General features: G+C 51.6%; 1 protein-coding gene and 2 long non-coding RNA genes across 3 annotated transcripts; all 3 read left to right on the forward strand.

Annotated features, from left to right (window-relative positions):
* The first annotated feature begins 8,894 nt into the window (after nucleotides 1–8,894).
* FZD2 (frizzled class receptor 2) lies at nucleotides 8,895–11,337 on the forward strand. The gene has a single exon (XM_038385902.2). The coding sequence runs from the start codon at nucleotides 9,202–9,204 to the stop codon at nucleotides 10,873–10,875; it is 1,674 nt and encodes a 557-aa protein (XP_038241830.1). The 5' UTR covers nucleotides 8,895–9,201; the 3' UTR covers nucleotides 10,876–11,337.
* Nucleotides 11,338–11,437: 100 nt separating this feature from the next.
* Nucleotides 11,438–20,771, forward strand: LOC122457606. The gene is made up of 3 exons (XR_006277235.1): nucleotides 11,438–12,906; nucleotides 20,326–20,328; nucleotides 20,727–20,771. It is a non-coding gene; the product is annotated as an uncharacterized LOC122457606 (long non-coding RNA).
* Nucleotides 20,772–44,059: 23,288 nt separating this feature from the next.
* Nucleotides 44,060–45,563, forward strand: LOC119849079. The gene is made up of 2 exons (XR_005290402.2): nucleotides 44,060–44,643; nucleotides 44,883–45,563. It is a non-coding gene; the product is annotated as an uncharacterized LOC119849079 (long non-coding RNA).
* Nucleotides 45,564–70,796: the final 25,233 nt, after the last annotated feature.

Consider the following 70,796-nt stretch of genomic DNA (forward strand, 5'->3'; position numbering starts at 1 on the left):
GGGGCCGGGGCCATGGAAGGAAACGGAGCCCCCACCCTTCCCCTGCAGGAAGCAGGCCCCTGACAGCAATATGTTCACAGGGGTCTGCAGTTCGCAGGGTTTAAACCCCTTGCACCATAATCCAGGAACATAGGGGAGGAGATACTCTCTCCTAGCCCCCTGCGCCGTACTTGAGTAACATGGGAGAGGGAATACCTTCTCAGAGCCTCTCGCCCATACTTGAGTAACATGGAGGAAGGAATACTCTATTGTAGCTCCTTGTGTAACACAAGTAACACAGCGGGAGGGGTGGGGGATACTCTCTCTTAGCCCCCCACACCATACTCGAGTAACATGGAGGGAAGGGGGGCGGATACTCTCTCCTAGCCCCCGCACCATATTCAAGTAACACGGGGTAGCGGATACTCTCTCCTAGCCCCGCGTGCCATACTCGAGTACCACAGGGAGCGGATCCTTTCTGCAATGTCTCTCTTGCCCCACAGGTGAAGCGAGGTGGTAAGGGCTGGTGTGTCATTGCAGCTCCCATGCCCGCAGACTCTCCACACTCCATCCAGGTCTGACGGGGCCATGGGGGATGTGAGGGGACAGAGCCCCTCTGGAGCGGAGCAGGCCAGGGATAGCACGGAGGGGCTGCAGCGCACGGCTCCAGCCGTAAATCAGAGTTTGTCTCGAAGGATCGAGTTCCCCATGTCTTTGATTTCTGGAGCCCCCCCACCCCTCCCCCTTCCCCAGGAGCAGCACGATGGTTTCAATTACTCTCTGAAAAGCAGTGGGGCCTCTTTTCAAGCCAGCCTGGGTTTCTCTGACTCACAACAAAAGCTTAAGTTACAGGAAAGAGAGAGAAAGGGAGGCAGGGAGGGAGGGAGAGAGGGAGAAGTTAGGAGAGAAAGAACCAGACGAGGGGGAAAGGAAGGGACCCCCCCCTCCAAGAAAAGGCCAAAAAAAAAAAAAAGGCCAGAAAGTAAAGACTCTGCTGAAGCAAACAAATGACCAGGTGCCTGAATGAGCTAAGACTGCAGCTCTAAACCCAGGCGCTGCAGAGGGGGAGAGGGGCAGGCCAGGTTCATTTGTCTGCTCTCTGCTCTGATGGGCAAGATGCACAGCAAACTCCAGGACTCGGAAAGGCCCCAGCTGGCAGCAGGGTTCCCCTCTCCCGGGCAATTCCATCCAGGGAAGCACCTCCCGGCGCAGCAGGGACAGTTATTGCCAGTGCCCGTACAGCCCCTGGCACAGCATGAGGGACGCCCACAGTCTGAGTGGGTCTGGTGCGGCGGCTTCACCCGGAGCTCCATCCCGCACAAAACAGCATCAGCTGCCAGCCCTAGCCACAGCCCAGACAGTTAGTTGTTGCATAGATTAGGGAAAACCATGGAACCCCTCTGCTGATGCTCAGAAGTGCCCCCCCATTTCTCTGCCAATCACCTCCCCATCCTCACTGGCATGACTGGGACAGGGTGCCCTCCTGGTTCCTCTCAGCCCAGAGGGCTGCTACAGGCACAAAGCCATCTTGGCACAGCCCTGGCCTCGAAGGCCCTGCCTCAGGATGTGCTTCGGGGGCAGGAGAGAGCATTAGTCTAATTAGTACCAGCACCTGCAGGCGAGGGCAGGAGCAAACCAGACCCCAGCCAGGGCTGCGCTGGCACAGAGCTCACTTGTCAGGTTTTCCTGCTCCCACCCAAGCTAAGGGCCCTTTGCCATTGATGCTATTTGGGGCTGGTCCGGCCCTGACGTCCAATGGCTGATAATGCCTCTGAGCCAGCTCCAGTGCCAGCTTTGAACTCTCGAGTGAATACTGGGCACAGCGCTGGCCTGCCCCCTCCTCTAGCCATGGTGCAGGGATAGCCTGGGTAGCCACGGCACTTAGACTGGAAGCTCTTTGGGGCAGGAACCATCTGTGGTCTGTGTTTGTACAGCTCCGAGCACAGTGGGGCCCTGGTCTGGGGCCCCCAGGCACTACCGTAGTACACCTAATAGATCATGTACAACACTTCACATTATAACTAATAACAGCTGTGCCAGTGTCCCCATGCTGCCCTGCCCAGGCACCCACCTCTGTGGCCAGAGAAGCCCCTCCAGAGGCCAGGCCAGGCTCCGTGGCCAATCCCACTGAAACTACGAGCCAAGAATTCTAGTCATGGTGGAGAGGGTGAGTCAGCTGGGGACTGGCCCACGGGCCCGGGGCCTTTTCAGCTTTGGATTCCTTGGCTTGTGGTCCAAGGGGTAGCCGTATTATTCTGTATCCACAAAAACGAGGAGTCCGGTGGCACCTTAAAGACTCACAGGTTTATTTGGGCTGAAGCTTTCATGAATAAAAACCCACTTCTTCAGATGCACGGTTGTCTGAGGGATTGGAGCAAATGTGGTTGAATCTTAGGGCTTGGCTGTAGACAATGGGTGGTGTGATGTGTCCTGGATGGAAGCTGGAGGCATGTAGGTAAGTATAGCGGTCAGTAGGTTTCCAGTATAGGTGGTGGTTATGTGGCCATCACTTATTTGCACTGTAGTGTCCAGGAAGTGGATCTCTTTTGTGGACTGGTCCAGGCTGAGATTGATGGTGTGGTGGAAATTGTTGAAATCCAGGTGGAATTCCTCAAGGGTCTCCTTCCCGTGGGTCCAGATGATGAAGATGTCATCAATGTAGCGCAAGTAGAGGAGGGGCGCTAGGGGACGAGAGCTGAGGAAGGGTTGTTCTAAGTCAGCCATAAAAATGTTGGCATGCTGTGGGGCCATGCAGGTACTCACAGCAGTGCCAGTGACTTGAAGGTATAAGTTGTCCCCAAATCTGAAATGATTGTGGGTGAGGACAAAGTCACAAAGCTCAGCCACCAGGTGTGCCGTGGCCTCATCAGGGATATTGTTCCTGACAGCCTGTAGTGGAATATTGGTATAAAGAGCTTCTACATCCATGATGGCCAGGATGGTGTTTTCAGGAAGATCACCGATGCATTGTAGTTTCCTCAGGAAATCGAAGATAGGGAGGAAAGCTGGTAGTGTAGGGTCTGAGGAGAGAGTCCAAACAGCCAGATAATCCTGCTGTAAGAGTGCCGATGCCTGAGATGATGGGGAGTCCAGGATTTCCAGGTTTATGGATCTTGGGCATCAGATAAAATACCCCTGGTCGGGGCTGTAGAGGTGTGTCCGTGTAGATTTGTTCCTGTGCTATAGCAGGGAGTTTCTTGAGCAGCTGGTGTAGTTTTTTCCACCGAATGCATCCAAAGAACTGAGCTGTAGCTCACAAAAGCTTATGCTCAAATAAATTTGTTAGTCTCTAAGGTGCCACAAGTACTCCTTTTCTTTTTTGCAAATACAGACTAACACGTCTGCTACTCTGAAACCTGTATTTTTTTGGTACTCTTCAGTGGGATCAGAAGATAGTGGCACGTAGAATGTGGTATTGGAGAGTTTCCTGGCAGCATTCTGTTCATAATCCGACCTGTGCATGATGACTACAGCACCTCCTTTGTCAGCCCCTTTGATTATAATGTCAGAGTTGTTTCTGAGGCTGTGGATGGCATTTTGTTCTGTATGGCTGAGGTTATGGGACAAGTGATGCTGTTTGTTCACGATTTCAGCCTGTGCATGCCTGCGGAAGCACTCTATGTAGAAGTCCAGTGTGTCATTTTTGACTGTCAGGAGTCCACGCAGAATTCTTCTTGTAGTGTTGGTAGGAAGGTTCCTGTAGGTCAGTGCTCTGTTCAGTGGTGTGTTGAAAATATTCCTTGAGTTGAAGATGGCGAAAGTAGGCTTCCAGATCACCACAGAACTGTATCGTGTGTGGGGTTGGAGGGGCAGAAAGAGAGTCCCCGAGATAGGACAGACTCTTCTGTCAGGCTAAGTGTGTGGTTGGATAGATTAACGATATTGTTGGGTGAGTTAAGGGTACCACTGTTGTAGCCCTGTGGCATGTAGGATCTGACCTGATGGCATGACAGCCCAATTGAGCATAGCACATCCTACGGTGCTAAGTAATGCCCTCAGCCTGCAAAGATTAAGCACACCTCTCTGAAGTCTTGGCATCTCTGGGACTCAAGACACTGCGGATGAGATGTGTGCATGGGACGTGTGCACACACCGGGGACACGGTAACACCCGCCTAAGCCACTCTGGTATGGAGCAGAGAGTGTGTTTGCATTTGGGAACAGATCGCTTGCCCCATTTGTGTAGCCATGGTGTGACATTAAGAAGGTGGGGGAGAAAAGTCCTCTCAGGGCTGACGGTCTGGGGGAGGCAAGTCCTCTCAGCAGGAGAGGTGCAGCAGGAGCAGCAGCAGGGCAAAGCTTCCCTCTGCTTCCCTGCCCCAGGAAAGGAATGGCTGGGACCCAGACTCCAGCTGCATTGTGTCCAGTCATGCCACGTGAGGGTGTGAGACGTAGGGGAAGGGCACAGGAGGTATATTGACACATCTCAAGAGGGGTGGGGGGCTATATTTTGATCCATCAGCATGTTTGTTTTGAGCTGGCATGGTCTAGTCCAGGGGTTCTCAACCTGAAGGTCATAAACACCCTGCCCTTCCCAGATTGCTGGGGCGGGGGGGCCTGGCTAGATGGGAGGGGGGACCAGATGGGGTGCAGGCCAGTATGGTAAAGGTGAGAACCTCTGGTCTAGCAGACTGAATATGGGCCTGGAATCCAGGAAATTCAGGGTTCTACTCATGCCTTTGTCTTTTACTAGCTGGAAACAGAACTGCTCTCATGTGTGTCATAAACTCTATATCATGAACAGAGATTCGCCTTTAGCTCAAGTGCCTGGAAACTGGGCTCTTGGAGCAGGAGGATCTGAGTTCTGCCCCCACTGCTGCTGTGAAATTCTGGGGGGCCACAGGGCTGACCACAGAGGGGCTTATGGGTTATTCACTGGGGGGTTATGGAAGGGCTGTGAAGTGGCTCTGACACCCTGGGATAAAAGGGGGCAATTAAAAACTGAAGGGCACTTGCCAAAAGCCCTGCCCATAACCTGGCAGAAAATGAAGGGGATGGGCTGGTGAGTTTGGCCTGAAACTGAGACTCTGGATGCCTGGCTTCAGGTCCCAGCGAGGCACCTGCACAAGGGCATGTTATGCCAAAGAGCTGACGACCCAGTGTGCTGGCTCGGCACCTGGCCCCGGCTCTCTCTGCCCAAGCCCCCCTCAGGCAGAGGGAGGACGACACATCCTTTGTCTCACCTCTGGGGTGGAAGTGCCTTGGGGTGGGGAATGTCTCGTTCTCCCTGTGCAGCCCCTGGCACAGCAGAGCCTTAATCTCCATGGGGCCCCCTGAGGCTACTGTCAACCAAACCAACGTCTGGCCTTGGAGAACAGGAAGTGTTTGGCTGAGTGAGTCTTGCTCTGAGGTCTCAGTGGCAGAAGGTCCTGGTCCAGCGTTGGCTGTGGATCAGAGCAGACCCAGAGGGAAAGGGAAGGAACAGGCGTGAGGGCCAGGGCTGTGTGGCCAAAGCACAGAAAATGAGGAGAGGCTTGGAGAGGGGAAGGGGCAAAAATTGGCTGAGAAAATGAAAAGCCCAAGTCCTGCCCCTGTGGGAGGGGAAGGGGGAGTTTTGGAACAGGGCTGGAGGAGGATGGGAAAGGGACGGGGCAGTGGAGATGCAGATGGGGGGAGTGAAGAGGCCAGAGACAAGGTCAAAGTGCTCCAGAGGAATGGTCAGTCATTGGGGAGACCTGGGGGGCCCGTGGGGCATCTTTCTGCTGTTACATGCCCCAGAGCCCCATCTGGGGAAGGCAAATGAACCCAACCGCTAGAAATGACTCCTGGACGTGCCCTGACATCTGCGCCTGGCACAGAGACCCATTACAGGGAGCACTGGTTAGAAACCCGGGTGCCTTCCTCCAGGCCTGCAGCACTTCTGAGGGGTCCTGCTGTCTGGCCCCCCAGGAGGCTGAAACATCCCTCCAAAGCAAGTCATGGGAAAAGCTTTCTCCACATAAAAGTCACCCCAGGGGTAACAACATGAGTAGACGAAGGTTTCTAACCATCAGAGGAGTGAAGTTTTGGACTAACCTTCCAAGGGAAGCAGTGGGGGCAAAATATCTATCTGGCTTTAAGATTCTCCTCGATAAGTTTATGGAGGAGATGGTATGATGGGATAATGGGATTTTGGTAATTAATTGATCTTTAAATATTCAGGGTAAATAGGCCTAATCCCCTGAGATGGGATATTAGATGGATGGGATCTGAGTTACCCAGGAAAGAATTTTCTGTAGTATCTGGCTGGTGAATCTTGCCCATATGCTCAGGATTTAGCTGATCGCCATATTTGGGGTCGGGAAGGAATTTTTCTCCAGGGCAGATTGGAAGAGGCCCTGGAGGTTTTTCACCGTCCTCTGTAGCATGGGGCACGGGTCACTTGAGGGAGGCTTCTCTGCTCCTTGAAGTCTTTAAACCACGATTTGAGGACTTCAATAGCTCAGACATAGGTGAGGTTTTTCGCAGGAGTGGGTGGGTGAGATTCTGTGGCCTGCGCTGTGCAGGAGGTCAGACTAGATGATCAGAATGGTCCCTTCTGACCTTAGTATCTATGAAAAACCCAACAACCCCCAGCCAGTTCCTGTCATCCTGAGTGTGCTGGAAAAGTCAGCTCTGCTCAAGGCTCAGCTAAATCAATGTAAACCCCAACAGGCTGGCTGCAGGCTGGAGGGGGCAGGGCACCCCTACAGGGACTCCCAGGGGTCCCACCCATGTGGGGAGCAGGCAGGAAGGGGTCACTGTAGGGCTGCTGGCCCCAGGCACTGTTCACCTGGAAGAGAAAAGGGCGGTGGGACTCCTCACCATTGGGCGCAGCTTCACCTGGGCCAGAGGGCTTTGGCCCAGCAAACCAGAGCAAGAAACCAGTTTGCAGACAGGCGTGGGGGCTTTCTCCAGCCCGTTTGCAGCTCGGTTGGGAGCTCCTAGTCCAGGCTCCTCAGCACCCGGGGGAAAGCCCCGGCCCGAGCTGCCCACGCCCGGCTGCCAGTCCGGGGTGCTTACCGCTCGGCCTGGAGGGGAGGATGATTTCCAGGCGCCTCTTGGGACGGGCGATGGAGGGAGATAACGAGGAGCGGTGTGCCGAGGTCCCGCTGCAGTAAACCCCAGACCCTGCCCCGCTCTATGTCCCGTTGTATGTTTTCCACCAAATGCATCCGATGAAGTGAGCTGTAGCTCACGAAAGCTTATGCTCTAATAAATTTGTTAGTCTCTAAGGTGCCACAAGTACTCCTTTTCTTTTTGTTGAATGTTTTGTTCACATTGAAAACAATCCGGATTGCTCGGCAGGTCCTTGCAGAGTCGGGCGCCGAGCACCTTTCTAAGGCTCGCTCCCCCCATGGCATCGCTCTGCACCTTTGGTCGGAATCCTGAAAGCACCAGACTCCGGATTGATTTCGGTTTTGCAGGACCCCGCCGACCCCGAGGTTTCGGCCCAGCGGCGGGCAGGCCCTAACAGCCGAACATTTCACAGTCCCCAGCGCCCACGGAAGAGAGACGTGATTCACTTTCGGTTAAGACCTACTTGCGAATGTGCCTCAACTTTGCTTTGCATAATGAAAGTTACTCTGGGAGCAGCAGCCCCTCTGCTTTACCGCTGCCTCCCAGCCCCCGGGAGCCTCCCCGCCTTGCGCACTGCAGCGTGGTAAAGAATCTTCTCACTTTGAGGTGCCACCGAAAAAAGGGGCCATAATGGAGTTCTTTGTTAGGGAAACGGGACAATTATATGCCAGTGAACAACCTAGCCATTAAAGAGAATCTTAAAGACACAGGGTCGCATTTCACAGAGGGCTTTTTTGGGGGTGGGGATCGAGTATAAACACTTTCAAATGTACCTATTTTAAAAGAAATAATGATCTAGGACGCGTAGGTGTAGACAGACACGTGAGTATACACAGACACACAGCCCTAATCCTCTCCCTCCATCTCCAGCTGTTAGATTAGCTAGATATGGCCCTGAGAGAACCATGCAGACCTAGGGCCCAGATCCTGCAAGGTGACCCTGTTCACTGCTCATCCCCCGTGCTACTCAGTCCAGGATCAGGCCTTGCCTGAACGCATAGACACTGGTTCTGGTTCGCCAAAGGCACGTGCTTAACTTTCCTCCGGGATCTCCCAGCGCATCAAGTTAAGCACGTGCCCAGTCTCTGCAGAATCAGGGCCTAAAGCTGTGAAGAGTGGTAAAAATCCGACTTGTCACAACAGAGTCTCATCCCTACAGAGTTTAAGACAAAATACATAAGGGTATCTATCAAGTTTTAACCAGACTGCTTACAAGTTGGGGGGGGGGGTCATGTCAAAAGAATGTTTAAATGGAGATTTTTCGTAAAATGTTGCTATTTGAAAAGGGTGGCGAAGGAAAGGGGGGTCTGTGGGAGGGTTTGCAGAACCAGGGAGAGCAGCGGAGAGCGACAAAAGCCAGCCAAGCAAGCCCCAGAAAGCCGTGACCGGGCAAGGGGGGCCCGAAGCGACTTTGCAGCCTGGCTGGGCTGAGCTCTGGCTGCAGCGAGACATTTAGGCCAGTCGGGACGACGGAAAAGCCCCACTGGAGAAAACCCCCAAACGTCTGATGAAATTGCCGGACGCTCTCCGGCCCCGGGAGCTGGCGGCGCCGGGTGTGCTCTCGTTGGGAAAGGTGGGTGTGGGGGGGTTTGTGGGTGTGTGGGGGGGTGCGCGCGCCCCTGGCGGGGGAGGGGCGCTTCCGGCCAGAAGATCGATGTATCTGCACAATAATAATCGGGACGCTGATTAATAAGCAATTGCCCCTTTAAAGCGGCCGAGGCGAGGGGCGGGCCCCTTGGCAGCTGCTCTCTGAGCTCATTATGCTGCGGTTGACCAATCCTGCCCTCGGGGCTGGTCCCTGCGTTTGAATCTGATTGGCCGCGAGGAAATTTTGGGAAGGGGCTTAGGGCCCGGGCCAGGCCGTTTCCAGGCTCCCTGGGGGCGGAGAGGAGGAGGGGGCTAGGCTGGATTCTGCGCGCTCCAGGGCTGGGGGCCCCTTGAAACCGGCTAATTGGGGCTGAAGGGGGCTGGAGCCGCACAAAGGAGGGAGCTCCGGGGCTTGGCCGGTCTGGCTGCGGGCAGGGCGCCCGGCGGCTGTCCCGGGACTCGGCTGCAGACGGCAACGCGAACTTTGCCGGGCCCAGGAGGGGCGGCTGCTCCGCGCGGCGCTCGCTCGCTTGGCCCGCCCGGGGCGCCCGAGCTCGGGAAAGGCGGCGGCACCGGCACCGGCACCGGCACCGGCACCATGCGCCCGTCCAGCGTCCTGCACCGCCTGGCCTCGCTGCTGCTGTGGCTGAACGTGCTGGGCCGGGGCCGGGGCCAGTTCCACGGGGAGAAGGGCATCTCCATCCCGGACCACGGCTTCTGCCAGCCCATCTCCATCCCGCTCTGCACCGACATCGCCTACAACCAGACCATCATGCCCAACCTGCTGGGCCACACCAACCAGGAGGACGCGGGGCTGGAGGTGCACCAGTTCTACCCGCTGGTCAAGGTGCAGTGCTCGCCCGAGCTCAAGTTCTTCCTGTGCTCCATGTACGCGCCGGTGTGCACGGTGCTGGAGCAGGCCATCCCGCCCTGCCGCTCCATCTGCGAGCGGGCGCGCCAGGGCTGCGAGGCGCTCATGAACAAGTTTGGCTTCCAGTGGCCCGAGCGCCTGCGCTGCGAGAACTTCCCCCGCCACGGCGCCGAGCAGATCTGCGTGGGGCAGAACCACTCGGAGGACGGCGGCTCCCCGGCGCTGCTCACCAGCCCGGCGCCGCTGCCCGGCCAGGGCACCGCGGGCGCGCCGCGCTACGCCACGCCGGAGCACCCGTTCCACTGCCCGCGGGCGCTGCAGGTGCCCGGCTACCTCAACTACAAGTTCCTGGGCGAGAAGGACTGCGGGGCGCCCTGCGAGCCGGCCCGCGGCGACGGCCACATGTTCTTCAGCCAGGAGGAGGTGCGCTTTGCCCGGCTCTGGATCCTGGTCTGGTCCGTGCTCTGCTGCGCCTCCACCTTCTTCACCGTCACCACCTACCTGGTGGACATGCAGCGGTTCCGCTACCCGGAGCGGCCCATCATCTTCCTCTCGGGCTGCTACACCATGGTGTCGGTGGCCTACATCGCCGGCTTCGTGCTGCAGGAGCGCGTGGTGTGCAACGAGCGCTTCCAGGAGGACGGGTACCGCACGGTGGTGCAGGGCACCAAGAAGGAGGGCTGCACCATCCTCTTCATGATGCTCTACTTCTTCGGCATGGCCAGCTCCATCTGGTGGGTCATCCTGTCCCTCACCTGGTTCCTGGCCGCCGGCATGAAGTGGGGCCACGAGGCCATCGAGGCCAACTCTCAGTACTTCCACCTGGCCGCCTGGGCCGTGCCGGCCGTCAAGACCATCACCATCCTGGCCCTGGGGCAGGTGGACGGGGACCTGCTCAGCGGGGTCTGCTTCGTGGGGCTGCACAGCCTGGACCCGCTGCGCGGCTTCGTGCTGGCCCCGCTCTTCGTCTACCTCTTCATCGGCACCTCCTTCCTGCTGGCGGGCTTCGTCTCGCTCTTCCGCATCCGCACCATCATGAAGCACGGCGGCACCAAGACCGAGAAGCTGGAGCGGCTCATGGTGCGGATCGGGGTCTTCAGCGTCCTCTACACGGTGCCCGCCACCATCGTCATCGCCTGCTACTTCTACGAGCAGGCTTTCCGCGAGCACTGGGAGCGCAGCTGGGTCAGCCAGCACTGCAAGAGCCTGGCCATCCCCTGCCCGCTGCACTACGCGCCGCGCATGGGCCCCGACTTCACCGTCTACATGATCAAGTACCTCATGACCCTCATCGTGGGCATCACCTCGGGCTTCTGGATCTGGTCCGGCAAGACCCTGCACTCCTGGCGCAAGTTCTACACCCGCCTCACCCACAGCCGGCACGGCGAGACCACGGTGTGAGGCGGGCCGCGGGGGAGCGGGCCGAGGGGCGGGGGCGGGAAGAGTATTTAAAACAAACTTTTTTTATTCGAATCTAAACCACCTTCTGATTTTTAGGGTTATTAACGTCCAAGGTGCCTTGTAATTAGACCTGTAAATAGCATTTGTAAATGGAATTATATATTTCTATTTAAAAACGAAACGAAACGAAACCCGCGGCGATCCAGAAACTCCTGGGGAGGAGCGGCTCGGCTCGCCGCCTCTCTTCGGTACTAAAGGGTCGGGTTTTTTCCCCCTTTCTCGGCCTTGGCAATATCTCCCCTCTAAATGGAGCCACAGAGACGGATTTTCTGTTTGTGTTGGCTGTGGGGGAACGTTTTCAGCTGAACTTCCATAAAAGCCAGACCTGTAATCGCTTTTCCCCTGATGTGCACATTATGGAAGCTGTTCTGTATTAAAGGCAGACTTTGGTTTGTGTTTTTTTTTTTTTTTTTTTTGTTTTTTTTTTAAAGTATCCAGCTCCCTCTTTTCCCTCTTTTGGAAGTTTACCAAGAAGTTGGGTTGGTTTGTTTGGTTGGTTTTTTTGTTTTTTTTTATACGAAGAGACTTAGGAAGGGGTTGCCTCCCCCTTTTATCCCAGCAGCTAACTTGAGTGGGGTGGCCTGGTTCTGAGGATCTGGTAATGGTTTTTGCAAAGGCTCTTCTGCCCAACTAGAGACTCCAGTGAAAGGCACATGGGATTTGATTCATGAAGAAAGCACACCCCAGTTCAGCGCTTTTATCAACCCCCTTCTTTAACTTTCACTTGAAAATTACTTCTCTGGCATTATACTTTTCTCTGTCCCCAAATGCTATGTACAGAAGTTTCTAAACTACATGTCCTTAGTAAGCAGTCTGTTCTTTGCAAGTACAACTGAGTTTAAAAACAAACAAAACCCCAAACCCTACTTATGAGGGTTTTTTTCCTAACTCAAGAGCTGTAATCCAAATTATAAAATCTTAGCAACTGACATTCAAGATTTTTGTGGTGTGGTGCTCATTCATTCAGGTAGGCATCATTTTAAGCAATAAGTGGATTCGGAAGGATCTTTTTACTTATTTGGGGGTGGGGGGGGGAAGGGGAAGTGAATCTCATTTTAAAGTTATTGCTTGCAAACAAACAAACAAAAACCCAGAGGGTTACTGTGTCTTTTCTGTGTTTGCTGATGTGTTCTGGAATCCTATATCTGAAAACTCCTAGAAAGTTTTAACAGATTTTTCTGTGAAATAAAGGTGGAGACTCTCTCTGGTAACTCCTTGTTTGGCAGTGAAGTGGTGGGGAAATGCCTGTTGCAGAATTCTTAATCAGGCCTCTTATAACTTTTTTTTTATTTTTAATGTCCAGGATTGGCCAACATGTTACGACTTTTTTCTTTTTTAATTCTAAAAATCTTTTGTGGCTTAATGCACAAACCATCAACCATGGAGGAGAATATTTGGAACCAGATTTTAAAAATTAACAACATTCTGCCACTTCCTACTTTAAACTTTTGTCCCTAATCACTACAGTATTAGAGAGGGAAGCACTAAAATTAAATGTATAGACTCTGCCCCCCCATCAATGAATGTTGGCTTCAGTCCTGTTTTTCACTAATTGTAGAATGTATAAATGTTATCCATTTGTAAGGTTTTTAATTCTCTATCTTTTTTATACTGTTTAAGGGGAAGGGACTTGGATTGATTTCTTTGCTACCACATCAAATATACTTTAGTTTGACAGCCTGCCTCTGTGTTTTGGAGAGGAACTGGGAGAGGGAGAATGTAAGGGTGCAAATCAGAAGGCATTCTAATGAATTGTACTGATAAGAGGAATATTGATACAAAATTCCTTACCCCACAGGCTTAAAAAACAAAAACAAATCCCATGAATGCTAGAAATAATCGGCTCCTAACTTGAACTTTTCTTAATTTTACTAGTAGATTTCAGATCCTTTGGGCTGAAAATCTGGTTTGATCAAAATCAACAAATATTGACTTCCCTCCTCACAATTCAGTGTCTCACTGGTAACTGGAGTCTGTTCTCAAAACAGCTTTAGTTAAGGAGTAATGTGTATGGCCTTATTCTGTTTACTTTAACGTGCCAGAAATTTACTGGAAAATACCATCTACTCGACTGTAATTATAATGTAGCTCAGTATATAAGATCATAGCTAAAACAGCACAAAGCTGGGGTAGGATTCAAAGAGTTAAACTGCAAAACTCGTGTGTCTCCGCTATAGATTGTGGGGAGGAAAACACCCCTTAGATCTGGTTTAATTTTTCCGTGGCAAATGGGGGAAATGTATCTCCCCCCGCTTCCCTCCGTGGTTTGGAAAATGGCTCTTAAGAGCAATCTCAAGTATTTAAAAAGTAAGCCTTTTGCTTGCCTGCTGCTTCTATACCTACCTCCCATGGGGTGTTGGCTCCCCCATATCCTAAACCTTTCATAGGGTTGTAACATATTTTTAATCAAGGTGATTTTGATTTACTGATCTTCCTCCCCTGCAGGGGGAAGAATGCCCAGGGAGACACTTAGATGGTGTAAGCAGGGGGAGGACAGTGACGAAAGGAGGGGGGGGTGTTGGGAAGGGTAAATTTTCACCGCTGTATTTGATTTAACCTATTTAATTTCCCCCCGGGCCTGAAGAGGACTGTAGAAGGGAGTTTGGGAACATGCCGTAATTGCATGTGAGCTTGTTTCAAACACCCAAGTAAGGAGTAAGTGGGGGGAGACTGTCCTAAAGGGAACCAGATGGGAGTGGTAAGCTGTGAACATGTGTCCTGTATCAAACTGGCCTGCTAGATAAAGGAGAAATACATTCCAGCTGTCTCTTGTGCCCTGGTCATTATTAGAGAGGGAGCGGGAGGGTGGGTCACTCCTGGAGCCAAGGCTAGACCTTCCTGGATACATGTGCCTTAAATGGTTCTCTGCTGAGCCAGTACAAGTAAATTCCTTGCCGAAGAACTGGACTATTGATCCCGCATGGCCAAGATGTGACCAGTGATTTTGGGGGGCCTGAGGTCTAGATCCACCCTCTGAAAATGGGGGCATGTCAGGTGTCTTCCACGAGGCACCCAAACCCACCAGCTCCTTCTGAAAATCCTACCCTGAGCTTTGAAGGTACAAATGCCAGTTAAAGGGAATGTCTTAAAATCAGCTCCTCCTTTAAGAGGCGGGCAAGGCTCTGTGCTGCTGACACTGGAACATGCTAAAGAATGTAGCTCTTTGCTCTGCATTAGGTGTCAGCCGGATCCCTGGCTGCGAGGCGGGAAAGGCAGCACCCCCAGGGCCTGGAGCCTGCTGTTGACAGACAAGGAGTCTTCCCATTCACTCCTTGAAAATGCCTGTATTTGTGCACTTTGAAATCTGCCTTGCTAATCAGCTGAGCTCCCCAGCAGCTGTTTCATGTTACTCTGTTGTAGGAAAGCATTTCAGTTTACCCCTAAGAAGATAGATTACACCCAACCCTGCTAGAACATCCTTCTTTTTCACAGACCTGTCCTGTGCAAATCACTAGGGGAGGAGGGGAGATGCACTGTTCCCCAAGGATTGCAGGATCTGTGTGTGCGAAGCTTTCCAGTGCCCCAGCTTAGAAAAAGAGACCATGGAAGGGCTGTTACTTCAAAAAGTTTGCATTGTGCTACCTTCTTCATGATCTTTACCGTACTGGCCCCTGCAGCCTTCTCTTGGGGTTTGGCTAGAGGGTTTCCTAGTGAATTAATTTGTACCACTCTGGCCAGATTTCCACCCCACAAGAACTCTGTGCCTGTTATCAGTGGGTGTTGCAGGGTGGTGAGTCCTGTTGAAAACCTGACCCAAAGATTGTAGGGCTGAAAAGGAAGCAGCTTCATTCAACTCTTGCTTCCCAGTTTTCTGTAAACACTTCTCTTGTTCTAAGGCTCTCGGCCATCTCATTTTAACCAAATAATTTGTGATCATTCTTTATGGAGTTGCAGTTTGCCATGGACCCTACCTTGTAACTAAATACCAGCGCCTTTCACATGGTGTTTTTTTTAAGGTTAGAGTTGAAGTGGATGGCTTTTTTTTTTTTTTTTAAATGGGAATGGGGAGAGGGTTTTGTTCCCAGTTAAGTGTGGAAAGTTGACAGACTGGCTTTGAAATGGAGATTCCCCCCCCCCCCAACTCTCAAGAAAAGCAGAAGTCTGTTTTATGCATTAAACATCCCAGCTGTTGTAGAGAAGGAAAAGACTAGAAAGTTTCATCTAGTCAAGGAAGAAACATCCCCAGGTTCAGTGGGGGGAGTGGGTTGTTCTCTCTGCTATAAACTCTCATCCCAGTCCAGGAATTATTTAAAATAAATAAATTCCTTTGCACCAGACTGGAGACGGCCCAATCATGCAGACAAAAAGCCCTTCTTTAAATGACTCAGTTACGAATCAGTGCTCAGAGGAGCATGAGGCAATCTGAGCTGCTTAACAAACACACAACTTTTTTCCAGACAGGAAAAAGCTGGCTCTGGGCAAGGAGAAAACAACCCCCAAAGTGAATTTGACAGTGAAGTAAGCAGCTGAAAAAGGGGTCGGGGTGTTGGTGAGTGAGATAAAGGGAAGTTGGGATTCAACCCTGACTACTTAGGATTTTGGTTCATGCTCCCTGTCGCGGCATCGATAGGCTTACATCGAGGCCCTCTACCTGTCTCCTATAGGACTCCAGTCCTGCAGGCTCCCCCTACTTCAAGGGGCTCCCCCTATGGACACAGGGGTCTGAGCCTGTGCAGCAGGGACTGAGGCCTATCTGGATCCATCCGTTTTAAGCTGATCTGGGAACTGAAATAAAGGGGAGTCTCTGAAGCAGCAAATGCCCGGTGTTGGTGCTTTAAAAAATAACAGCACTGGGCCAGCCAGGGGAGGGGAAGGGGCTTTTACTTGTTGGATGGGGGACGCAGCATGTGGAGAGGGTGGGATGCTCCATGCGCTGTGTGTTGCAGGGACGGTGCCTGCAGTCCGGCAGAGGTGGGCTCCCTTTGATGTGAACTAATTAGGCCTGCAATGTTTTCACAGCTGGCCTAGTGTGGCTGGGCTCTGTGGAAGTCAATTAAAGTGCAGCTCCAACCCCCACTTCCCAATCAAACACCCTGACTGATATCAGGACCCCCCTGCAGGTCCCCAGAGAACCTCCCAACTCGTCACACAGTGGCTTGTGATGAACAAAACTAGCCGCTGGAGAGGAAAGACCCAGCAGGGTTTTCTAGGGCTGAATATTTGAACCCAGATAATTATGTAAATTGTAACCTTTTTATCTAATCCTTGAGAGGGAGGTATTGTGTTCTTAAAGTGATGGGCTCAGGCTGAGGGGAGCGCTAAAGGAGTGCAGCTGGATCTATATCCCAAAGTGGTGTAGAGCAGAAATCCTTCTCCAAAGAGAAGGCCGCGTATCAATTGGTCATAACCCCGTGGTAACAATTCGTCACCGGCTCACACTGGGCCTAGAACCTTTTAATGAGTTCTGTTTTTTTAGTTAGAAAAGTGTGACTGTCTTTAAGTTACGTGTGTGTGTGTGTGTGCGTGTGCGTGCAACCTCTTCAGTGGGCAGGTGTCTTTGGGCAGGAGCGCAGCCTCGCTGGAGCTGATGGAGCAGCTTCCATGAGCAAAGTTCTGTGCGAGTTTAAGGGCTTATTCAGCCTGGGAAATTGACTGGTGGAGCTACAGCAGCCCGCTTACAGCTTGGCTGTAGCTGTGCTGGTATAACATGGATAGTTATTGTGCTCTGCCTATGCTGGGTAATTACCCTGTGTAAACAAGCGCTAAGTGTTTGTTTGCAAGGTTGACGCTTTGTGCTTGTGATACCCCCGGTGGCGGTATAAATAAAGTTAGTCTGTGTAAGTGTTTGCAGGATCGTGGCCTATATTTGTGCAACAAATCCCTCCTCTTCCCCCACAAAGGAATCTCTTATGGAGATAGATACAGCTATTACTACCTATCAATGCCCGAAGTAGCTTGAATAGCAGGGACTGAATGGTAAACTTAAGATGCCCTGTTTCCAAAACCCATGTCTCCGAGGTAAACTGCAGCAATCTACTCTGCTGGGTCAATTCTCCCCTCCTGCCATGGGAATGCTCTCTCTTTGGTGTAATGAGCACTTGATCCAAGGCTCAGTGAAGCCAGTAACAGTCATTGCTGCCTTTGGATATGGGAAATTCACAAACTTTGGGCTGAGCACTCAGTCCCGTTGCCGTAGAAAGTTCAGTTGGCTTCAATGGGAGTGGGATCTGACTCAGAGCATTGGAGAGAGACCAGGCTCAAAGGATCAAATCCATCACAAATTGAATTCCGTTCCTAGGTTCATTGATTCCAAGGCCAGAATGGACCATGGTGATCATGTCAGCTGACTTCCTGCATAGCACAGGCCAGAGAACTTCCCCACAATAATTCCCAGAGCAGAGTTTTTAGAGAACCACCTATCTTGCTTTAAAAAGTGCCAGTGATGGAGAATCCACCAGGACCCTTGGTAGGTTGCTCCAATGGTTAATTACTCTCCCTGTTAACAAATGGCATCTTGGTTCCAGTCTGAATTTGTCTAGCTTCAACTTGCAGCCACTGGATTGTGTTAGACCTTAGTTGGATTGAAGAGCCCATTACCAAGTATCTGTTCCCCATGCAGCTACTTATAAACTGTGATCACATCACAGTGATTGAGCTCCTGGAGCCTCTCACTGGAAGGCAGGGTTTCTAATCCTTTAGTCATTCTCACGGCTCCTCGCTGAACCCTAGCAACAATTTAGCAACATCCTTCTTAAATTGTGGGCACCAGAACTGGACGCAGTATTCTAGCAGTGGTCACACCTGTGCCAAATACAAAGGCCTCTGCTAGTCAAGATTCCCTGTTTAGGCATCCCAGGATGGCATTAGTTCTTTTGGCCACCTCACACTGGGAGCTCATGTTCAGCTGATTCCCCCCACCACACCCCGAGGTGCTGCTCCCCCATCCTGTAAGTGTGGCCTGGGTTCTTTGTTCCTAGGTGAGTACGTTTACTTGTAGCCATATTAAAATGCATAGTTTGCTTTCACCCAGTTTACCAAGCGATCCAGATCACTCTGTATCAGTGATCTGCCCTCTTCATTATTCACTATTCCCCCAATATTTGTGTCATCTGCAAACTTTGTCAGTGGTGATTTAATGTTTTCTTCCAGGTAATTAATAAAAATGGCAATTAGTGTAGGGCCAAGAACTAATCCCTGCAGGACTCTGCTGGGAACACACCCACTTAATGATGATTCCCCATTTACAGTTGCATTTTGAGACCTACCAGTTAGCCAGTTTTTAATCCGTTTAACGTGACATATTAATTTTGTATTGTTCTAGTTTTCTAATCAAAATGTTGGGTGGTACCAAGTCAAATGCCTTATAGAAGTCTGAGGCCAGCTCTCCACTAGGAAATTCTGTTGGTATAACGAAGTTGAATGAGTTAAACTGGCCTAACCTCCCTGGTATAGACAGCGCTAAGTTGACAGGAGCCTTCTCCCATCTACCCTAGCTAGCGCCTCTCAGGGAGGAGGAGTACCTATATCGAGGGGAGAACCCCTGTTCACTGAAGCACTCCAGCGGTGCTGCTGGAGCATTTTAAGTGTGGATAAGCCTGTTGTCAACCAGTCTTGGAATCTCATCAAAAAGAGATATCAAGTTTGGCTGATAGGATCTGTTTTCCATAAACCCATGCTAGTGGCATTAATTTCATTACCCTCCTTTCCTACTTTATTAATCGAGTCCCGTATCAGCCACTCCATTATCTGGCCCAAGAGCGATGTCAGGCCTATAATGACCCGGGTCATCCCATTTACCTTTTTAATATTGGCACAACATTGGCTTCCAGTCTTCTGGAACTTCCCCAGTTCTCCAAGACTTATTGAAAATTAGCATTAATGGTCCAGCGAGCTCCTCAGCCAGCTCTTTTAAAACTCTTGGGTGCCAGTTACTGGGACTTGCTGATTTGAAAATGTTTAACTTTAGTAGCTGCTGTTTAACATCCTCCCAAGATACAACTGGAATGGAGAGAATGTCACAGTCATCATCCTTGCCATACAGTCTGGCTTTGGGACTGGATTAAGCTATACAGTTATTCTAGTGTTGCTGCTCTGCTTTCAATCCACACCCTACCTTAGTCCACAATAACTGTCCTGGGAAGACCCACAAGCAGTAGCTAAATTTTGAAAATTTCAGCCACTGTGGCTTTTCCTAAACCCTGCTCTGTGCTTGGAGCTTTGTGTCTCTGAGCACTGTACTGGGTGGGAGCGGGGACTTGTGTTATTTTAATCTTTGTGGAGAATAGGGCTAGACTGTGTCTGTGCAGCTCCCTGGCTCGCAGTCCTTATCAACCCCCTTCTGCCGGCAGATGATGATTTGTTGACACAGCAGCCGGCAGTGACTGATTCTTCCTAGGTGATGGGGGCAGGCGGGTGGCGGGAGAAAGCCCAGCGAACTTTTTTAAGTCCTTCTCTGGAAACAAGACCCATGGAACAAGGCTGTCCTTTTGCCCCTTCGTTATCAATAGTGACCTTTCCCCCACCTCCGGCCACGTGGGGACTGAGCATCTGAGGGTATTCTCTAGCAGAGCACACCAGCCATGGCTGTTTCTACACGTGAATATTTATAGTCATGTGGTGATGTGTTAATTAACACAATTTTAAAGTCTAGGGTAGACATGAGCAGGAGCAAACAGTTGGGGAAATTCACACAATTTACAATCAGGAGAATTAATATGTGTTAATTAACAAATCAGGGCGTAGTTGAAAGTTCCCTTATGTTATCTGTGGCACTCGGCACAGGTCTAACTGCCCTAGCTCTTCATGTCATTCCCATTGTTTTACTGATGGGGAAACTGAGGCACAGAGCAAGGCAATAGAATCCCCCTCCACTTGGCTATGCAGGCTCCACTAGTACTCATGCTGTTACTGGCTCTGGTGGGGGAAGGACTCATGTCTCAGCGTAGACAGGAACATATTCCATATCTGGTGCCATCCCACTGGCAGCAGAGTGAAAGTTTTGGTGCATCCAGCTGCCCTGGGCCTTTGCAGGGAGTTAAACCAGAAGTCTCACCTTGGCTCCAGCCACACTGAGGGGAAAACTGCTATTCCAGTTAGCTGCAGCCTTGGGTTGGGGCAGTTTATTCCAGGGAGAAAGCCAACTCTGCTTTGCGATGCTGCAGGGACCAACCCCTGCCCAAGCTGCCTCCGCCCTGGTCCTGGCACTCAGGAAGGCTGAAGGAGGCTGGCAGAGCTCAGCTGAAGGGCCAGGATGGTGGGAGGCAACATGACCAGGTTTGGGGATGGAAACAGGCCGTCGGGAAAGGCAGGGAGAGACTCTGGGCTTTGTGGTCAGATACAGTTTAAATCCCACAATTACCCCCACCCCCTTGCAGCCATTACCCCCATGCCCCCTCCTGCCAAGTTACAGCTAGCAACCGGCCGGTATTTAACTGGGCAGAGACAAACTAGGGGGTAGATGGTGGCACAGTTAAAAACCATTCCCTGCCCTGAGCTGGGTCTGGTTGTCTACTGGTGTCCCTGACGTCTGTGCAATGAGTTGAGTCCTAGTCTCTGGATTTCCAGCCCCGTCCCTGCCACAGCAATGCCCCCTAGCCCAAGAAAACGAGGCCTTTGTGTGTAGAAGCTGCAGAGCGTCAGGCAGCCTGATGGTCATGGATACAGCTGGCCTGTCCCACCGCCGAGTTCCCAGCCTAGGACTTACAGCACAGGTCGCTCAGTGGCATTGCTGATTGAGGGACAAGTCCTGAGCTTGGGGATTGGGGTGCTCAGCACCGTGCCAGGATCAGGCCCTTAATGTTCCATTGACTTGCTCAGACCCTCAACTCCCCAACTTTGTTTAAAAAGAAAAGGAGGACTTGTGGCACCTTAGAGACTAACAAATTTATTTGAGCATTAAACTTTGTTTAATCAGTCCTGTCTACACTCTCCAGGAAACCTCCCCATGCCCTACCCATCCCCCCCGCCCCTCAGTGATTGTCAGCGGCATTTTGGAGAATAATGAAACAGACCCGCAGAACCCCACTAAGCAGCAGAAACAACCCAGCAACACAGGAAGTGTCAGTGCAATGTGGAACAGAGACCAACCCAAATGGCTTGTACTGTCTGCACCACCCCCTCCCCCTCCCTCTCCCCCGGGCATCTGACTCCACAGGACGTGACTGCAGCTGGGAACTGGTTCGGCACCAGAGCTGTGATAAGAGATCCCCGGCCTGGATTCCATCTCGTCTGATAGGGGCTGATAACATGCCTGTTTTCTGGGTCGATCTGGATCCAATCCCACATTGTGACACTCGCAGACTGTTTTCGTAGCAATGTGCTGAGGATCCAAACCCATGGCAGAAGGTGAATCACTGAAAACCTCTCAGTCAAACTGAGTGAAAGGGCCAGATCCTCAGCTGACATGAATCAGTGTAGGGGCATAGGGAATTGCCACCCTGGAGCAGGGCAGGGCTCTCCCTAGTTCAGCGTTCCTTCTCCAGTGGTGGCCAGCTCCTGCTGCTTCTGAGGAAGATGCAGAAACCCTGCAGTTATGGGAGAACCTGCACCCTGGAGATCTCCTGACTCCAGTAGCTAGCAGCTGACTTAAACCCTGAAGCAGGGGGCTGTATAGCCTAGCCCCATTCTTTGCTTTTGCTGGAATTTAGCTTTATGACTCTGGCCATCCTTGTTATCAGAGAATCATAGAATATCACAGTTGGCAGGGGCCTCAGGAGGTCATCTAGTCCAACCCCCTGCTCAAAGCAGGACCAATCCCCAATTAAATCATCCCAGCCAGGGCTTTGTCAAGCCTGACCTTAAAAACCTCTAAGGAAGGAGATTCCACCACCTCCCTAGGTAACCCATTCCAGTGCTTCACCATCCTCTTAGTGAAGAGAAAAGGAGTACCCGTGGCACCTTAGAGACTAACAAATTTATTAGAGCATAAGCTTTCGTGAGCTACAGCTCACTTCATCGGATGCATCGGATGCTGTAGCTCACGAAAGCTTATGCTCTAATAAATTTGTTAGTCTCTAAGGTGCCACAAGTACTCCTTTTCTTTTTGTGAATACAGACTAACACGGCTGCTACTCTGAAACCTCTTAGTGAAGATGTTTTTCCTAATATCCAACCTAGACCTCCAGATGAATGCCCGATCCCCACTGAAATGTGACTTCAGTGCAACTGGATCAGAGACTCACAGAACAGTGGGTCTGGAAGGGGTCTCGAGAGGGCAGCATGTCCAGCCCTCCTGTGCTTAGGCAGGACTAAGTAACTCCAGCCCATCCCTCACAGGGGTTTGCCCAGCCTGTTCTTAAAACCCTGCAGTGGGCAGGATTCCCCAGCCTCCCTTGGCAGCCAGTTGCACAGCTTAGCCACCCGGCGCGTTCTGGGGCAAGATCCATCCCCAGCAGCTGAGCATCACACCCAAATTCTTCAAATGCAGAACACCAGTGAGTGTCTCTGATGACCGTGAAGCTCAGGCCGGGACGCGGCACACACCCACACTTTGTGGGCAGGGACAGTGTTTTCTAGAGATCTGGACTGGCACAATGAGCTGCCCATCCTGGGTGGGTCCCCCAGAAACCACAGCCACACAAACACTAGTACAACAACAAAGGGCAAGGTGTTGGGCCAGATTCTGCCCGAGCAGGGCTAGTCTTGTTCCTCAGAGATGGTTCTGAATCCCTGAAGGCAAGAGATGGCTGGAGCGCACATCCTACTTAGACGTCATTGTTGGCTTCCCAGGCAGCTTGGCAGGGAACGGGGGGGGACGGGGACTTGTTACACACATGGGAGTAGCTTGTAAGAATGCCATGCCATCAACAGGCAAAGCCCTGCCTCCTGGAGGCATGTTTGGTTTTACCTGGCCCCTCTCTCCGTTCCCCCTTGGTGTGGGGAACACGGGATCTCTGCCCTGAGAAAGCACATCAGTCTGGTGCTTCTAGGCTGACCAGATAGCAAGTATGAAAAACTGGGACAGAGGGTAGGGGGTAATAGGTGCCTATGTAAGAGAAAGCCCTGAATATTGGGACTGTCCCTATAAAATCGGGACATCTGGTCACTCTAGGTGCCTTGGGGATAGAAAGGTTTCAGAGTAGCAGCCGTGTTAGTCTGTATCTGTAAAAAGAAAAGGAGTACTTGTGGCACGTTAGAGACTAACAAATTTATTAGATTATAAGCTTTTGTGAGCTACAGCTCACTTCATCGGGATAGAAAGGAGTCCACACAGCAAGGTCAGTGCCCAGAGATGAGCTTCTCCTAGGCTGGGGGTTGTTACAAGCTGGACTTTTAGTTGAGGCCAGTCTCTAATACAGTGCTGAGCTAGCTCGGACCTTATGATGCAGGATAGGGCCATTTTCCCCATCTCAGAGCTGGGATAGCTGAGCCACTGTGGGCTGTGGGACTTGCTGAAGGTCACATAGGAAATCAGTGGCAGAGCTGGAAAGAGAACTTGGGAATCCAAATGTTTCTGTTCTGACCACCAGACCCCACTCCCCTGTCAGAGCTGGAAACATGCCTCAGGAGTCCTAACACCTCATCCTCCCTGCTCTAACCACAAGTTATAGCTAAGTGAAGATATTGAAGGATGTGATTCCATCCTGCTTCAGCATTACCCATGAGTAGCTCCAGTCCCCAGAACCCCCCCCCCATTAAAAATGAGCATTAATGTCCCTGTTGGGAGGCAGCCCCTCTACCACAAGGAAGAGATGGACTCTTCAGGAAAAGAAATTTTGTTGTTGAGCTTCTGAGAATTTTACACATAAAAATATGTAACTGTCACTAACAATAGGTGACAGCAGGGCCTCTTTACGCAGAGCAGGGTTGGTTAATGTCACCTGTGTTGGCTAAGCACTGCCCTGGCCCCTTTGATTGCATTTCCCTTGCCGGGGAATCAGTGGATTGGCACTTGGGGGGAGAGCTGGGACCCTGGGCTCTCTTTTCCATTCTGTCAGGCAGCGTGTGTCTAGTGGTTAGAGCAGTGGAGTGGGAGTCGGGACTCCAGGGACTATTCCTAGCTCAGGCACTGACTTGCCGCGCGGCCTTTGACGGAGCTCTGTGGACCCGACTTGCAGAATGCAGCACTCACATTGGAGTCAATTGGAGCATCTGAAAAATCAGGCCATTAGCCTCTTTGTGCCTCAGTTTCCCCCTCTTTACAGTGGGGATAATGACAGCTCTCCCCCTTTGTAAAGTGCTTTCCCTAGGTGAGTGGCCCATAGTACGGTGGGATTTATCACTCTTTCCCCAGGAGAGGGATGGATCCCTGAAATTCCCACAGGTAACAAAAAGGCCCCGCACCCTGGTGCTTGAAATGCGCCCCACGAGGTACCTAAAGGGCATGCCCACAAGTGCCGCACTGCTGTGATGGGCATGCCAGCTGGAGCAGCAGGTGTGTGTGTCTGCCCACCCGCACAGGGAGCCATACCCAAAAGCTCCATCAGCCCTGCCCTTGGCTCCCTGTAGGCCAGGCCTGGGCAGTCGTGTGCCCACAGCAGGACTGACCCAGCAGAGCTGGCACTGGGGAAATTGCATCTTATTGTGACTTTGCTTTTGTGTGCTTTTTGTGGTCTGTGCTGATCCAGCTGCAGGGGCAAATCCAAGGCTGTGACACCCCCTCCCACAGCAACCTGGGTCTGGTCCTGTTTCTTTAAATATGCAACGTAGCTCCTCACTCAGGACAATGCATTGCTGTTAATCCCCTGACAAAAGGTGTCAATGGGCTGAATGACATGGAGGTAGCAGAACAGAGCTACCTGAGCCTGGGGGCCAGCTGGGCAAGCCCCCACTCCCCAGTCCTCTGGCAGGACCAGGGCCAGCTGGTGTATAACACAAGGAGTGGAGGCTTTCTGGAGTAGAGGGCAGGCAGGGGCCTGCCCTCCGGCCATAGCCCCAGGGCACCTTGGTTTGGTGCACCCCCATGGGGAGTCTGAGAGATGATCACAGAGCCCCTGGGGGTGCTTAGCATTAACTCAGCCTTACAGCCTCTGCCCAGTGAGGTCCGTGCCACTATGCTGATTACACAGGTGGGGAAACTGAGGCACAGAGCAGGGCAGAGACTTGTCCTAGGTCACCCCGTGAGTCAGTGGCAGCACAGGGAGCATGAGCACTTGCACTCAGTAGTGCCTGGAGACCCCAACTGCCATCAGGGCCCCTCTGTACCAGGCCCCATATGGACGCACAGCACGGGACAGTCCCTGCGCAGGGCTCGCAATCCAGACAGAGGTTGGGAGAGGAAACAAGTGCACAGTGACTTGCCGAATGTCACGCAGTCAGTCAGTGGCGGAGCTGGGACTAGAACCCAGGTGTCCTGCCTGCCAGGTCTCCCCTTTAGTCACAAGGCCGGGCTGCACAGGCACTGCGGATGCAAAGGCCCATAGCACGGTTTGGAAGCGAGCGGGTAGAGTGGACACTAGGCTGCATTGAGTGCAGAGGTGTCCCAGCGTCCAGGTTGTTCTGGGCACTGGGGGTCCAGGAACAGGAGGGATAACTGATGGGGCACAGCACCAGGATGTGTCTTCATCCCCGAACGTGTTCCTTCAGTGAGCTACTCTCCCCCCATCCTTCCAGCCCCCTCCCCCCGGGCCAGGGATCTGCCACGATCCCCAAGGTGGCAGGGCCTTTGGCAGCTCTCCTCTGGGCCAGCCCCCAGTCCTATTCCCACCAGCCAGGGACCCTCACCTCAGTCAGCAGGCTCCCGGTCTGGGGGGAGGGGCTGTGCTCCCTAATCCCCCCTTGGGGAGGGCTGCCGGTACCCCGAAGGGCACACTGCCTCAGTGGGGAGCCTGCCTGCCACGGCCCCTCTGGCCCGGGGCCTGGGCTCACATTTCTCACCCCAAATTCTCCTGCACTCCCTGCTCTCACTCTTCTCTGTCTTTTCCTCATTCTCTCTCTCTCTCTCTTTGTTTCTTCCCCCCTCCCTTCCCCTCATCTTTCTTCCAAGCCCCTTTCCAGGGATTCCCCTCCCCCCCATTTCCAATTTTTGCACAGAGCTGGGCCAACAAGCAAGGGGAGGGGCAGGAGAAGAGGGACAGAGAACAAAGCCTTTTGGGGGGAATGGTTTTCTTTCTTCAAACATCTCCAGATGCCAATGCACTCTCACACGCTGTGCACACTTCACCAGACCAGCCGCAGCCAGGCCTGGGGAGGGAGCGGGCGGGTGATGGAGGCTTATGTCCGGCACGGGGAGGCATGTTGGTCTGCGCGAGAGCCATAGCAAGCCAGGCTGTGCGAGGCGGTGGCTGGGTTACGGCGCAGAGGAGGGATGTGAGAATGGGGAAGGCGAAGGGAGGCGCGTGGGTGCTGGGGGGCCAGGAATAGAAGGGGGCACAGCACCAGGATGTGTTCCCCAGAACAGCAGGCCGGGTCCGGGAGCAGAGGAAGAGGTGTTGGCAGTACTGTTAGAATGTGCACACTTGGATCTGCACACCCACACGCAATCACAGAAACACACAACTCACAGAGACACACAAACAATACATCCAGACGCACAACTCACAGTGAGACACATACGCATGCACCAACATAAAACTCAGAGACACACACACACAGACTCCAGCCACCTAGACACACAAGTCACAGAGACACACATCCAGACACACCTACACCCACACACACCTAGACACTCATCTCACAGAGACACATGCACAAAGATACCTTGGAAGACAGCAAGAGACAACATTCAGCACCAGGAGGCACACACACAGGGACACATTATGACACACCCTAAGACAGACACATGCATATGCATGCACTTGCACAAACACTGACACACCCAGGCAGATGAAAAATCTTACACATGGTCACCACACACAACCCAAGATCTGCTGACGGACACCTCCAACCGCAAGCCAGCCCTTCCATGCGTGAGTGCACTTGCACACCCACACGTGTGTGCATGCACATCCACACACTGCAGTTAGAGGCCACCCCATATGGCAGAACAGAGGGTTCAGTCTCCTTCTAGCTGAGTCTGAGTCATGCCTCTGGCTCTGGGTTCAGCTGTTCAGGGGGCTTCTTCTCTGTGAATTGCAGGCCGGGCTCTGGGCTCCAGCCCCCCTCTCCCCTCTGGGTACTGCTGCCCCCTAGGTGCAGCAATAAAACCCCTCCCTACCTCCCAGCCAGCATGTTGGCTCCTCACCCAGCAGGCGCGCACAACTGTCTGTGTGGTGCCACCTGCCAGAGGGTGGGGCTCCCCTGGGCCCCATAGTAAGGAGCGCACCAGCTTGTCTATGAAATAGGGCAGCATCCTGAGAGCCAGGACTCCGGGTTCCGTTCCGAGCTGTGGCAGAAGAGGGAGGTGAAGGGGTTAAAGCAAGCACTCTGGAGTCAGGAGTGCTGGGCTCTGCTCCCAGCTCTGGCACTCCCTTGTTGGGTGTCCTTGGGCAGTGAAAAGGGGTGACTGGTACTTCTTCACCTCCACGGAGTGCTGTGCGTTGTGCGTCCATGCGAGTTGTGTATCTGGGTGTGGATGTGTGTCTCTGTGACTTGTGTGTCTGGGTGTATGCATGTGTGTCTCTGAGTTGTACATCTGGGTGTATGCATGTGTGTCTCTGAGTTGTGTGTCTGGGTGTGTTGTGTATACGTGTCTGTGAGTTGTACGTCTGGGTGTATGCACGTGCGTCTCTGTGAGCTGACTGGGAGATGCATCTCATGACACTCAAACCAATCTCTACAACCCTACCGTTTCCTCACTGGATTAGTCATTGCTGGGGCATCAGCACTCTGCAGGCGTGTGAGCACGAGGTCCTGCCCCAAAGACCTTATGCTCCCAATAGCGGCATCTTGCAGCCAAGGGAGCACGGGTGGGAAGTCAGGTTAATGACGCAATCCCGTGGCTGCTAGTGCACAAATGCCCATGGAAAGCGAGCGTGACGCCTGTGTATTCAAGGGCTTTGGCTGACAGTAGTTGATATGGGACGGAGCCCAGCTGTGAGACAGAGCACCCCACACCCCTTGCCAGAGCCCTGGGACAGATGGAGCCAGAGTAGGGTCTGACTGTTCTTCTCAGCAGGTCTCTCCGCCCAAGGGAGCCCCTCTGCCAGGCCCGCGGTGAAGTGTGGGACAGGCTCCCAGGCCTCTCCCCAGGGGCTGGCACGACACAGCAACGCAAGTCCATCTCCTGGCACACACAGCTACCGTGGTGAGAGGGCAGGGCAGGGAAACCCCGCTCGCAGTGCAGCAAGGCTCACAGGCGGGCGCGTAGTTCTTCTAGGACTGGCGCTTGGGGCACGGCCTGTGGGTCCCAGCACGGCAAAGGCCCAATGATGTATGTGCTCCATAGAGCTTACTTAGCTGCTCCCACTCCCGAAACGTGCCCACCCCAATCCTGCCCCGGCCGCAGCTCCTGGATAGGAGTGCTACACTCATCTAATCAGTGAACAGAAACAATATCATGGGATCCCTGACAGGTCATAGCTCAGACCACTCACCCACCTGCCAGCAGGCCAGCCTTGCCCTGGGCTTGTGGGTAGGGCACTCAGTAGCCCGGGACTGTAGTAGCTGCTTTGCCACCAACTCCCTGTGCGACCTCAGGCAAGTCATGGCATCATCCTCTGCCTCAGTTTCCCCCTTTGTAACATGAAGCTAATCATATTCCCCTACCTCAAAGCTATGCTGAGGACCTGAATCCCTTCACAGGGGAGAGGTCCTGCAGCGTTCAGGCTGCCGTGGCCGTACTAGTGAGATAACACTCATTTCTACGGGCTCCGACTGAGAGCAGAGGTGCTAGGTGCTGTACAAACATGGAGTAAGAATCAGTTCCTCCCCCACAGACCTTACAATCGAAACAGACAAAGGGTGGAAGAGGAGCCAGAGCCAGAGGCCCAGCGAGGGGCAGGGACTTGCTCAAGTTCACCCAGCAGGCCAGGGGCAGAATTGGCACCAGAGCCCACGTCTCCTGACTCCCAGCCCAGTGCCCGGCCCACCTGTGGAAGCCAAGCGCGGCTGCTGGTCAGCCGGGGCCGTGCGGAGGGGAGAGCGGCACCCTGTGTTTGGAACGAAGGCAGCGCAGGCCTGCGAACGACAGCGCCCTCAGGGCTGTGGCTGAAATGGCTGTTGAAAGACGTGGCCCTGCTGCAGCCTCCACCAGCCCCGCTCGGGCACCCTCCCCAGCAGGGTGGCAGCGCGAGGGACTCATCGGCAGGCTCCTGGCTCAGGCCTTGCTTTCTAGCCACGCTGCTGAGAGAACAGAACGGCCCTGTGCATGCCATGCTCCCCGCCCCCAGCCAGCTTCCACACGTTTGTTAGCACTCGATAAGGATCTATTTGAAGGTTGTTCAAGCCCCTGGACAGATTCCAACAGAGACATGCAGGCGCACGGGCTAAATTCGGATCCCTGCCTGTACAGCTCTTAAAGGAAAAGAACCACCTGCCCCCCTGCCTGGACCAGAAATCACCCCCGCCCCCACCAGGGCGCACATGCACACACACCCGGTCCACCTCCTGCACCGGGAATGAGGGATTCTGCGTTCCTGACTCCGGTGTTTCCAAGGGGGAGCTGCAGGGCATTCCACATGGCAGCCAAGGCTGGGAGCCTCTCGTGCCTGCTCCAATGGGAAAAGTCACTCGCTCCCCCCAAAGCCAGATTCTGGTGTCATTTCCTGCAGGGACTCCTGCTGGCGCTGTGCCAACCACCTCCCGCCAGCACCCAGCCCCGCTCGATACAGCGCCCCCTGCTGGGAGAGGCCGGGGCTGGGGGAACGGGGCGTTTCCCCCACAGCCAGCGCCCTGACCCACTGCCCACAGCGCCCCCTGCTGGGAGCGGCCGGGGCTGGGGGAACGGGGCGTTTCCCCCACAGCCAGCGCCCTGACCCACTGCCCACAGCGCCCCCTGCTGGGAGCGGCCAGGGCTGGGGGAACGGGGCGTTTCCCCCATAACCAGCGCCCCGCCCCGCTCCCTACAGCGCCCCCTGCTGGGAGAGGCCGGGGCTGGGGGAACGGGGCGTTTCCCCCCACAGCCAGCGCCCTGCCCCGCTCCCTACAGCGCCCCCTGCTGGGTGTGGCCGGAGCTGGGGTAACGGGGTTTCCCCCACAGCCAGCGCCCTGCCCCGCTGTCCACAGCGCCCCCTGCTGGGGGAGGCCGGGGCTGGGGGAATGGGGCCTTTCCCCCCACAGCCAGCGCCCTGACCCACTGCCCGCAGCGCCCCCTGCAGGGGGAGGCCGGGGCTGGGGGAACGGGGCGTTTCCCCCCATAACCAGCGCCCCGCCCCGCTGCCCACAGCGCCCCCTGCTGGGAGAGGCCGGAGCTGGGGTAACGGGGTTTCCCCCACAGCCAGTGCTGTGCGCCGCTGCCCACAGCGCCCCCTGCTGGGAGAGGCGGGAGCTGGGGGAACGGGGCGTTTCCCCCCATAACCAACGCCCCGCCCCGCTGCCCACAGCGCCCCCTGCTGGGGGAGGCCGGGGCTGGGGTAACGGGGTTTCCCCCACAGCCAGCGCCCTGCCCCGCTCCCTACAGCGCCCCCTGCTGGGGGAGGCCGGGGCTGGGGGAACGGGGCGTTTCCCCCCATAACCAGCGCCCCGCCCCGCTGCCCACAGCGCCCCCTGCTGGGGGAGGCCGGGGCTGGGGGAACGGGGCGTTTCCCCCCACAGCCAGCACCCTGCCCCGCTCCCTACAGCGCCCCCTGCTGGGTGTGGCCGGAGCTGGGGTAACGGGGTTTCCCCCACAGCCAGCGCCCTGCCCCGTTGTCCACAGCGCCCCCTGCTGGGGGAGGCCGGGGCTGGGGGAATGGGGCCTTTCCCCCCACAGCCAGCGCCCTGACCCACTGCCCACAGCGCCCCCTGCTGGGGGAGGCCGGGGCTGGGGGAACGGGGCGTTTCCCCCCACAGCCAGCGCCCTGCCCCGCTCCCTACAGCGCCCCCTGCTGGGAGAGGCCGGAGCTGGGGGAACGGGGCGTTTCCCCCCACAGCCAGCGCCCTGCCCCGCTGCCCACAGCGCCCCCTGCTGGGGGAGGCCGGGGCGCCGCCGCGGAAGCTCCCGCCCGGCGCGTTGGGCCGGCGGGGCCTGGAGAGTTTCCTTCTCTTGTGCGTGTCGGGACGCGAGCGGGACGCGGCTCCTCCGCCCCCAGAGCGAAGGAGAAAGTCGCTGCGCGTTGAGGCCTCAGACTGCGGCTTGGCCGGCAGGGCCAGGGGCGCTTTCCCAGCATGCACTGCTCGCTCCCCGGGGCTCTCACCTCCGGGAGAACGATGTTGGAATGGGGGCGGCGCGCGCCGGCTGGGGCTCAGCTGCGGGAGTTCCGGCGCAGCTGTCACGGGGACGGGCGAGGGGGCGGTGGGGGAGGGGCGGCCCGTGCAGGCCATTGGCGGCTGCTGGAGACAGGGCAGGCTCTGAATTCTGGGAATGTTTTTGCAGCTGGAGTCTATTAGGGGAGGTCTCCTTGGCTTTTATTAATCCCAGACTCAGTCCTCCGGGGGGGCGGGGCCGGGCCCTGTGTGCACGCGCATGTCTGTGCGGGTGTGCATGGATGTGGGTGTGGTGTGGGGGGAGCAGGTGTGTACGGGTGTGCGCACAGTCGTGTCTGGGTGGGTGCTAGCAGAGAGAAGTCAGAGTGTGACTGGCCCCATGGGGCACAGGGTGCCTTCCCCCCATCTGAGTGCACAGCATTCCCCTTTCATCAGCCATCAGCCTCCCCCTTCTCTAGAGCTGTGCCATGGGAGTGAACCTAAATGATAGGCCACCCAGCTCCTGGTCCTGAGCTCCAGACCCTCCTCACACAGGCACTGGCACACACAGGTAGCCTCTCTGAACCACTCCCACCCTGGCCTGGGCATGCCCCGAACCTCCGGGCTCAAACCCAATGTTCTTGGCACCCAAAGCATGGGAGCTGTCAGATCTCCTATGAATAAGGAGCAGGCTCCTTCCTCCATGTGATCCAGCCACTGGCGGGGGACATGGGCCAAAGCTCTGAGCCGGTGTCTCCTAGGCGCGCTGGTCCACACCCACCACTGGATGGGACAGCTGCTCATGACGCAGCACAGGAATACAAGAGGACGGTACCGGCAACATGCATGGCCCACACGTGTGGGCAGGGACTCATAGGCAGACAGCACGTATCGCCTGCGCCACAGGGGACGCGAGGTTCCGAATAGAGAGGTGTCTTCCAGTGCTCAGGCTGGGATGTGCTGGGGACCCCTCTACCCCAGGCACATATAATTACAGCCCCTCTCTAGCTAATGGCCTGCCCAGGGATCCATGATACTCATCTGTGCAAATGGCTCCTGATCTCGAGATGGCCAGGAGGGTCCAAACCTCAAGGGCTTTCAGGGGTGAAGTGTGTGTGTGACTCCCCCTCCATCTGTCTGTTGTACCCACCTGTTTTGTCTTGTCCTGTACTTGGATTTTAGCTCGTTGGGCTTGTGACTGTCTTTTCATTATAGCACTGTACAGTGCCTAGCGCAACCAGGTCCCAACAGAACTATCAGGTGCTAGTGGAATCCAAATAGTGGGGATTAACAATTGGTTATTAATAATTGTCAGTAATTACAAGTAACCCCACATGTGGGCAAATGCTCACCTCCATGCACGCACACAAGTACATCCACACACGTGTATGTATGCTCACAAGCACACCCACATGCTTGTGCAAAGACACACACACGCACGTCCTCCCACCGTAGCACCTGCACACAAACATGCCCTGCCAGTCCTGGATACTGGAGCATACCATAAGGACCGTTTCAACTGGATCATTTACTGGGCAGAATTTCCCCAGTCCCCTGACCCTTCCTGAAGGCCTCCCCATACCCTCCCTATGGCTGGGGACTGGGCATTGCCCGTTACCCTGCTCTGTTGAGCCAGGGTGTGTGCTCCTGGCTATGCACATGAGTTGCCTCACCCAGAGAGGAGTTCAACCTCTTCTTGTTTGTCTTGCTAGTGAAAAAATGCCCTGACAGAGGGGAATAGAAAGAATCAAAGTGTATGGGGCAGGCGGTTCCTTCCAATCCCTGCACCCCCCCTCTGCTCCCACTAGTTATTGCTCAGGTATTTGGGGGGGTTCATTCCTCCTCCCTCCCCCCATAGTAACTGGACTGAGTCTTGCCCACGGCCTCTTTGTCCATCACCTCCCCTGCCCAGAGGGACACAGTCCTGGGCCCCAGTTATTTCACTGGCAGCCCAATGGGAGGAAGTTTCTCTCCAGAGGCATGTGTGTGCATGTGTTAGTGGAAGCCCATGGGGATGAGTTCACATGCAAGTGTGAGTGGGTGGAGCAAGGAGCACAATGTAAAACCTAAGATACAGAGCTTGTGGCCATGCAGGAATGGGGTTGCTCATCAGTGTGTGTGTGTGTGTGTGTGTGTGCACGCGCACACATGGAAGTCCACACGTGTGTGACTTTGCGCTGTGTGGGTCTGTATTTCAGAGGCACTAAGCACTCTCCGGTGCGAGATGGAGCTGAAGGCACTTCTGAAAATCAGGCCTGTGGGGGGGATGTATGTGTGTGTGTGTACATGAGTGTGCATGGTACCCTGGGTATGAATGCAGAGTGGGCAGATATGCAAGAACGTGTGTGTTAGTGTGAGTCCACTTTGTGTGTGACAGGCTGTGTGTGTGCACAAGCACAGCGCTGTGTGTGTGAGTTCTTGTGTGTGCAGAGTGGGCCGGGCTGGACGCCACCCATACGTGACTCTGCACTCTCGCGGTGGGGCTCGGGCTGCAAACGCCGCCCTGACCCTTGGGGCTCTGTGCACAGCCAGGCCAGCAGGCAGGCAGCAGGAAACGTTAGTTTAAATGTGACCCAGACGTGTCTCGCCCTGCTCGTCTGCTGCCAGGGGCTGCTCTTCCCACACGCTCCCAGCCAGGGGCAGGAACCAGAGAAGCTCCTCCTCCCGCACCTCATGGAGAGGCACCTCCATCCCTCTGGGAGCTCCACGTGGCTTTCCCAGGCAGCCCCTTGCTCCCCCACAGGCTGCGGGGAGCGGCCATGTGACACTGCAGAGACTAGTTAGACAGGGCTGCTTTCTTATGGATAGAAGCCCCCTGGGTGTGTCCCACCCCGCCACGCACAGATCTGGCCTGGCCTAAATGGTATGCAGACTGTATTCCCTGCAATTTCTACCCGCTCCCTTCCTCTTCTCTTTCCCCACTGGCTCTCCGGCCCACAAGTCTCTCCAAAGCCGAGCACCAAGTCAGACTGTGAAATGCCCAGTGGTTGAATGAGTAGGACCCTAGGAGATGGGGCCAGAGGAGTTTGCCAGTCCCCAGCGTGTGGCCCTTGCCTTGCCCTCCTTTCCCGAGATTCTGTGAGCTTGGCATTCGGGTGGTAACTGAGTTTTCCTAGCCGGAGCGGGGGGGATGTGGTGGAGGGGTGCACAAGATAAAGCAATGCAGGAGCGAGACAGGATGGGGCAATCATGCTCCCAAAGCTCTGCCACATGCCTTATACCCATGGCAGCAGCTCCTTGTCTGGCAGCTGCTGCGGCTGCTGCTGGGAAAGGGGCTTGTGTTCCAAATGTCAGACTATTTCTCTGGTTTCTGGCTCTGGAGAAGCAAAGTCACTCACGTTTGTAACAGAGACCAGCTGCTCTGCGGTGGTGCTGCAAGCTCCGTCCAGCTTCACCATTTATAGCCCCTTTCCTTTGCACATGGCTCCCCACAGCAGATCGCTTCTCAGGGCAGGGGCATTCACCCCCAGGCTGCCCTTCACTCCGGGCTGGAATGGAATTGGGCCTAGCTGACAATATGTGCATAGGTTTCAGAGTAGCAGCCACGAAAGCTTATGCTCTAATAAATTTGTTAGTCTCTAAGGTGCCACAAGTACTCCTTTTCTTTTTGCGAATATGTGCATAGTAACTTTCACCTGGCGGTGTCTCCAAGCCTCTTGCCAACCACTTAGATGGGAACCATTTCCCCCACCACTGGAATGCAGCCACCTCTGAGGTGTGGCATGGCAGCTGTTGAACACAGTTTGGGACAGGAAGTGATGAACACCGTCTGCGACTGAAAATGTAGAGGGAAATCAAGGAAGCAGAATGTAGCCACCTGAGTTGGAGTTTGGCTGAGAGGCAGGAAGTGACACGTCGGAACTGAATGACAACACGACAATCCCATGGGCGCTTTAAGGAGCTTCTGTGTCTCTGGGAGGCACAGGCGCTAGACCCTCATGGCTAGAACTGGAAGCAGGAGTCAGCTTGTAGGACTGTTCTCTTCTGTCTCTGATTCCTGGTGTGACGCTGGCAGAGTCCCTGCCCCACTCAGTGCCACAGGTCCCTGTCTGTAAAATGGGCACAATACAACCCCTTACAAGTACACAGTGAGGCTTGTTCAGTTATGGCTGCATAGTGTCCCCTATGGGAGCACCAGTGGGCACAGGGGGCCAGCACCATAGCCTGCAGCAGCTGGGCTTTTCCTTTGAGCCTTTCATCAAACGTGGACCTGGCATGTGGGAGATCAGGCAGGGCGTTCTCATGATACCATCCTGTTCCTCAGCAGGGTATCTCAACTGCTTGTAAATCTTCCAGCTCCCCTTCCCTCTGCAAAAAGAACAGGAGTACTTGTGGCACCTTAGAGACTAACAAATTTATTTGAGCATAAGCTTTCGTGAGCTACAGCTCACTTCATCGGATGCATTCAGTGGAAAATACAGTGGGGAGATTTATATACACACACAGAGAACATGAAACAATGGGTGTTACCATACACACTGTAAGGAGAGTGATCACTTAAGATAAGCCATCACCAACAGCAGCGGGGGGGGGGGGGGGGGGGGGGGGGGAAGGGGAAGAAGAGGAAAACCTTTCATGGTGACAAGCAAGGTAGGCTAATTCCAGCAGTAACAAGAATATCAGAGGAACAGTGGGGGGTGGGGTGGGAGGGAGAAATACCATGGGGAAATAGTTTTACTTTGTGTAATGACTCATCCATTCCCAGTCTCTATCAAGCCTAAGTTAATTGTATCCAGTTTGCAAATTAATTCCAATTCAGCAGTCTCTCCTGGAGTCTGTTTTTGAAGCTTTTTTGTTGAAGTATAGCCACTCTTAGGTCTGTGATCGAGTGACCAGAGAGATTGAAGTGTTCTCCAACTGGTTTTTGAATGTTATAATTCTTGACGGCTGATTTGTGTCCATTTATTCTTTTACATAGAGACTGTCCAGTTTGACCAATGTACATGGCAGAGGGGCATTGCTGGCACATGATGGCATATATCACATTGGTAGATGCGCAGGTGAACGAGCCTCTGGTAGTGTGGCTGATGTGATTAGGCCCTATGATGGTGTCCCCTGAATTGATATGTGGACACAGTTGACAACGGGCTTTGTTGCAAGGATAGGTTCCTGGGTTAGTGGTTCTCTTGTGTGGTGTGTGGTTGCTGGTGAGTATTTGCTTCAGGTTGGGGGGCTGTCTGTAAGTAAGGACTGGCCTGTCTCCCAAGATCTGTGAGAGTGATGGGTCGTCCTTCCTCCCCAAACCAGGGCAGGGCGAGATCACACACAAGCAGGAATCCATCTCCCTGGAAAAGCTTGTTCGGGGACAAGGGGAGATGCTCCAGGACCTCTCTGCTGCCTGGGGAAAGCCTCCCCATGCTGGAGCATGGGGAGAGCTCAGAGGGAGGCCGCTGGGTCCCTTCTGTCTCATATTCCGTTCCAGCTTGCCCATGTGTTCCTTGTCACCTGCCCCAAGCCATGTCCCCCACAACACAGCAGATCATTAGTGTTTCTTCAGCCCCATCCATTTAGGGAACACCACGCAATTCGCACACACTGACTGGTTAAGCTGGGGAGGTTACTGTTATTACCATGCAACAAGTGGGGAAACTGAGGCACAAAGTGGGGACAATGCCTTTCCCAAGGTCACACATGGCCTTAGCTCAGGCTTCCTGTAGCTTTGGCTCCTACCCTGACTGCTCCCTCTGCTGGAAGGAAGCGGGTGTTTCTTGTCTCTATTTAAAGGCCTTGGAGATGGCCAGCCAGACCCTCAGTCACTGCACTGTGACAAAGCGACTTAAACTGCTGGTGGGTGCTAGGGGCACGGGTGGGCCTGCCACCTCCCAGGCAGAGCCCGTAAAACTGGCCAGCTGGCCGCAATCACTGAGCACCCCAAGGGATTTCCCAGGACTGCCCTCACAGTCCAGGGACGGTCCCAGGAAAACCTGGGCAAGTGACAACCCTGGATGCAGGGCTAGAGCCAAGGGGCCCAGCCACCCTCACTACCAAAGCACTTCTTGAAATTGTGTGTGTCCCATCACACATCAGCCATTCCACAGCACAATTGCAGCCAGCACTGTGAGAGACACAGCACTCACATTTATACGGTGTAGGCACACTGCATCTGGCACAGTGATAACAGAGCGCAGTCAGACCATCGATTCGGGTTCCAATGCACCGTACGGGACAGACAGGGAGTCCAGGTACACTAAAGCGATATGCCAACAGTCACTGAGCAAAGCACATTGACAGCATCGTATGGCAGAGTCCTACAGTACAGTCGTAATACAGTGGCAGTCTTTAACATACAGCCCAGTACCCCACATTACAGTCAGAGTCTGCACAGCTGCAGGGCAGTGACAGCGAGCCACAGCACAGACCAGTCATGACAATGCACAGCAAAGCACACCAACAGCATCGCCAGCCCCAAACGTTCCAGAATGAGATGTCAGCCCTAAAATCATGAGATTGGCTTAAAAATCAAACAAACAAACAAAACCCTGTTGGGGTCTTTTCCTTTGTGTGGGGTGTCGGAGCCTTCAGGGCACACTTTGGTCACATTTTCAAACTTCTCACTGACCATGTACTTTTAAAAAAAGAAAAGCTGAGGTACGTATGTAATCCCAGGACTCCAGGAGCTGGGACTTTCAGAAAAATTATTGCAGGACTTGTGATAAAATTGCCATGCATTGGCAGCATTATTGTAAAAAACCTCCCCGTGGATGTGCCAGGAATCCCTGAGCCCTTTACGCCCATCCCATGCCTTTGTCTTGGCATCCTTTAACAAGCAAGAACATACCTCCCTACCCTCTCCCTGGACTTGCCCTCACATAAACCCAAAGAGACTGTAGAGCTACAGGAAAATCCTGGAACAAACTAGCCCTGGAGGCTGTTTGAACCTTTCTGGGTTTATTTCTGAGGCATGATCAGAACCAAGACATCAGCCAGAGACAGGAGCTAGCCTCCTTCAGATCAGACATATACCTGACCAGCTGTCCTAACCAAATCCCAGGATGGTTAATTACATTCTACTTCCCTAACCCACACTTTGCACTTTCAAATGGTTTCTTCTTCACTTCCTGTCCTAAACTCTTGAGAAGTGTTGTGGCTGTTATACAGCTGCTGGGTTTCACACCAGAAGCAGCTGTCTTTCAGGGGTGGACGCAGTGACCTCTGGGTGTAATTAGTACATCAATTTGTTCAGTTCTTGGCCTGCTTTGCAGTCCCCTAGTAGTTACAGGAGCTATAGCAATGTGATCTGTTATTATTCTATCACTGTAATGACCTAAACGGCCAGGAAATGACAGGGCATTTCACCATAAAATAACCTCATGCTTAATAACGAGCATTTTACTAGGTGCCCTGCAGACACAGCCATTGTGCCACAAATACAGTATCAAGGCGTTTGCAGTCACCTCTTCCTAGCTCTGTACATTCCTTATTAATCACCAGCAGTATTAATAACTAGGGTTTTGCCCACATCTTTTGCTGGAGGCTATCAAAACACTTTATAAACAGGGCTGAGTGAATCCTCAGATGATCTGGGAGATCTCAGGGTGAATATTATTGTCTCCATTTTACATGGGGAAACTGAGGCACGGAGAAAGAAAATGCCTTGCCCAAGGCTGCCAAGGGGGTCAGCGGCAGAACTGGAAATAGAACCCAGGAATTCATACTCCAAGCTCTCTGCTCTACCCATGAAAAAGCCCTCATGTATTGCTGGAAAGACAGCGCAGACTCCCAGTCCTGCACTGCTCTGACCACTAGACCACGCTCCCCTCACCCTCACCCTCTCAGAGCAATCACTAGAACCCGGGAGCTGTGACTCCCATGAAAGCTCCATTAGAAGAGCTGATTTCATTTCCCAGAACATGCTTTGTTTTTCTCCCCAGCGAGTCAGCCTGGGTCAGCTCTGGTGCGTTGTGGACACAACAGTGGGCTGCCAGGATTCCACCCCCCACCAGCTGGAGCCCTGCCGGGGCAGCTCACTGTCCTTTGGCCCTAGCCTCACCCTTCACTTTCGCTCCCCACCAAATCCTCCCTTATTGTTTTGTTTTCTTTGCCCCTTTTGTTTGTGCAGCCTTGGCTGTTCTCAGCACCACCGCTCGGCAGCCAGGGAAGAGGGGGAGACCCCTAGCCTGGCATCTGTCATAACCCCGTTCATTGGGACGGGGGCTGGACTCACTCACCAGCAGCCTGGGGTGTCCAAGGACTGGATGGCCCATTTCACCCCCCAGGCTGCCAGTTTGAACCTAGCCCCGAGCAGGCCGGGTAAATCCCTTCCCAGTCACCAGGGAAGGGAGGGGCAAAGGAGGGAGGTGGCAGCAGATCAGGTCAATAGAACAGGGAAGGGGTCAGCGCTGCCCGTGGGGAGGTGGTATGGTGCCCTCTGCACTTTACAGCCATTTCATTTGACAGCCGTGCCTGTGGGGTGTCACTGTTAAGTGTCACCCTGGGGGTGTGAGTCTGGGGTGTCACTCAGAAGGGGTCATTGTGAGAGGGATGTCACTCTGGGGCTGTCACTCTCAGGTATCACTTGGAGGGTTAGTGTGAGTGGGGTGTCACTACCAGTGTCATTCTGGGGGGTGTTGCTCTCAGGGTGTCATGCTGTCATGTCTTCAGCTGAGCTCCAGCTGGCAAGGACAGTGCCAGCATCCCCACCGCAACCTGCGTCCTTGCCTGCCCTATAGAGGTCAGGAACGATGGGCCATGGCTGACAGGGGAGACCCTCCGGAGCATGACCCGAGAGACCTCTGGGAAATCCAGAAACTGAGCAGTGGAACCGATGAGGGACCGAAGCTGGGGTAGGAAGTAGCCCAGGGAACAACCATAAGGGCCACATATTTCAGCTGCTAGTCACAGGGTCCTGCGCTGGAACCCAGTGAGGCAGAGAGGGCACACGTTCCCCTACCCCTGGCCACTGGCTCTTGCCACTGCGTGGTGCTGCTAGGTTCAGACTTCAACCCCCCAACATCCCCTCAGAGTGATGCTGTAACAGTGACACCCCATTCACAATCACCCCTCTGAATGACACCCCAGAATTACCCCTCAGAGTGATGCTGTAACAGTGACACCCCATTCACAATCACCCCTCTGAGTGACACCCCAAAATTACCCCTCAGAGTGATGCTGTAACAGTGACACCCCATTCACAATCACCCCCCCAGAGTGACACCCTAGAATTATTCCCCAGAGTGATGCTGTAACAGTGACACCCCATTCACAATCACCCCCCGAGTGACACCCCAGAATTACCTCTCAGAGTGATGCTGTAACAGTGACACCCCATTCACAATCACCCCCCTCAGTGACACCCCAGAATCACCCACCTCTGAGCGACACCGTAAATGACACTGTTGCAGTGACCTTCCCTCCAAGTGATGCTTTGAGGACAGCACTGATCACCCCAGAGCCTGGCACCCTCCAAGTCAGAGGTGGGCAAACTACGGCCCACGGGCCAGACCCTCCTGCCCGGCCTCTGAGCTCCCGGCCTGGGAGGCTAGTCCCGGTGCCTTCCCTGCTGTCCCCCCTCCCCTGCAGCCTCAGCTCGCCGTGCCACCATCGCTCTGGCCTGTTGCTCCTGCCGGGCAGCGTGGTGGCGTGGCTGGCTCCGGGGCTGTGAGCTCCTGCTGCTCTGAGTGGCATGGTAAGGGGGCAGGGAGAGGGGGTAGGGTTTGATAAGGGGGAAAGGGGGATTGGGTCCCAGGGGGGCAGTTAGGGGTGGAGGGTCCCAGGAGGAGGCGATCAGGGGACAAGGAGCAGGGCAGGTTGGATTGGTGGGGGGTTCTGAGGGGGAAGTCAGGGGGCGAGGGGAGGGGGTGGATGGGGGCATGGGCCAGGCTGTTTGGGGTGGCACAGCCTTCCCTAGCCGGCCCTCCATACAGTTTCACAACCCTGATGTGGCCCTGGGGCCAAAAAGTTTGCCCACCCCTGCTCTAAACCTTTGTCAAACCCGGCGCTCACACAGGCCCCCCTGGGAACTGCGTGGGAGGACATGTGGGAGAATAAGGGGGTGTCTGAGAATGGGGAGAGGCTCAGGGCCAGGTTTTCAAAAGAGTTGGGTGGATCCTGGGGGATGAACATTTGAAAATCTGGCCCCTGGGGTGTTGTAGGAAGGGTGTGTGTGTGTGTTTGTGTGGGGGGGGGTGGGTGAGAGAGAGAGATATCTGCATGTGTCTGTGTGAGTTTATGCAGGGCTGTGTGCTGTGGGGTGTGGACATGGATGAGGGTGTGTGGAAGTATGGGACATTGTACGCATGTCTCTTTGTGTGCTCTATGAGTGGTATGAGAGATTGTGTTTGCGTTTGTGTGCACCTCTGAGTGTATGTGGTTGTCTGTGCATTGCGGAGTGTGTCTGTAGTTGAAGGTGAGTTTTGTGGGGATATGTGTGTAGGAGCTTGTTTGTGCTGTGTGTGTCTGCATTTCTGTGTGAGTGAATGCATGTGTCTGTGCTGTGGGGGGATGGTGTAAATGAGGGGGTGTGTGTCTGCATTGTGGGGGTGTGGATGAGATAGTGAGAGTGTGTGTGTAGTTTTGTGAGGTGGTACTTATGTATGTGTGGCTTGTGCTTGTGTGCTGTGTGTGAGTGTGAGCTGTGTGTGAGAGTATGAGCTGTGTGTGTGTACCTGTCATAAAAGGTTGTGAGAAGGAGGTTTATTCTGCTGTACAACAGCCTTTGTTGCACTCACTTGCCCCTGCCCTTCTCCCCTCCCCAGGCTGGTGAGGAGAGGATGGGGGTGGCACCAGCAGGGTTGGGAGTTGATCTCTGCCATCTCCAGCTCTTGTCTCCAGCTGGCCAGTGGCCCTGCTAGGTGGGAGTCCCGGGGCTTGGGGGGAGCAGTTGCTGGGCTGGCCAGACCCATGACTCTCTTGCTTGTGAGGGAGACGCTCCCAGTTCCCTGCCCCCGTCCATCCTCTGGGCGCTCAGCTCTGCCCCTGCCCATGGGCGCTGGCTGCCGTAGCCCAGCGTGATCAGAGCTGGTGTGGGAGGCTCCGGCAGCCCGGGCTGTCTGTGTCATTGGCCGATGTGCACTAATGGGTAGCGCAGCCTGTCGGGCACAGGCTGACAGGGCGAAGGCGATGAGCAGACAGGGGACAGGCGAGTGTTTCCTAGAGCGGCTCCCATGCCACATGGAGGGTTGGCCCTGGGCGAGCTCAGGAACGTCAGGGCTCCCCTAAGCAGCTGGGGCCTAGAGCTGTGCAGCTCCCCACCTCGTCCTGCCATCCCATCAGACCTCACCAGCTAGGCCTGGATGGGAGGCCATTGAGGGGCCACAGGGAGCTGCGCTAGCAGTTCACCGCCTGTCAGTACTGAGTCTTGGCCCCAGCTAAAGGGCGCCGTGGGGCTGGAGAGGATGAAACATAAAGCAGAGTTCTGGCCTCTTGTGATCATTAAAGCTGCCCTTTCTTAGCACTTCAGTGTGAGCATCGGGGTGTCCCGTCCCAGGCCAATCGGTTCCCTAAATTCTCTGCATCAAAGGCACAATCCACCTGGAAGGGCTGATCTACTCCTCACTGCCTGGAGTTCTTGTCCCTCCTTGCCCAGAGCACCATGCTAGGACACAGCCTTTAATGGGCCTGCAAAGACATCATCCCCATTTCCCATCTCAGGTGGGGAGGGCTCCATGCATGCAGAGCTCCATGGACTTTTCGCAGCCCAGAATGACAGGGCTCCCAGTCCTGGGATGAGATGGCAGCTCAGTATCTCTGTCTCTAGCCTGCCCTGCTTTGGTCACAGAACACCCAGCATGTGGCTGCACTAGCCTTGCTGAAGTTATTGTTATCCTTTGTGCCCCTAGTGATTGTTCCCATTCAGAGGCGACACTGATGATATGACCCAGGTATTTCTTTGGCACACAATCCTATTTACTTACAAACAATGGCCCCGGTGCGGTGTCCTTGAACACGGCAGGCAACAGCAGTAGTATAAGGCTCGATAGCATTCATCACCATGTATTTTTGAAAGGTTTCCACATCCCATTTAGGGCTTACGTCCCACCCTCTGTCCTCGTTTCCATTGGTGTCCAGGTTTGGTGCTGTCTGCCATTTTGAAAAATTATTTTTGATTATTTTTATGTTTGAATAGGGGGAATGTTGCATGCTTGTGCTTTGATACATTTGGTTGCTTGTTTAGAGAAAAAGGTTGAAAGAATAGACTGAGAGAGCTTAAAGATTAAAAAAAGAAAGCTTTGGTAAGGTTTAGAGGAAAAAAAGGAAAGAAAGGCTGTTTGGTTTAGTAAGAAGAGATGATTTTAAAGACCTAGTTTGGCATTTCATTAAAGAATAGAAAGAGAACTTAAGGAAAAATAAAGATTTTTGTTTTTAAAAGAATAGAGGCAAGTTATTGATGAGGTTTAGTAAGGAGAGGTGTTTTTAAAGGTCTAGTTTGGCATGTTATTAAATAATAATTTTTTTAATGTAAAAGGTGTATTAAATATAAGGGTAGGTTAAGAAAAGAGCATTTAAAAAGAGTTAAATAAAAGAAAACATATAAAGTAAACTGTTTAGTAAGGACATGCTAAAAATATAAAGGTTGGTTAAGAAAGAAACATTTAAAATGTTAAATATAAGGGTATGTTAAGAAAAAAGCATTTAAAAACATTAAATGATATTGAAAAATAGGTTAAAAAAGAACACACATGGCAAAAAAAGGGCATTTACTAAAGCAGAGACTGTTTAGTAAGCACATGGTAAAAAGTATAAAGGGAGGTTAATAGAAAAGCATTTAAACTATTAAATACAAGGATAGGTTAAGAAAAGAGCATTTAAAAAGAGTTAAATAAAAGAGAACCGTATAATGTCTCTTCATGAGAGGCTTGACTGCCAGTGTTGGCCAGGGCCTTCTAGATGCAGCCATAGGCGCTGACTTCCCCACTTACCCGTGGGTGTTCGACCCCCCCGCTGCCCCTGCCCCTGCCCCCACTCCACCCCTTCCATGAGGCCTGGCCCATGTCCCACCCCTATTTCAACCCTTTCCCCAAAGTCCCCACCCCAACTCTGCCCCCCTCCCTGCCCCTATTCCAACTCCTTCCCCAAATCCCCGCCCCGGCCCCACCTCTTCCCTGCCTCCTTCCCTGAGCGTGACACGTTCGTGCTCCTCCCACTCCCTCCCGGAGCGTGCTAACGCCACCAAGCAGCTGTTAAGCAGCGGCCGGGTGGCAAGCGCTGGGAGGTAGGTGGAGGAGTGGGGATGCAGCACGCTCAGGGGAGGAGGGAGAGGAGGAGGTGGGGTGGGGAGTGAGCGGAGCTTGGCTGCCGGTGGGTGCAGAGCATCCACTAATTTTTCCCCTTGGGTGCTCCAGACCTGGAGCACCCATGGAGTCACTGCCTATGGGATCTTTAATCATCAGACCCATTTAAGTAGAAGCTCCTCCTTACTTAGGGAGGGAGAGCAGCATCAGCTGTAAACTATTGGCTAAGAATATCGTGTGGCCTGGCTAAAGTAAGGAGGAGCTTCGTGAAGAAACAAACACACTGTTGTGGCAAACAGTGTTTGAGACAGGTCATGAGAGCAGGGAAACAGGGATAGCTAATGATGCCTGTACCCGCAAGAACGACGTGGTGGAGAAACAGATCGCTGGGCCAAGATTTGTCTGAGACTCTGGACCCCAGTCAGGGGAACACAAATGATTCAAACAAAGGGCTGTACAGGTACGTTATACGTAAGAACATTCAAGGGATGGTTTGGCAGGGACCCGGTCACTGGTGCTTGGTTGGCTGGAGCCTTTTGGATCAAGCCCACACAGAGACATATTGCATTTGTTGTTTGTTATTTTTAAAAGCTGCATGTGGCAGGGGTCTCTTGACACACGGTATAAAAGGTTTTAAAATCATGTTATGAAAAAAGTACAAAGATGCCTTACACGTATTTCTTACTGTAAATTTTTCAGCAGCTGCATGATGGTTCTTCAGAGGACTTGGAGGTTCTGGACACCAACAACTCCAAAGGGCTGAGAGGATTGGGCCGGTCTGTTTTTGCCCAGATCCAAAACCAGATGCTCAACAGAATGCTGAAACAGAGGGGGATGCTTATTCTATAGGTCTGTACTATCTAAAGTTGAAGGAGAAGTTTGGTATTCAGCCTGTGCCAGTTCATAACCGTAAAACCGTGATGCTGCAATTGTGCGAGTGGCTGTGCACGGAATCATCAAGCGCTGCCTGAGAGAGAAACAAAATGAGGATTGCCCTGGGTGCGCCATAGAGGCATCATGCCTGCGTGTTCTGGTCTTTAGCTGATGTGAACTGTAAAATTAAAGAAATTAGCAGTAGTTTGTGTCTGGAGAGTGTGTTAAACATCATCATCACTTCGGGATATGCGCTACAGGGCCTCTGTTTAAGCCAGGAACATTTAGCTCTAGGGGCAGAATTGGTGGACAAAGTGACAGAGGCCGAGGACCCAAATAGCGTTTTAGATGAAAACATCAAACCGACAGATAAATGTTTAATGCAAAATGTTGAACGTCTTCTTTGTTCAGCAAATTACAAAATCTTGCTAAGAAAAAACACTAAAAGTTAGAGTGTGATTTGGGAACAAAACAGGGTGTGTTGTAAAATAAAATGTCAGTTGAAAATAACTGTGTGAAGCGTGTTTTTATGGAGTTCAAAGGGTGTGGGGTTTGTCAAAAGGGCAGTAGGTTGCCCCATAGTATATGTGCAGTTAGGTTACAGTTTGTCAATAACAACAAAAGGTATATGAGCTGCCTGTTCTTCTAACAAAGGCCCACTCACCCCACCCAGCCCTGGCACTTGTGTGCAAGATATATAGGCTGTTGGGGCATCTGGACCATTGAAAAGCAGCCCCAGAACTCCTCTTAAAATCTTACCATCTTCCGCTTTGGCTGGACCTTTTCATTCCCCCTCCCCTCCCAGGCCCTCTGCATTAGGACTTAATCATGACCCCTCTGATTTCAATAATGTCTCGGTTCTCTCGTCTACTGTTTTATATTATTTAATGTTGTACAGCATCTAGGGTTATAGTTTGCATAAAAGTGTTTTATAAAAATAAAACAAAAATATTCTCTAGGGGCTTAGACAAGATAATGATAAACAAAATTGTAATTGTTGCTTTGCAGGCTCTGCTACAAAGTATCTTTCAGTTTGTTTTTGTTAATATTTCTGATAGGCTGTAGATTGGGGGAGATAATACTTCATAAAGTGAGAAAGTGCTTCTGAATGACAAACGCTTGCCCATGCTAAAGCAATACAGAATGTCTGCCTACAAAACTGTTTCACTAAAAGAGTTATCAGCATTCCCCCTAAAACTCAGGACAACTTTCTTACGCCCATGGCCTGATCTCTGTGACTGTGGCTTTCTTTAAACATTTGTTTGTGCTCAGTTTAGATTTTAAAAAACATTAGAGAAGAAGAAAGGGGGTGGGGGGAAGTAGGAATGTGTGTGTGTGTGGGGAGCAGACTCCTTATCTCTGGTAAAAAAAAAAAAAAGCAGTTAACGTCTTTTACATAAGCTAATTTTTTCTTTTTTTTTTGTATAAATCCAAACTTTAAAAAAGAAGCCTTGTTAATTTTTTTGTTAACTAAAATACATATGTAAACTCCCCTCAATTGCCAGTTTTCATATTCTTACCCAGTTGCTGTTTTGGTACTTTAAAAACACTATATTTAAAAGGATAGGCTAGTATCTTAAGCCTTTTTAGTTCACTAAACTTCTGCAAAATATCCTAAGAGTGGCTTTGCTTTGTTACAGCTCAGTTAATACTGCCTTTTCATGATAAAATTTTAAAACAAACAAACAAACATAATGCTTCAAATAGGCCTCACTGCATACAGAATATCCTTAAAAAAGGTCATGTTATGTTACATCTCAGTCAATGCTGTATTTTCATGTTAAATGTTAAAAAAACATTTATATAATGAAACACTGCATGTTTAGCAAGTGTTAAAAGTATGGGGGAAAAGTCAAGGGGTGCAGAGTTCTGCACTTAGGACAGTAGAATCCCATGCACCGCTACAGACTAGGGACCGAATGGCTCGGCAGCAGTTCTGCAGAAAAGGACCTAGGAGTTACAGTGGACGAGAAGCTGGATATGAGTCAACAGTGTGCCCCTATTGCCAAGAAGGCTAATGACATTTTGGGCTGTATAAGTAGGAGCATTGCCAGCAGATCGAGGGATGTGATCATTCCCCTCTATTTGGTATTGGTGAGGCCTCATCTGGAGTACTGTGTCCAGTTTTGGGCCCCACACTACAAGAAGGATGTGGAAAAATTGGAAAGAGTCCAGCGGAGGGCAACAAAAATGATTAGGGGCTGGAGCATATGACTTACGAGGAGAGGCTGAGGAAACTGGGATTACTTAGTCTGCAAAAGAGAAGAATGAGGGGGGATTTGACAGCTGCTTTCAACTACCTGAAGGGGGTTCCAAAGAGGATGGATCTAGACTGTTCTCAGTGGTAGCAGATGACAGAACAAGGAGTAATGGTCTCAAGTTGCAGTGGAGGAGGGTTAGGATGGATATTAGGAAAAGCTTTTTCACAAGGAGGGCGGTGAAGCACTGGAATGGGTTACCTAGGGAGGTGGTGGAATTTCCTTCCTTAGAGGTTTTTAAGGCAAGGCTTCACAAAGCCCTGGCTGGGATGATTTAGTTGGGGGTTGGTCCTGCTTTGTCCAGGGGCTTGGACTAGATACCTCCTGAGGTCCCTTCCATCCCTGATATTCTATGATTCCATGATTCTATGTTCTTCAGATAGGCTATCTTTGAGCTTCATGCAATCACAAAGCGACGGTTTTTGTCTTTTATAATCATTAAATGGAATAAAATACTTGTTATAACTTTCACAAAGTGTCTTTCAATGCAATCTCACTATTTGTTAAAACTTTTAATTTGTTAAAACAGTGTTAAAAAAGTTAGGAAAGAAGTCTGTGTGAAAAAACTGAAGGGGTGACCCCCAGACCATTGCTAAGGCAGACTATAGTGCATGGATCACTGGCTAGCCTAATTAGTCTTATCTGTTTTTAAAATGGAGAGAAAGCCACAGTTCCAATCTGTGATGTATTATTTTAATAAAATCTATGGTCCCAAAACAAACACAGGGGCTTGTACCTGTGTCTCAGCATATGGGTTGCAAACATTTAAAAACAGTCTTTCTGATAATGCAAAAGAAAAATTCATACTTAAATCTAAAAGGCCTAAGGAAATTAAAGCTTAGTATAACTTTTGCATGGATTTGTTAAAAAGTGGGGAGGAAAATAAACTTCTCTCTGATCCACTGGATTACAGAATAAGGGGAATATAAACTAGCTGGTATTAAGGTTCTGTGCTTTTCACTCCAGGGTGTTTCTGCATGCTCTTTTTCTTTTTAATTGAAACACATGTAAAAATGTTAAATAAAGGGATCTATCTTCATATGGGCTTGTCTTTTAAAGTGTTTATTCCTTTAAAAAACATAATAGAACTTTCACTTGTATTTGTTAAAAAGTGGGGGAAGAAGCAATCTTCTCTCTGATCCACTGGCTCACAGACACTGTTTTTGCTGCAGCTTCAAATTGTCCTCACTAAAAGCATAGGAAAAAGCTTTTAAAAACTTTTTGTTAGTAAGGTTTTGTGGGTTTAATGCTGGGTTGTTCCTGCATGCTCATTTTTTATTAAAACACATCCAGAAGTGCTAAATAAAGGGCTGTTTCTTCATAAAGTCCAACCTCCTTCTCAAAGCAGGACCAACCCCAACTAAATCATCCCAGCCAGGGCTTTGTCAAGCCTGACCTTAAAAACCTCAAAGGAAGCAGATCCCATCACCTCCCTAGGTAACCCATTCCAGTGCTTCACCACCTTCCTAGCATAGGCACCAACTCCATGGGTGCTCCAGGGCTAGAGCACCCACGGGGAAAAATTGGTGGAAAAATTCTCTGCACCCACCGGCAGCTCCCTACCCCGCCCCTGCTCACCTCTGCCTCTGCTCTGCTCCTCCTCCTCCCCTGAGGATGCTGCTGGGTCCTGCTTCTCCCCTCTCCCTTCCAGTGCTTGCGCTGCGAAACAGCTGTTTTGCGCTGCAAGCCTGGGAAGGAGGGGGGAGAAGGGGCAACGTGGTGCTTGGGGGAGGAGGCCGGGTCGGGGTGAGGATTTGGGGAGGGATCCAATAGGGGCAGGGAGGGGCAGAGTTGGGGTGGGGCGGGGCCGAGGCTGGGGGGCGCAAGTACCCACCGGCACTGACAAAAGTAGGCGCCTGTGCCTCCTAGTGCAAAAGTTTTTCCTAATATCCAACCTAGACCTCCCCCACTGCAACTTGAGACCATTGCTCCTTGTTCTGTCATCTGCTACCACTGAGACCAGCCAAACTCCACCTTCTTTGGAACCCCTTTCAGGTAGTTGAAAGCAGCTATCAAATCTCCCCTCATTCTTCTCTTCTGCAGACTAAACAATCCCAGTTCCCTCAACCTCTCCCCATAAATCGCATGCTCCAGCTGCCTGATCATTTTCATTGCCCTCCACTGGACTCTCTCCAATTTGTCTGTTCATCCAGCCCATACTTCTTTAACTTGCTGGCAAGAATACTGTGGGAGACCATATCAAAAACTTTGCTAAAGTCAAGGAATCCACTGCTTTCCCCTCATCCACAGAGCCAGTTATCTCATCATAGAAGGCAATTAGGTTAGTCAGGCATGACTTGCCCTTGGTGAATCCATGCTGACTGTTCCTGATCACTTTCCTCTCCTCTAAGTGCTTCAGAATTGATTCCTTGAGGACCTGCTCCATGATTTTTCCAGGGACTGAGGTGAGGCTGACTGGCCTGTAGTTCCCCACATCCTCCTCCTTCCCTTTTTTAAAGATGGGCACTACATTAGCCTTTTTCCAGTCATCCGGGACCTCCCCCGATCGCCATGAGTTTTCAGAGATAATGGCCAATGGCTCTGCAATCACATCCGCCAACTCCTTTAGCACTCTTGGATGCAGCGCATCTGGCCCCATGGACTTGTGCTCGTCCAGCTTTTCTAAATAGTCCCGAAACACTTCTTTCTCCACAAAGGGCTGGTCACCTCCTCCCCATGCTATGCTGCCCAGTGCAGCAGTCTGGGAGCTGACCTTGTTCGTGACTGTGATTGTGAACGCTTATGGATCAATGTCCTAACAGATAAAGCACAAGATGGTGTATTAGTTGGTGTCTGCTACAGATCATCACAGCACTGGGTGACCGCCTCCTTACTCACCTATCTCTAATGTGTAGGCAAAAAAGCAGAGTGATCCTGGGGGACGTCAATCTGAGTGACACATGCCGGAGGTCTCATGCTGCCAGCACTAAAATATCCTTGGCATTTCTAAACATTATAGATGACAATTTCTAACTCAGAAAGTGTTGCAGCCAACATGGGGAAATTCCTTATTAGCGCTCATCTCGAGAGATAAAGAGGAACTGAAAGCAGAACTAAAAATTAACAGTAGCCTACGTACAACTGATCATGACTTGATCACATTTATAATGTGCAAACAGAATAAAGTTGACCTGTTACATATACACTTGATGGTTTAAAAGGACCAGTTTCTCGAAACTGAACACATCAGCTGGGATGAAGAATTTAATCAGAAAAATGTGAATGACAATTGGGAATTAAGAACACTTTACTAGATGCCCAAAAAGCCACAATCATGGAAGAAGGCTGTATTGGTTAAAAAACTGATCTGGTTTATAGATTCATAGATTCATAGATACTAAGGTCAGAAGGGACCATTCTGATCATCTAGTCCGACCTCCTGCACAGCGCAGGCCACAGAATCTCACCCACCCACTCCTATGAAAAACCTCACCCATGTCTGAGCTATTGAAGTCCTTAAATCATGGTTCAAAGACTTCAAGGAGCAGAGAAGCCTCCCTCAAGTCAACCATGCCCCATGCTACAGAGGAAGGCGAAAAACTTCCAGGGCCTCTCCAATCTGCCCTGGAGGAAAATTCCTTCCCAACCCCAAATATGGCAATCAGCTAAACCCTGAGCATATGGGCAAGATTCACCAGCCAGATACCCAGGAAAGAATTTTCTATAGTAACTCAGATCCCATCCATCTAATATCCCATCTCAGGGGATTTGGCCTATTTACCCTGAATATTTAAAGATCAATTACTTACCAAAATCCCATTATCCCATCATACCATCTCCTCCATAAACTTATCGAGTAGAATCTTAAAGCCAGATAGATCTTTTGCCCCCACTGCTTCCCTTGGAAGGCTATTCCAAAACTTCACTCCTCTGATGGTTAAAAACCTTCGTCTGATTTCAAGTCTAAACTTCCTGGTGGCCAGTTTATACCCATTTGTTCTTGTGTCCACATTGGTGCTGAGCTGAAATAATTCCTCTCCCTCGCCTGTATTTATCCCTCTGATATATTTATAGAGAGCAATCCTATCTCCCCTCAACCTTCTTTTAGTTAGGCTAAACAAGCCAAGCTCCTTAATTCTCCTTTCATAAGACAAGTTTTCCATTCCTCGGATCATCCTAGTAGCCCTTCTCTGTACCTGCTCCAGTTTGAATTCATCCTTTTTAAACATGGGAGACCAGAACTGCACACAGTATTCTAGGTGAGGTCTCACCAGTGCCTTGTATAACGGTACTAAAACCTCCTTATCCCTACTGGAAATGCCTCTCCTGATGCATCCCAAAACCGCATTAGCTTTTTTCACAGCCATATCACATTGGCAGCTCATAGTCATCCTATGATCAACCAATACTCCAAGGTCCTTCTCCTCTTCCGTTATTTCTAATTGATGCGTCCCCAACTTATAGCTAAAATTCTTGTTATTAATCCCTAAATGCATACCCTTACACTTCTCACTATTAAATTTCATCCTATTACTATTACTCCAGTTTACAAGGTAATCCAGATCCTCCTGTATAATATCCCGATCCTTCTCCAAATTGGCAATACCTCCCAGCTTTGTATCATCTGCAAACTTTATTAGCACACTCCCACTTTTTGTGCCAAGGTCAGTAATAAAAAGATTAAATAAGATTGGTCCCAAAACCGATCCCTGAAGAACTCCACTGGTAACCTCCCTCCAACCTGACAGTTCGCCTTTCAGTAGGACCCGTTGCAGTCTCCCCTTTAACCAATTCCTTATCCACCTTTTGATGTTCATATTGATCCCCATCTTCTCCAATTTAACTAATAATTCTCCATGTGGCACGGTATCAAATGCCTTACTGAAATCTAGGTAAATTAGATCCACTGCATTTCCTTTATCTAAAAAATCTGTTACTTTTTCAAAAAAGGAGATTAGGTTGGTTTGGCACGATCTACCTTTTGTAAAACCATGTTGTATTTTGTCTCATTTACCATTGACTTCAATGTCCTTAACTAATTTCTCCTTCAAAATTTTTTCCAGGACCTTGCATACTACAGATGTCAAACTAACTGGCCTGTAGTTACCCGGATGACTTTTTTTTCCTTTCTTAAAAATAGGAACTATATTAGCAATTCTCCAATCATTCGGTACTATTCCTGAGTTTACAGATGCATTAAAAATTCTTGCTAATGGGCTTGCAATTTCAGGTGCCAATTCCTTTAATATTCTTGGATGAAGATAATCTGGGCCCCCCGATTTAGTCCCATTAAGCTGTTTCAGTTTCGCTTCTACCTCTGATATGGTAATATCTACCTCTATATCCTCCTTCCCATTTGTCATGCTACCATTATCCCCAAGATCCTCTTTAGCCTTATTAAAGACTGAGGCAAAGTATTTGTTTAGATATTGGGCCATGCCTAGATTATCTTTAACCTCCCCTCCATCCTCAGTGTTAAGCGGCCCCACTTCTTCCTTCTTAGTTTTCTTCTTATTTATATGGCTATAGAACCTTTTACTATTGGTTTTAATTCCCTTTGCAAGGTCCAACTCTACTCGACTTTTAGCCTGTCTCACTTGATCCCTACATGTTCTGACCTCAATTAGGTAGCTTTCCTTGCTGATCCCTCCCATCTTCCACTCCCTGTATGCTTTCTGCTTCTTCTTAATCACCTCTCTAAGATGCTTGCTCATCCAGCTTGGTCTACAATTCCTTCCTATGAATTTTTTCCCCTTTCTTGGGATACAGGCTTCCGATAGCTTCTGCAGTTTTGATTTAAAGTAATCCCAGGCCTCCTCTACCTTTAGATCCATAAGTTCTTCAGTCCAATCCACTTCCCTAACTAATTTCCTTAATTTTTGAAAGTCAGCCCTTTTGAAATCAAAAACCCTAGTTGCAGATTTATTTTTGTTAATCCTTCCATTTAGTTTGAACTGAATTAGCTCATGATCACTTGAGCCAAGATTGTCCCCTACAACCATTTCTTCTATGAGGTCCTCGCTACTCACCAAAATTAAATCTAAAATTTTAGAGGGGAAATGAAGTCAGCTAAATATTGCAGTTTATGGATACCCAGCCTTTTGCCTGGAGATGATCCACTGACAGCCCACATCTGTTTGGTGGCCTGTGTGAAATGAGTTTGGCAGGTCTCAGTCCAGTTGATCATGGTGTCTACAGCCCCAAAACACACCATCCCAGCTGGCATGAATTGCCAGGCCTTATTGGCCAGCTCACCAGAGGGGCCAAAGACTGAGTGGGCTATGGAGACCAACCCCCCCTCCCTCTGCACAATGAGATGGTGCTGACAGTTCAAGCAGTGGGCAGCAGCTTGGCTTGCTTATGCCAGTTGTTGTCTGATCTCTGGATAAGTACCAGCCTCTAGGTGCCAGGGCTGTTAATCTGGCCCCTTTCATGGGCATTAAATTAACCTTACATCTTCCTTTGAACCATGGGACCCAATAGTGGAAAGTCAAAATGCTGCAATAAAAATACAGCCTGATATTGGGATAATGTCTGTTACCCAAAAATCCCCAGCAGCTCACACTCATTACTCACTAGGTGCTTCACCCAAATGCAGCCACCTCTAGGGATGGAGCATGGCAGCAGTTTAACAGCAACGCACAGTGACAGCAGCACTGAACAAGTTAGGACAGGAAGTGACAAATCTATGGACAATCTATGGGGAATTTAGGAAGGCCAAATATAATTATTACCCACTTGGTGTCTATCCAGGACATCCTCAACCTCGTGAAAACACCGTGGGACCTTTAATGAATGTGGTGACCTGGAGCTTGGTTTTAATGTCTCCTCAGAACAACATACAGCGGGGCAATTAATGCCCCAAAGCGTCATTGGTGTCTCCATTAACAACGTTCGCTTTTTTCCTGCCATGTTTTTCATGACTGGTATTTGCGACATCATCCCTCTCTTCCTGTCCATCCACTGCATGGCCATCACCATGGTATCAGACCCCATCTTAAATAACATGTGGGCTAAAAAACACCCAAAAGGGACAGGTCTAGATGCATACTGGAAAAGCATTCACACAGTCACAGGACTGAATTCACCAGCACATTCATTTCATTCACTTTCCAGTCCCTTTGGGTGTCACTGTGTGACTGGCATGAATGTGCTCGGAAATTTTGAGTTAATCTGTTCAGATGCTCCCAGAAAGGATCTGCATGGCCCAGCGGTAGGGAGCCAGGCTAGGAGTCAGGGTGCTTTACCTCTGTTTCTCCCCCACTCTTGGCTGTTAACATTGTAGCACTATTGCCAGACTCCTCATGCTGAAAAATGTAGAGTCTGTCTCAAAAAGTCCTGGCTTAAAAATCATGAGATCTTTAAAAAATAACAACACTGTGCTTGTTTTCTTTGCCTGACAGTTTCTGAGCCTTTAGGTCACGCTTGGCTCATGTTTTCAGGTGTTTCTCTGCAATCAGCAGGGCTAGAAACATTTTTAATGAACACTGAGATTCTCGCCTATTCCCATGACTCCAGGAGCTCTTTGCCCTCTGTTTTCTGAACTTTTAGGGTCACACTCACGTCACATTTTCATGCTTTTCTCCACCCCCACCCCAGGGCTAGCGACTGACCGACAATGAAATCTGAGAGTGTCATGAAATCTGCAGTAAAATCCTGCGAGTTGGCAGCACGTGGAGTGCAGCGTGAGGCCTTTGTGGTGAGATGGGGGCAAGGCAGGTTACAGGCAGTTTCGTCACTGTGCTCCCCAAATGAGTGCGGAACGGGCTGGTGGGGGAAGTGATGGAGCAGGAGGACACAGCAGAGACTCTAGCCCTGCTGGCACCATCCCCAGCGTTTGGTTTAAGAGCTCTTGGGGTTAAATGGTCATGTACCCCTTCCCCTGGCTCGTTCTGCCCCTTGTCACACCCATTACCGGGAGCTGAAGCCACCGACCTCCTCCCCGGGTTCCCTCTGGCTCTCTGAAGGTCTAGGGTAGCTTAGCAAGGTTGAGTCACATAAGCAGGGGGAAATTGTCCCTTAGAAGAGGGAATTTATGCCTTGCCTTTCTTCCTCCCTCCCCCTGACAGGATAGTATCCCCTGGAGGCGGGTTAAAAACACCTACATCCTCCCTCCCTGTTTCAAAGACACCTCCAACCAGACACCCGCTGTTTGCCAGAGATGTCTCCGCAGAGATGCCAAGGAGACAGATCTCCCCACTCATGCCTGGAGGGGCAGGGATGGGGTTAGGTGCCAGGCAGGATGGCGGGGGGAGCTCACGCCATGCTATAGCTGAGCTGGGCACACACAGAGCGCTTCATTCTGCAGGCTTGTCAATCTGGCTCTGTCCGACAGCATGGAATTCACACTCACACAGAAAGGAAAGGGAAGAACAAATGTCAACAGAGTGCTACAATTCCTGCAGCCCATCAAACTGGCTTTGGTTTGGAACGAACTGCGTCAGGCAAGCAACGGTTAGGAATAAATTGACCATCCAACAAAGGCAGAATTCTTAGGTCTTCAGCTAGGTGGGCCAAAGGGGTTTTAAGGTCGGACCAACTCTTCCCAATTCCCTCTCTCTCTCTCTGTCACTTTGCCTGCATATCTCAGAGTCTCTCCACCAGCTCTCGGTGGTGGCAGAGATCCAGAGAGGCTCATGGAAAAACTCAGCTGGGTTTTGAGCCCTTGTGTCCTGCCAGAACCAGGTCCAAAGTGCAAGGTGGTTCAGAACTTTCTTCCCAGCTCTCCTCAGGAAATGGTCCATACCAAGGTTTCCTGTCCTGGGATAAAACGAGCAATGAGTCAGAATGCAATAAAGAAATGTTTTTCCTCCTGCCGTGCTGAGTTAACAGCATGTGGTCTGCACTGGGAGGTTTGTGCAGGTTGGAGTTATTCACTGCAGTACGTCGTGCTGCATCTGGCATGGGCTCCCATCTAGAGGGAAGGTGAGATACAGCGCTGGCTTTCAGAGGTTTCCCGACCCACCTCACTGCGAATAACCAGCCCCGCATGGTCCTTTGTCTCCCAGCTTGCTGCCCCAGACCCGCACACACTCACACACACACATCCTCAGTTGCTCAAACACACCATGAGGAATTCACACTCATTTGTTCGCACACTCACTCACTAAGCACTTTCCCCTCCTACTGCCAGTCATGGAGTCTAACACAATAGCACACACTCAGTCTCTCTCAGCTGTTCTCTCACTCACACACCTGCTCCAACAATAGCACACAAAACCCCATCTCATGTGCCGGGATAACTTGTGTCATTCCAGGGGGTGGTTTATTCACATCACTGACATTGGCTGTCGTGTAGCCTTACGCATGCATCAAATCTAACTTACAACCAATTAATCAGAGACCAGGGTTGGGGAGGGAATATCTGCTATTGGACCAACTTCGGCTGGTGAGAGAGAGGAGCTTTCGAGCCCCCCAGAGCTGTTCTGCAGGTCTGGGAAAGGTCCTTGCAGCATCCCAGCTAAATGCAAGGTGGAACAGTCTGTCTCTCTTACCAGGAGATGCTGGTCCAATAACAGGTATTACCTCAGATGCCTTGTCTCTCTAACACCCTAGGACTGACACAGCTACAACTACCCTGTGAACCATCACACACTCAAACACACGCATTCACATCTCCTTTCACTTCCATGTTCAGTTGCTCCGATATTCATTGACACTCGGGTTCACACTCTCCTTCGTTCATATCCTGCACCAGATTTCCAAGCGCTCAGCACTCAGCTTGCACCCATTGTGATGAGCTAGTTGGGAAATCTGGCTGGATTTTCATTCCTTTGTTAGCCAGGAACACCGTTCAGCTCTCACACACTCAGACTCACATGTGCATTCACACCAGCATTGTCACACTCATTCAGATACACACTCAGACTCACACATGCATTTGCACCAGTACTCTCACACTTGCTCAGGGACTCACACCCAGACTCACACCCTCCCATTCCTATCCAGGCGCACTCATGTGCAAGGGGCTGGATCCAGAGACCTTTCAAACCAACTGAAAGTCTTCTATTGAGTCCCATGGGCTTTGGATTGGTCACCTAGAGATCTGGGCCAGATCCCCAAGGGTAGTTAGGCTCCTAACTGCTACTGATGAGTTAGGTGCCTAAATACCTTTCAGGATCTGGGTCTTGGCGCCTGGTGTGTCAGGGGCTCCCATGCGACACCAGAGCTTGCAGCCCAGTGTCCCACTGTCACCGAGGTCCCGTCTCTTCCTGCTGCTCACTGCTTGGGGTCTGGCTGCCAGGGCGCCTGTGTAGTGTGCTAATCTGGGCAGAGCCCCCAGGGAGGAGCTGATGGTGGGACAGCGTGAGGCCATGTGCTTCCCCCTTCCTCGCCCTTTGCCCTGATGCCACAGCCCAGTTCTGCTGCCTGGGCCAGCACGAGCCCAGTTCTCTGGGCATGAGCCCAGCCTACTCTCCACAGAGGGATGATCGTGCCGCCCCAGCGTGCCCCAGGGCTGAGTCCTAAAGCAGTGACCCAAGGGCTGAGTTGGGCTCCTGTGGAAGAAGAGGCCAGAGCCCACAGGGGTCCATGTCTCAGGTTTGGCAGTTATGTGGGGGGAAGGTGCGGGGGGGGGTCTCACTGCAGTTGAATCAGTGCAATCCTGCTGATGCTTTGCATTTCTCTAACAGCTTCCATCTGAGGCATTCCAGACACTTTACACATGTGGATTAATCACTGCCCCCCGCCCCCCCGAGAAGTGGCCCAGAATTATCCTCCCTGTTTTACAGATGAGGAAACTGAGGCACAGATGGATTTTTAAGTGACTTGCCCAAGGTCACACATTAAGTCAATGCTAGAGCTGAGAATAGAACCCTGGAGTCCTGACTCCCAGCCCCCCTGCTATAACTACTGTAGTAGGAAGAGAGCCTGAGACATAAGCCCTTGTATCAGAGGCCTGTGTGAAGCCTGGGCTAACGTAGTGGTCAAAAATGTGCTGATATAAAGCAAAATCAGGCTGTGAGTAGAGGCAGGCCCTGCTCACAGAACCTGGCAAGAACAGGGCTGATATTGCAGAAACACACATTCCTAAAAAGTGGTAGGCACAAAACACACACACAAACACATTCCAGAAGGGTGGTACTAGAACACGTTGTACCAAGAATGGTACAAACACATTCCCCAAAGATAACAGGAACACACTGATCCCTTCTAAAGGTAAGGTCAGGATGACAGTATGATGTATAAGGTGATGGATGGTAACATCAGAGGGTGTCAACTAAGTACATCAGAGGGGCAGTACGGAACTTTTTTTGTATCAGGGTATAAAGATGTATCTCAGGAGGAGTGTCTCTGTCTGGCCTAGGGAGGAACAAAAAGTCCCACTATTCACTGAGCTGGTCCATTGTTATGGGCATACATGTATTAGTGGTCCAGTAGAGTCTGCAGGATATTAGTACCATGCTTCCTTGACAATAAACCTGGCTGAGTACCTTCATACCTTAACGGTTCTTATAGTCATTGGGCAGTTCACTTGAGGTCTGCCATGCCAGCTGTCTATGCAGGGCTGGGGCGGCACACAAAGGGAACACATACACGCAGCCAAACATCTGAACACAACCACTAGACCCCACTCCTGCCCTTGCTGGGACTAGATCCCCTGAGTCCCCAAGCTATGTTTGCCATTTGCTATTATTGTGTGGGCTCTTACAGAAAATGACCCATGTATACCTCCATTCATAGAATCATAGAAGAATAGGGTTGAAAGAGACCTCAGGTCCAACCTCCTGCTCAAAGCAGGACCAACCCCAACTAAAACGTCCCAGCCAGGGCTGTGTCAAGCTGGGCCTTAAAAACCCCTAAGGAAGGAGATTCCACCACTTCCCTAGGTAACCCATTCCAGCGCTTCACCACCCTCCTCGTGGAATAGTTTTTCCTAATATCCAACCTAGACCTCCCCCACTGCAACTTGAGACCATTACTCCTTGTTCTGTCATCTGCTACCACTGAGAACAATAACTTCATCCTCTTTAGAGCCCCCTTTCAGGTAGTTGAAGGCTGCTATCAAATCCCCCTTCACTCTTCTCTTCTGCAGACTAAATAACCCCAGTTCCCTCAGCCTCTCCTCACAAGTCATGTGCCCCTTGCCCTCTGCTGGACTCTCTCCAATTTGTCCACATCCTTTCTGTTGTGGGGGGTCCAAAACTGGACGCAGTACTCCAGATGTGGCCTCACCAGTGCCGAATAGAGGGGAATAATCACTTCCCTCAACCTGCTGGCAACGCTACTACTAATGCAGCCCAATATGCTGTTACCTTTCTTGGCAACAAGAGCACACTGCTGATTCATATCCAGCTTCTCGTCCACTGTAATCACCAGGTCCTTTTCTGCAGGACTGCCACTTAGCCAGTCGGTCCTAGTCTGTAGCAGTGCATGGGATTCTTCTGTACTAAGTGCAGGACTTTGTACTTGTCCTTGTTGAATTTCATCAGATTTATTTTGACCCAATCCTCCAATATGTCTAAGTCACTCTGGACCCTATCCCTATCCTCCAGCGTATCTACCTCTCCCTGCAGCTTAGTGTCATCTGGGAACTTGCTGAGGGTGTAATCCATCCCATCATCCAGATCATTAATAAAAATTTTAAACAAAACCGGCCCCAGGACCGACCCTCGGGGCACTCTGCTTGATACTGGCTGCCAACTAGACATGGAGCCATTGATCACTACCTGTTGAGCCCAACAATCTAGCCAGATTTTTATCCACCTTATAGTCCATTCATCCAGCCCATACTTCTTTAACTTGCTGGAAAGAATACTGTGGGAGACCATATCGAAAGCTTTGCTAAAGTCAAGATATATCATGTCCACTGCTTTCCCCGTATCCACAGAGCCAGTTATCTCATCACAGAAGGCAATCAGGTTGGTCAGGAATGCATCCGATGAAGTGAGCTGTAGCTCACGAAAGCTTATTCTCAAATAAATTTGTTAGTCTCTAAGGTGCCACAAGTACTCCTTTTCTTTTTGTGAATACAGACTAACACGGCTGCTACTCTGAAACCAGATTGGTCAGGCATGACTTGCCCTTGGAGAATCCATGTTGACTGTTCCTGATCATTTTCCTCTCCTCCAAGTGCTTCAAAATGGATTCCTTGAGGATCTGCTCCATGATTTTTCCAGGGACTGAGGTGAGGCTGCCTGGCCTGTAGTTCCCCAGATCCTCCTTCTTCCCTTTTTTAAAGATAGGCACTACATTTGCCTTTTCCAATCATCTGGGACCTCCCCCGATGACCACGAGTCTTCAAAGATAATGGCCAATGATTCTCCAATCACATCAGCCAACTCCCTCAGCACCCTCAGATGCATTGCATCCAGACCCATGGACTTGTGCATGGCCAGCTTTTCTAAATAGTCCTTAACCTGTTCTTTCATCACTGAGGGCTGATCACCTCTTCTCCATGCTGTGCTGCCCAGTGCAGTAGTCTGGGAGCTGACCTTGTCTGTGAAGACGGAGGCAAAGAAAAGCATTGAGTACTTCATTGAGTACCGCCCCCATTCCAAACCCTTCCCCCCAAATCTTCTCCCTGGCCCCACCTCTTCCCTGAGCGTGCTGCGTTCCCCCTCCTCCCCTGCTGCCTGAAACAGCTGTTTCACAATGCAAGCGCTGGGAGCTGGGTGGGGGGAACGGGCACACGGTGTGCTCATGGAGGAGGCGGAATGGAGGTGAGCTGGAGCGGAGGGCGGGGTGGGGTGGGGTGGAGCAGGGAGCTGCTGGTGGGTGCAGAGCATCCACCAATTTTTCTCTGTGGGTGGTCCAGCCCCTTGTTACCAGATGTGCCTGTTACTTTGGGTATGCTCATTTATTAGGGTTACTCTTTGGGGGGGGGGGTTTTCTGTAATTCTATTAATGTACTGCTTATGTCACTTGTGTGTTCATATGGAGCTCTACTCCTTCCTTCTGCAGGTCCCCTCCCAAGGGAGCTAACCTGCAGGAACTAGGTTCCCCAGGACTGGGTTCCTCCAGCCCTAGAACCAGATGAACACGCGCACACACACACACACTAACAGAGCAAGTCTGAGCAGACCAGGTCAATCAGCACTCTGAAGCTGACCCTCTTATATATCCCTGTACTCAATGGGCTGGGTCAAGCAGCACTTTCAAGCTGTCACCCTTATATGCCCCTGGTCTCAATAGGCTGGGCCAAACAGCACTTTCAGCTCCCCCCTCCCCCTTATATGCCACAGGTTTAACAAATCCCTGTCCCCACTTTCACATTACAATTGTACTGGTAGTAACCCACTTGATGAACCAACACCAAAGTATTTTGGGCACTGCAGAGATCTTTAGCTTAGGTAAAGAATCATTGCCACAGAGTAAATGGGGGAAGCTAAAAACACAAAAGAGTAAATTTCAGAAAGAGAGAGAGAAGCAACCAGCTTAACCATAAAAGTTATTTATTGAATAATAGTGATAACTACCCAAGGAGAGCCTAAACCAACATAACAGTTACATTAGCAAAGGTTAATACCTGAGGTAGAAAAGAAAACAGAGAGGAAGCAGAAAGAGAGAAAGAGAGGGATCTCACCCACTCCATGGAGCTTGAGCTGGTCAGGGTTCCCAGGTGATGGTGGTAGCTCAGGGTCCTGAGGGCTGGAGACAGGCAGAGTCCCCAGCATGATCAGTCAGGAGATGATGGAGTCCCATTGGAACTAATGCAGAGTTTGTATCCATGCATCAGAACACTGACTGGAGGTCGGGTAGAGATTTTTGTAGAAAAAATACAATGATTCAAGGGAGAATACTATATTTGTTTATAGGTCTGCTGATGACTTAAGGGTTTTCTTTAGGCTAGACAATAGGACCTGATCACTCTTGGCTCTGGGTGGTGTTTTCTTCCAGGGAGCTCACAAGGCAACTAGGCTGCTTCCGAATTTGGATATCTATCAAGGATTCATTACTAGAGTTGGACTGATAACTGCTGAGCTGGGTGTGTACAGGTGTAGGTTCATTAACATCTGGAGTAAAGATTCCCATGATGTGTCCCTGCTTTTCTGGTCCCAGAGTCAGAGGGGAAAGTAAGCCGGTACGCCCCGGTATGGTGTACCGGCAAAAGCCGGTGCGCTGTACCGGCGTCAATCAGCTTCCCCAGGTGCAATATAAAGGACCTACAGCTCCCAGCGGCAGCTGGAGCCCCCAGCCCTTTAAATTGCTGCCAGAGACCTGGGGTAGCTGCGGTGGGGCTGGGGTAGCGATTTAAAGGGCCCCAGGCAGCAGCGGCGGCCAATCCCTGGGCCATTTAAATCATCCCCGGAGCCCCGCTGCTGCTTCTCCAGGGCTCTGGCAGGTTCTGGGGACAATTTAAAGGGCTCGGGGTGCTAGTGGCGGCCGTAGCCCCATCCCCGGAGCCCTGCTGCTGGAGCCCTGGAGAAGCAGCGGTGGGGCTCCGGGGATGATTTAAAGGGCCCAGGGTTCCGGCCGCCACTACCGTCCCGGGCCCTTTAAACTGCTGCCAGAGCCCCCGGCTGCCACTGTTACCCCGGCGGGGGGAGGAGGGGAGGGGAGGGGGAAGGAGGCACTTACCGGGACAGGGTGGGCTGGGGCTGGCTCTGACTCACCCCAGCCCTGCCCCTTCCACCCGAGGCCCCGCCCCGGCAGAGCTGGCCCTAGCCCAGCCCCGTACCGGTAAGTCCCGAGACTTACTTTCACCCCTGCCCAGAGTTCAGTGCGGTTCTCTGTTCTTCATTCTTTGTGCTAATCCCTGTCCCATCTTTCATGCAGATGAGGCTAGGGGAGTTGTCTCTGTATGCTAATAGAGATGTCTTAATCTTGTCACCCTTGTCAGGAGGGGTCTAGGTGTGTCTCCCAGCGCCCTTCACTGCTCTCTGCAAGCCTTTTCTCTGATGGGTTTTGGTTCAAGCAGAGACTTGAGGGGTATCTTTCATGAGTCAGACAGGCTAGATACTGGTCCCTGGTTCTCCCAAAACACAGAGCTGACTGGTATCACCCGGAGCACCCATGGAGTCGGTGCCTATGCTCCTCCCTAGTCATCTGTCCAAGTTTCCACTTCTTGTAAGCTTTCTTTTTCACTCACTTGCTTCCTCTGAAAGTTGTGAATAAAAACATACTGTTCAAAAGGTGAAATGATCCTGGTTATTAATGATGCTCAATGTGGGATTCTGGCAAATCTGGCCTGGCTTGAGAGCCACTCAAATGCCTGGGGTGGTGATGGGGTGGAACTGGGGTCATTGCAACCAACAAGTTCCCAGACAGTCCCTGCAAGGTGCTGAGCACCCTCTACATGCAATGGCATCACTGCCAGCAGAGAGCTTCACACCCAGCAGGAGCCAGCCTACAAGGAACCCAGGCCAAAGGGAACCGGGGAATGGGGCTGAGAGCATGGGATCCAATCCACCCGCTAAGGTTCTGGGAGGTGGTGGATGCTGGTCTAATGATCAGCGGCTACCTGTTCCTGAATTTAACCTCCCGCCATTCTCCCAGCTTGCACATCCATTGTCACTTGCCCCTTCCCCAGCTGGCCCACCAGCTGCCCAGATCAGGTTTCCAGCCACATTGCCCAGAGGGGGAGCTGGCATCCGTAGCACTTCCCTCTCATGCACTGAAAGGGGGGCTGAGCCCACTGGCTGGGGCCTGCCATAAGCTAAGAGGCAGCCCCCCCCAATCTAAGAAGGAGTTGAAAGGAATTTGTCTGGTCCATTCAGGAAAAGAAAATGCAGAGAGACAGGGTGGGGCAGATCAGCTGGGCTGAGGCCAGGCCTTATCCAGAGAGGAGGATTCCACACAGGTGTGTGTCTGACAGCAGCCTTGCACGGGAGCTGCCACGATCCTGATTTTCTGCCCAAGGGACTTGACTGTGTTTGTATCTACTTTGTAGCCCTTGACTCCTCCATAAACTCAGCCTGATGGGGATCTGGGCTCTCTGCTGCTTATGGACCCCACACAGCTCGTGCTGAATTCACCGCCCCTGGAAAATCCCATCTCACTCCATCCCACTCCACAGTAGAGAATCAGCCTCTTTCTTTCTTTCTTTGCACCTCCTGAGCCTCTCTGCTCCAGTATTACCAGCCCAAAGCGTTAAAAAATCAGGAGTCAGGCCTCAACAATCAGGAGATCTACAAACAAAAAATGGGGTTCTTTCTCTCTGGCTTCTGGTTTCTGCACTGCACCTGAATCACATTTTCAAGCTTTTCTCTACAATCACACGGGCTAGAAATTTACTTTAAAAAAGCGGCGGGGAGGGAAAGCTGAGATTCTGACATAATCCCTTGACTACAGGACCTGGAGATTTAAGAAAAAACCCACCAACTGTCGCAAGAGCAGCGATAAAATTACGAAATTTGGCAAAGCTGCCACTCCACTGGCCTCTCTCCCTTGTAGCCACAGGATCCGACGTACAAGGCACCATCTGTTCCAAGTCAAAGTGCCAGTTCAACCCATTAGAGAGAAACAGGCCAGAGGCAAAGTCTGGAAGCAGATGCAAATCTCCCCCAGGTGCAGGGATGTCTGGTGCTTGGCTTTGATCCCTGCTCCCTAGTAAGGGTGGCCCAATGGTGCTGGGAGCGGGCATAACCCAAGAGACAGAGAGATTATCCACCAGGCATTATTGGTGATGAATGAATAGCTTTTCACACCTTGATCCACCGTGTGGCAGACAAAGGGCTTGGCAAACTCTCATTAAAGCAGTCTATTTAGATTGCAACCTCTTTGGGACAGAGACTATCAGCTGCTTGGTTCAGGGCAGAGAGACAGGGTGGGGCTGATCAGCTGGGCTGAGGCCAGGCCTTATCCAGAGAGGAGGATTCCACACAGGTGTGTGTCTGCCCCACAGTAAGAAAAGGAGTACTGGTGGCACCTTAGAGACTAACAAATTTATTAGAGCATAAGCTTTCGTGAGCTACAGCTCACTTCATCTAAGGTGCCACCAGTACTCCTTTTCTTTTTGCGAATACAGACTAACACGGCTGCTACTCTGAAACCTGTGATTATGCCCCACAATGGGGCCCTGAGCTCAGTCGGCCCTTAGACATCGTACTGCTGGCTGGTCTGTGTTTTGGCTTTGATCCTCAGAGTGTGGGTTTTAAACCATTTGAATATGCTAATATCACTATGGACCTCACTGGGAGATCAGTCTGAGCAAGAACTAAGGCAGGACCTCAGGGCTCAGCCATTGGATTTGGGGCTGTTGGATTGTATCTATTATTGCTGTAGGGGGTGGGGAGGCCTCAGTGCTGGGGTCTGTTCTAGAGACAATGTTTGTTGTTGTTGTTCTACAGGAAGAGTTCAACTCTGCAGCAGCCTGAGCTCTGCATAGACAGGATGGCCTAGACAACAGGCCTGAGATGCAGGACTCCTGAGTCCTATTTCTGTGCCAGTGACCCTGGGCAAGTACCTTTTCCTCTGGCTGTTCTGTGTAGGGCGTAGCCCTTTGGGACTGCAAGGGCTGTCTTTCTGTAGGTTTGCACAGCGCCTAGCACGCAGGGGCCTTACTCTTGCCTGGGGCCTGGACGTGTTTCCGGAACAGCAATCGAGTAAATTCCAGAGCAAAGCTCATTTTTCTAGAGCACACCCAGTGCCGGCGCTGAAAAGTGCTGGGAATTGCAGTGGAAATGGAGAGACCTGCAGACCCCAGGGAGCAGAGTTGAGAGACTCTAGGAACTCATCACCTCGGAGAAGGGCCTAGCTAAGGGGTGGTGTAACACTGAAAGACCCTGGGACCTGGTAAGCCTTCCTGTATACACACAGGTATACAGGAAGGCTTACAAGCAAACAGAGCCATTTACAACCAATTGTCCTAGTTAATGGGAGCCATCAGCAGGTGGAATCGAACCTGGGACCTCTGGAGCTAAATGCATGAGCCTCTATTGCATTAGCTAAAGCCACATGGCTCTTAGCTGAGGCTGTAGCAGACTCATTAATCTTTAAGTGGTCTGGGTGCCACTAGAGGGGACAGAGCACCATGCCTTGGAGGTGTGTGGGTTACAGTGGCTGGCAATGCAGCAGGGGGCGCTCTCTCCTCGGGGTCTGCTGACCCCAATGCCCCAGTGCAGGGCTTGGGGGTGCGGTGCTGCAGGGAGCGGGGTGGCTGTCTCACAGGGGCATTGTGCCAGTACTGACCCTGTGAGGGGAGCTGTCAAACCTGTTTGATTCTCCACCCCTTTTCTGGTTGGTTTCACTTACATCTGGGGTGTGACGTTGTGGCTGGTGCTGAGCTCCAGGCTGACACTTCTGGTGGCGCATGGCCCAGCTCTCATTAGGGGGAGTGAGGCAATTCATGGCTTTTGGCCTGAGACTTGGGTTTCTGCATGCTCCACCCGGCACCCAGTCACCAGGCTGCCCTGCAAACCCCAGGGCAGTCAGTCATTCCAGAGCTTCACTGGGATGCGCAGCACGACCCCCGGCGCCCGCATGGGTCTGACGGTTCAGAGGGGCAGTGGTGTCTCGGCAGAGAGGCTTGTTCTGGACCCTCCCTCAGCCAACCCCTGGACTGAGGTTCTGTCTTGTCGGGTTCTACTCATGACTTTTTCTGGGGGCCGGCATGCTGGGTGCCAGCTGGGAACATGCTTGGGCTGCTTGCTGTCTCGGAGGAGCGGGGCCAGGCTGGGGGACGGCCAGGCGAGCCTGAGGCTCGCTATGGGACATGTGTGCCAGCACCAGGAGGCCTGGGAGTGGCTCAGAGCTGGCTTGGTGCAGGAAGCCCCAGAGGCTGGCTAGGGGTATAAGCCCCTGGCCCAAGACTAGCGGAGAGCTGAGAAGTGCCCTGACAGGCTTGTGGGGGGTGTAACCCAGATTTGGCTGGCAATTAGGTGGCTGGTGTGTGGCTCTCATGGCAAATGCTGTGCTTCCCGTCAAAGACCTTCATCTCCTGGTGTGACAGGTTCTGTCATGGAGACCCCCTTGAGGCTGTCACCTGATGTCCTGGAATTACCTCTGAACCCATTTTCCCTGCCAGCTTGGGACTCCAGAACCCTGCCTTGTTGAGCCAGACACGCTAGCCTGCTGCAACACAGACCCAGGTCGGGTCCACGCCCCCAAAGCTGCAGACTTTAATCAAAAACTGCTCAGAAAGTCACCTATCTCCAGCTCCCAGACACTCAGTTCCCAATGGGATCCAAACCCCAAATAAACTCATAAATTGCCCCTCTAAAACACTGATAGAGAGATATGCACAGCTGTTTGCTCCCCCAGGTATTAATCACATACTCTGGGTTAATTAATAAACAAAAGTGATTTTATTAAGTATAAAAAGTAGGATTTAAGTGGTTTCAAGTAATAACAGACAGAACAAAGTAAGTTACCAAGCAAAATAAAACAAAACATGCAAGTCTAAGCCTAATACAGTAGGAAACTGAATACAGGTAAATCTTACCCTCAGAGATGTTCCAATAAGCTTCTTTCACAGACTAGACTCCTTCCTAGTCTGGGCCCAATCCTTTCCCATGATACAGTCCTTGTTAGTTCCAGCTCAGGTGGTAACTAGGGGTTTTCTCATGACTGTACCACTCCCTTTGTTCTGTTCCACCCCCTTTTATAGCTTTGGTACAAGGCGGGAATCCTTTGTCTCTCTCTGGGTTCCCACCCCTCCCTCTAAATGGAAAAGCACCAGGTTTAAGATGGATTCCAGTATCATGTGACAGGTTCACATGTCCTGTGAGACTTCATTACCCAGTGGCTGGCACACAGGTATACAGGAAGGCTTACAAGTAAACAGAGCCATATACAACCAATTGTCCTAGTTAATGGGAGCCATCAAGATTCCAAGCCAGCATTAATGGCCCACACTTTGCATAGTTACAATAGGACTTCAGAGTAATACTTCATATTTCTAGCTTCGAATACAAGAATGATACCTTCATACAAATAGGATGACCACACTCAGTAAATTATAAGCTTTGTAATGATACCTTACAAGAGACCTTTTGCATAAAGCATATTCCAGTTACATTCCATTCACACTCAGAGGCATATTTCCAAAAATATATGGAGTGCAGCGTCACACCTGGATCAGAGCCAGCCCCTTTGAAGGGGCCATGGCCGAGCCACACCGCTGGGCTCCTTCGATTGTGCGAGCCAGAGGACGCCACCGTGAGTGAGGAGCAGACGAGCCAGGGACACACGCCCCACTCCAGGGACAGACAGCTTCCTAGGCGCCTGGTCGGGGACGGGAGATGTGACATGTACAGTCAGGCTGGTGAGGTCTCACCAGGGAAAGTGACTCAGATCCAGCTGATGGGGGGGTCCAGGCTCCCAGCCCTGCCTGGTGAGGAGGGAACTTCCTGCTCTTCCTCTTGGGGAGCAGAAAAGGCTCACCCCCCTGCCCCCACTCTTATCACTGAACTTCCCCCACATGTGCTGGGCAGAGTCCCCTTCCCCCGCTTCCCTGCCCATACCTCCATCTCCCCATCTCTCCCCACAGTCTGTTCATCTCTCTGCTCCAGGTAGCCCAAATTTGGGCATGGAAAAGTCCACAGCCCAAGGCACCAAAGTTACACTGAGCTAGCGCCTGCTGGAAATGTGGCCATGGAAGAATTCTTCTGTTGACGTAGCTACCATTCTCAGAGATCTGGTGTTCCTAAAGTGACGGCAAGCCCCCTCCATCAGCACAGGCTGAAGCTACACCAGGGGGCCGTGCCTGCGTAGCTACGGCACCATGGCTATGCAGTGCAGCCCCATCACGCAGACATGGCCTCTCCTTCGCCCCATTTCTGCCTCTGTGCAAACTTTTTGGCCCGAGGGCCACATCTGGGTATGGAAATTGTATGGCAGGCCATGAATGCTTACAAAATTAACAATTCAGAGATATTCAAATAAACAGCTCTGTGTTCTTGGGGAACCGGGGCGCAGTACCCAGCCTCTCAGACACATGAAAGACCCGCCCCCCCGAGCCTCTGCATGAATCAAAACAGATCAGAAGAAAGACTTACAAAAAGCAATGAAAAGGCAGAGGGAGCCACACCTAAGCCCCTCCGGACAAGGGTGACAGGATTAAGGAAACTCCCCTGGCCTTATTTGCATCAGAGATGGGACAGGGAGGCATCCCCATTAGCATTCAGAATGGAGAACAGAAATTCCAGGGCAAGAACCGCACTGAATTCTGGGACCAGAAAAGCAGGGAAGCACTGTATGATGGGTAATCTCTGCTCCAGATGTTAATGTACCCACGCCTGCACACACCCAGCTCAGTAGTTATCAGACCAATTCTAGTAATAAATCCTTTATTGGTATCCAAAATACTGAAGTTGCCTAATTGCATTGTGAGCTCCCTGGAAGGAACACCCCCAATAGGCAGGAATGAGCAATTCCTGTTGTCTAGCCTGAACAAAACAACTTTGGGAAACTCCCTTGAGCCATCAGTTTACCCATAAACAAATCTACTGTCTCCCTTGAACCATTGTTCTTTCCCTACAAAAACCCCTACCCATGCTCAAGTAAGTGCTCTGATACCTGGATCCAAAATTTGCATCAGTTCTGTGGGGACTTCATCTTCTCCTGACTGATCATGCTGGGGTGGGGGCTCTGTCTGTCTCCAGCACTCCGGACCCTCAGCTACCACCGTCGCCTGGGACTCCCAATCGATTCCAGCTTCATGGAGTGGTGAGAACCCAACTCTCTCTCTCTCTCTCTCTCTCTCTCAGTATAGCCTTCTGACCCTGACTTGTGTCATCAGGTATAATTTTCTAAACCTGATTTTTGTAATCAAATTTAAGTTAGATTTAATATTATAACTGTTTTGTTTGTTTGGCTCCCCCTGCATGGTTGTAACCCGGCAATAAATAACTTTCATGGTTAAGCTGGCTGCTTCTCTCCCTCTCTCTCTCTCTCTCCGCACTCCCCACAGCCCCCATGGGTGTTTTTTGGCTTCTCCATTAGCTCTGCAGCAACACTCCCCTGCAGTGCCCAAAAATCCTGTGGGGTTTGCTCATCAAGTGGGTTACAACCAGAACAATTGTAATGTGCAAATGGGGATAGGGACATGCTGAACCTGGGACATAGGAGGGTGACAGCTTGGAAGTGCTGCTCCACCCAGCCTGCTGAGTCCAGGGACATATAAGGGGTCAGCTGGGGAGTGCTGATTAAGCCGGTCCTCTCAGACGCCCTCTGTCAATGTGTGTGTGTTTGTCTGATTCTGGGGCTGGAAGAACCCAGCCCTGGGAAACCTCGGTCCTGCAGGATAGCTCCATTGGGAGAGTAACTTGCAGGAGGGAGAAGTAGAGCTCCATATGAGGACACAAGTGACACAAGCAGTACATTGATAGAATTAGAGAACCCTCCCCGCACAGAAGAGTAACCTTAATAAAGGTGCATACCCCAAAGTAACGGGCAAATCTAGTAACACTCTGTTTAATAAAGATACATTTTAGTGGAAATAAACATAAAACTTTACTTACTATTATAAATATACCATCATGACAACGTATTACAATAATTAAAGCACACTTACTCCCTTTCCACCCCCTCTTTGATTAATGTGAACAATGCAGCTGGTCACCCCTCTTTACAATGGCATCAAAGTCCGGTGTCATTCTCGTTGTGGAAATCCGCGTTTACTAAAAGTTTGTATATAGTAAGGGATGTTACTGAGGTGGGG

The sequence above is a fragment of the Dermochelys coriacea genome, chromosome 27 (genome assembly GCF_009764565.3).
Source record: "Dermochelys coriacea isolate rDerCor1 chromosome 27, rDerCor1.pri.v4, whole genome shotgun sequence".
NCBI classification, from domain to species: domain Eukaryota; kingdom Metazoa; phylum Chordata; order Testudines; family Dermochelyidae; genus Dermochelys; species Dermochelys coriacea.

What these genes read in the sequence shown, in the direction of transcription:
- FZD2 (XM_038385902.2), top strand. Translation starts at nt 9,202, where the DNA reads ATGCGCCCGTCCAGCGTCCTGCACCGCCTGGCCTCGCTGCTGCTGTGG.